At 40.7% G+C, this 72,089-nt stretch overlaps 2 protein-coding genes and 1 long non-coding RNA gene across 5 annotated transcripts; all 3 read right to left on the reverse strand.

The window, feature by feature from the left end:
• Nucleotides 1–24,058: 24,058 nt before the first annotated feature.
• Nucleotides 24,059–56,494, reverse strand: PAA1 (P-type ATP-ase 1). 2 transcript variants are annotated; one of them, XM_078588758.1, is made up of 17 exons: nt 55,891–56,494; nt 54,885–54,938; nt 54,659–54,812; nt 46,131–46,205; nt 44,119–44,399; nt 43,541–43,774; nt 42,912–43,010; nt 42,379–42,528; nt 41,087–41,233; nt 34,468–34,518; nt 34,221–34,393; nt 33,751–33,880; nt 33,057–33,154; nt 32,610–32,850; nt 25,757–25,960; nt 24,624–24,704; nt 24,059–24,385 (listed from the first exon to the last, which is right to left on the reverse strand). In XM_078588758.1, exons 1-17 carry the CDS (start codon nt 56,362–56,364, stop codon nt 24,152–24,154), a joined length of 2,880 nt encoding a protein of 959 aa, XP_078444884.1. In that variant the 5' UTR covers nt 56,365–56,494; the 3' UTR covers nt 24,059–24,151. The 2 variants fall into 2 exon arrangements, with proteins under 2 accessions (XP_078444884.1, XP_078444885.1); XM_078588759.1 differs by lacking the exon at nt 55,891–56,494 and adding an exon at nt 55,605–55,621 and having other exon boundaries at nt 54,885–54,937.
• LOC144714019 (uncharacterized) lies at nt 46,764–48,109 on the reverse strand. Its single transcript, XR_013584209.1, has 3 exons — nt 48,055–48,109; nt 47,116–47,192; nt 46,764–47,006 (listed from the first exon to the last, which is right to left on the reverse strand). It is a non-coding gene; the product is annotated as an uncharacterized LOC144714019 (long non-coding RNA).
• Nucleotides 56,495–60,785: 4,291 nt separating the features above from the next.
• LOC144713863 (Transducin family protein / WD-40 repeat family protein) lies at nt 60,786–67,549 on the reverse strand. Of its 2 annotated transcripts, none has more exons than XM_078588581.1 (14): nt 67,432–67,549; nt 66,880–66,948; nt 66,736–66,789; nt 66,486–66,592; nt 66,290–66,368; nt 65,734–65,928; nt 65,543–65,641; nt 64,584–64,752; nt 63,718–63,821; nt 63,446–63,585; nt 63,288–63,360; nt 62,650–62,762; nt 62,248–62,365; nt 60,786–61,021 (listed from the first exon to the last, which is right to left on the reverse strand). In XM_078588581.1, the coding sequence occupies exons 2-14, from the start codon at nt 66,922–66,924 to the stop codon at nt 60,893–60,895; spliced, it is 1,425 nt and encodes a 474-aa protein (XP_078444707.1). In that variant the 5' UTR covers nt 66,925–66,948; nt 67,432–67,549; the 3' UTR covers nt 60,786–60,892. The 2 variants fall into 2 exon arrangements, with proteins under 2 accessions (XP_078444707.1, XP_078444708.1); XM_078588582.1 differs by having other exon boundaries at nt 67,428–67,542.
• Nucleotides 67,550–72,089: the final 4,540 nt, after the last annotated feature.

Raw genomic sequence — 72,089 nt, forward strand, 5'->3', positions numbered from 1 at the left:
TAGGCCTCCATTGCGAGCCTGTGAAATGGACCTTTCTCCCTTCCAAGGGTAGGCCAGCCCATTTTTCAGTTGAGCTCAACCTGCACTCATTCATTCGGGCCGGACAACTTAGGCGCAATGCAAGCGGATCTCAGTCAAGAGGTTCCACGTTGGGACAAGGAAGAACAAGGTGCAGCTCCTGCTAAGCTCGACCCCTTGGGAAACCCTCGAGGACCCTCTTTGAGCAGGTCACCACGAGGTGCCACTGGCCAATGACTGCATCACTAAGTCAACCACACCGTGGGAGACGAGCATCCCTTGGCCAACATGCCTCGTCGGCTATCGCCCGTGCTTCTACGGCATGATCATGTGACTGAGTTCTTGTGAGGAGACGACATGGGCAAGTTGGATCCAACATCAGACGCTTCATGGCGACCTCCACCGCGACATCCCCAGCAAGCTCATCTTAGATTTCTTGATGGCCATCCAAATAGGGGTTGCCCACGTCAAGCTATGGTAGAACATCCCATTTTCTCAAAAGGGGACCTGGACCGCTGGTTATGGTACCTCAAGCAGTACTTCTGCTATGTACTGACAGATGATGTGGAACGCTTGCACATAGCGTCATAGTACTTGGATGGGAAGGCGTATGCATGGGTCTACTATATCAACAATTGGTCGGGCTTTCAAGATTGGCTTGATTTCAAATGACAGCTCAACTGTCGTTTGGGCCTCAAACTATTTCAACAAATAGGGACCATGCACGAGTTGGTGGCCTCCTTCATGGAGCTTGTGGGATACTTACCAGCCCTCATTGAAATGCATGCTCTCCACGTCACCCTCTTCCCTGCCCTCTGAGCCAAAGTGAATCATCTCCAACCCTGCACCATTTATGAGCTGATTTATTGTGCCTTCAAACCGGAGTCGACCCTGGCCAAGCTGCAAAATTACATGGACCGATGAGTGGCGTGACCATTTTGGCCCCAAAGAGGAGCATCTTCTTGGATCCTGGCCATCGCACCTGAGGGTCCAAATGGGGGGCACGATAGACCTCCATTGGCATGCTACCTAAACCTCATGAAAGAAGATTTCCTCCATAGAGCCCCAGTTCTTTGCTTTTAGTGCAGTGAATGGTTCATTACGGTGACCATTGCAAGAAGGATCTACACATCCAAGTTAGTGGTAGACATCGAACTAGCCTCTGAGGATGATGAAGGGGCCAATGAGCCTGTGCTCAACTCGTTACAAGTAGAGTCACTTGCAATCATGGCTTACACTTCTCCCCACACTCTCTCTATTTAAGGTGACATCCTCAGACAAGCGATCAATGTACTCATTGATACAGGTGCCACGGTGAACTTCATTTGTTGCGGCTTGCTGATGAGTTGGGTCTCTCCTTCATTAAAGCGCCTCCATATAAGATCCACTATGGCAATAGCATAGTCACCAAGGGTGATGAGTAAGTTGTGGCTGTTCTAGTGGGCCTCTAAGGTACACAACTATCGTCACTTTCATTTTAGTGCTCGACCTCAATATAGACATCATCCTTAGATACATTTGGCTGTGTACCCTGGGTTGGAGACAAGCACACTAGGATCTCTTTCTCCTCAAGTTCCAAGTGGACAAAGTGTAGCATACATTGGTGGGCAATCCCAATACTTGTCAGCCCAATGCTACACGACAACAAATCGACAGGGCCCTGAGGACCTTATACATGAGGTACACATCACCCTCAAGCTCCTCGCCGTCCTCCCTGGTCTTGGCCAAAATGCAAGCGCTCTTGGAGCATCAACTCTCGTCAGTTTTTTACCCTCCCTGGTGGACTCTCCCCTAGACGTGCCTTCAGCCACTAGATTCCCTTCCTCTTAGGTATGGGTCCCATCAACTTATGACCTACCACTATTCTCATCTCTAGAAGAATGAGCTTGAGTGGTTAGTACAGAAGCAACTCGATGCGGGCATTATTCAATCCTCGTAGAGTCCCTACTCCGATCCGCACCCCCAACAATATTATGGTTTTTTGTCAATATCGCACCCCCAACAATATTATGGTTCCGAATTATTTTCTGATTCCTGTGGTTAATGAGCTCCTTGAAGAATCGTATAGCATGCCACATTTCTCCAACCTCAAACTTGAATTTGGCTACAACCAGATTCACATGCATGACCATGATATCGCCAAGGCGGCATTTCATATGCACCTAGGGCACTACAAGTACCTAGTCATGCCATTTGGGTTATCCAACGTATCGATAACCTTTTAGGCCTTGATGACCCACATTTTCCTACTCGTCCTATAGAGGTTCATTTGTTCTTTTTGACAATATTTTGATCTACATCCGCTCTCAAGACGAGCATGTGGAGCATCTTAGGCAAGTCCAACAACTCCTCGACGCCCATTTTCTCTTCACCAATATCAACAAATGTTTTTCCTCTAGGCCCAACTTGAATATGTGGGCCACTATGTCTTTTGATGGCATTACAACAGATGCTGAGAAGGTGTGCATCGTTTGCGAGTAGCCTCAACCCCTCACCCTTCATTAGCTCCATGGGTTTCTCAGGCTGGCATGCTACTATATGCAGTTAGTGTCCAGTTACGCTTCCATTACATGTCTTACTCGCCTCCTCAAAAAGGGCATGTTTGCCTGGTCACCCAAGGCTTAATCTGCGTTCGAGCAACTAAAACACACTCTCTCCTCACTCTCCCTAACTTTGCTTACGAGGTTATTTTGGAGACAGATGCCTCCAATGCAGACGTTCTGGTAATGCTCATACAACACAATTGGTAGGTGGCATACTTCAGCCAAACCCTACCCGCCACATCTTGTGCTTGCTCAGCCTAGGATCAGGATTGATGGCTTTTATCCTTGAAGTGTGAAAATGGACCACTATTTTCTCTTCCAGGCCTTTGTCATCCATGCGGACCAACTAAGCCTCAAGCACTTACTGGAGCAGCGCGAGGTACAAGGTGACTACAACAAGTGGGTCTGTAAGCTCTTGGGTTATCACTTCGCACTTCAGTACAAGGCGTGTCACACGAACGCTACCACAAATGCATCATCATGCATGTCCCCACCCAAGGAGTTCACTCTCTATGCCATCTTTTGTCCCATAGGACAACCTGATAGCCCATTCCCCACATTTTACCATCTCTAAAAAGACACTCCTCAATGATTGCAGGGTGGCACTACCCAAGGCCTCTTGCTTCATCGACCTCATTCTTGACGAGTGCCACAAAAGGGTGATAGGAGGTCACCAGAGGTTCCTCAAGACCTACAAACACATCGACTCGCAAATCTTTTTGACGGGCATGAAGCATGCTATCAAGACCTTTGTCAATGCATGTCATGTCTGCCAACAAAACAAGACCCCATGCTCACCTCACTAGGCCTACTCCAACCTCTTCCTATGCATTTGCATGAGTCAGAAGATATCTACATGGATTTCATTGAGGGACTTCTCAACTCTGTTATGGTCGTGGTGGATCACCTCAGCAAGTACGCAGATTTCCTCAGCCTCGATCAGCCTTTTTTGGCCAAGGATGTCACCGAGCGCTTTACCCAGGAATTGTCAAGCTGAATGGGACTCCGACAACCATAATCTCTGATCATGGCAGGATCTTCATGAGCGCCTTTTGGCAGGAATTGCACTCCCTCCAGGGCACGCAACTTTGTCACAGCTCCGCTTACCATCCGGAAATGGACAGGCAGATGGGGGTACTCAACCACAGTCTGTAAACTTACCTCTGCTATTTTACAAGATACCAACTCAAGCTCTCAAGACTCTAGCTGCATTGGGCCGAATTGAGCTACAACACCTCTTACCACTTGGCCACCAAGATGAATCCTTTTGAAGCCATGAGATCACATTGTCTATCATTCCATAAGTTTTCCTAATATATCCATCATCCACTTGTAATTATCATAATTGGTTCTAAATTATCACATTGAAATTCATTATAAAGGGATTTAGGTGTGACATTTACACTAGCTCTAGATTTTAAAAGTGATCTATAATTAATTATTCAGCCTATTTCAAATTTACATTATAGATCTCTTGGGTTCTCTTTCTAGGAGTGCCATTAAATATTTTTGAATGTATACCATCATCAAGATGAAGCTTCCTTTGTTTCCTACAAGGTGTAAAAATATCTAATATGTTTAATGTATACATGGGAACATTTTATTTCATCAACAACTATAGTGGTGATATTTTATTATTTAAACATATATTTTATTATTTTTACTTCTATTTAATTTAGATGATTTTAAGGAACTAGGAAAAGGAAGATGCGGTCAATAATTCTTAGGATTTGTATATGTAACATTGAGTTGTATGTTTTGATTGATTGTCTTTAACCTCTAGGCTCATAATGATCAGGTAATTTATTTCCTCTTCTTCAATTGCGTGCATTATTTCATTATCAGTGTTATTATCATTAGAAGAGAAAAAATACTTGGCATATTTTCAATAGAATTAGCCCTAAAAAGGTAATAATATAGGAGAAAACTAAAGTTTTAGAATTAGTAATGGGCTGAGTTTGGAATTGACTTGAGTTTTTTTCCTTAGGGACAATTTAACCAACTTACATTTCATCCTATCAGCTATTGGTTTGGCTTAGTGTTCTGTAATCCTCTCTGCCACTTCATCTTCTGTATTTTAATCCTCATATCTTGGATTCTGGACTTTGGTTTCAGAGAAGGTTTGATGTTTATCAATCATATCTTTATTCTATTTCCATAACAAGCATCACCAAGCTGTTGTCAGATTGATACAATGGAAGAAGCATTATGGGCAAAGAGTTTAAATCATTTTGAGCAATGAGAAAAGGGTTTGAAAGTTTCTTTCTTCCCTCCTTATTTCAATTATACTGCATGATTGGCATGTGTGCCCCAACGTGCATGAGCTTCATCAAATCTCCCAATGACATTGGCTTGTATATACCCATTGGACAAGAGTAGGCATAATATCGATCATTTAAACACAAGGAGCAGAATGCGTTAGGAGCATCATTACCTAAAATGTGGCTGTTTTCCTTGACGAACATGAAGAAACAAACCAAAATTAAAAAAATATACTTACCCACTCTCTCCATCTTTTCCATACTGAATTATGACTCCACCACCTTGTCATCAATGAGGCTCTCAGATTGGTCAGAGTATGCCCTCAACATTCATCTTATAGCTTCTGGATTTTGTGGTTGGTTCTGAGTTTGATTCTGACCTTGATCTATCTCTTCCCATAGTACCTGGGTCTCCTTTTTCTAAACTCCGAAGACCATTTCTAGGCAGCAAATTTTGTTCTAAATGTGAGACAACGAGGGTAGAATATAGATACCTCATGGCTTTCATACAAGAAAATAACTAAAGATAACCGAATAAAATTTCAAGTTTCAGAATAATAAATAAATACACTAAATTAACAAGTCGATAGAAATAAGTCTCTCTTGTTTGAAATTCATATTAATGCATACCTGCCTGCCCACTGTATCACCAATTCAAAAAGTCCACTTTAACAGTTAAATATGAGCAATTTAATTAGACACGAAGTAAAATTTAAAATTAAGTTTATCACTAAAAATATCTATAGAACAAGTGGTAGAATCATAGAGAGAGGATGTATTAATATGAATTCTAATTTCAGTAAAAGAGAATATAATTTTGTTACTAACATGAAAGTAGGGAGTGAAAGTGGTGAAAATTATAGAAAAAACATAGTGAGATGATGTAAAATATCCTGAACTTTGAAAGAAGATCAGGACATTAAATATCCAATAAATAATATTTTATGTAGGATGTTGTTGAAAGAATTAAATATCAATAAGACAAGACAATCTTAGACTATTTTGATAGTTATTTTTTATGAAATCAAAATACACTCCACTAATTCTTGTTTATTCTTCCTAAGCATGGTGTTTTTAAATGCACAAGAAATCATTCAAATAAAACAAGAAAAAATACCCAGAACTGAAGTTTGAACCCAGATAAAGATATCTTGATGCCTTTTGTCCTGTTGGACAACCATATTGAACACAATTATCAAAGATAGCTTTCCTCAGGTTTTAGTGGTTGACTAATAGAACCTTGTGCATGTATTAATGATGTGGGAAAAGATGGAGATGTCCCCAAAATTTCAGCCTGAAACTTTCTGGATGATTAGATATAGTTGATCCCATTTTTACTCTCCTACATGGTTTCACGTCTTCATTTTCATAAACAAATTGTGCATTGATTGGCATAAGAATATGTGTATCCATTGGTTTTTTAACCTGAATGCTGATCCAACATGAGACTTTTTGAGACGACATTAAAATCCTGAGTTTTCATTATCAAGTTAATGAGTCAGTTTGGGCATGAGTTTTAAAACACCACTCGAGCATATTCTTATTCTGTTAATGAAGTCCGAGTTGTCACAGGACTGTGTCTCATTAAATTTATTACACTTTAAATTGAAAAGTTTTCACCTGCTCCCATGGATTCATGAACCAGCTGGTTTTTTGATTGTCTCATTGGTGCTTTGTGCTTTCCATTGGAATAGTAATGCATTCTAGTGATGATATATTAACAAATATGATTGCATAAATCCATCACAAAATACTAAAAAACTCTATAAACTTCATATGGTTCCAAAAATATAATTAACCATTTTAACATATGATTTCATAAAAAATATGATCATTTTAATCCAAATATACATGTGGAACTTTTGCTATTAATGCAATAATTAATATGGTACCAGAGATCAAGGAGAAGTTTTGATTAAGAGGAAGAGAAATGGTGAGGGCAAGGCTGGTGAGACAAAGAACAAGTTTGGACCAAGCGAGAGGCAAATCCAAACACTTTGGATAGGAAACAACAACCATATAGTGGGGATTAAAGGGAGGGAAGAGATAAAATCAAGGAAGAGGAGAAGGGTACAGCAAAATTGAGCTCAGGCAACAGCTAAAGTGAGAACAAAGCTAAACCAAGGGAAAGTCAGAAGATGAGGATAAAGTATGGGAACTCAAGAACAAGAGATTGCAGAAAAGGTGAGGGTTATATTGAGGTCAGATATATAATAATAGAAATATTAAAGAGGGAGTGAGGTTGAAGGAGATGAGAGGAGGGGTGAGGGTAAGATTCAGGTGAGAATGAGGGTGAAGGTAAGGAGATAGTGAGTGGGAGGGAAAGGATTAGGTGAAGATAGGACAAGATTGGGGTTATGGAAAGATATGATCAAGGAAAGGTAGAAGAAAATGTGATGATGAGGCTTGAATCATAATTGGGGGCAAGGGAAGGGCTGGATGAAAGTCAGCGCTGAGTTTATGGCAAAGGCTGGAGCGAGGGAAGTGAAATGCTGGAGTGGGTGCAGCTAATACCAAGCGTTAGAGTTGTGAGGATTAGGACAGAGTGAAAGTAAGGGTAAGGTTGAGACTGCATTGAGGTCAGGGTCATGTTCAAACAAGTCGAGTTCAAGGTTGATGCCTACTGAAGGGTAAGGACATGGATAGATGAAAGGTTACAAAAAGGTAAATACTAGAACAAAGGGAAGGAAAAGTCTTGAGTGAGACTAGGGGGAATCGGGACTAAGGGTACGGGCAAGAGTGGTGTCCAGTTCACAGAGGGCAATGCCAAGATGCAGGCAAAGGTGAGGGCACGCCAATGCCGTAGGCTAAGCAATCTTCAGGGCATTGTGCTTTAGTCTCAAATTCTAATGTGTCTGAATATTAAAAGGTACAATACATAAATTTATATAAAATATCACATTAAGAATATATAAATAGTAGTTTATAATGAATACATATGTTTCTTTTATATGATGGACAAAAGAATGTATAAAAATAAATATGACATTGTATTACAGTCTAACAACTATCATATATTACGACGGTGATGGAGGACCATGCTGTCGAACACACCCAGACTCGTCATCAGCCTCGTCGCGAAGCCCAAGCCGATGTGAAGAACCCGAGCTTTCACTACCAGGTTTGAAAATCACGTCCGCGTCATGTTGTTTTCTCGTGTTCGTGTTGTTTAACTGTCTTACGGAGACCCCTCATGGTTTTACAGGGTCCGTCTCACGTTGTTTATTTTATTTTGTCATCCTAGACTACGGGGGAGGCCACACCTACGAGTGTACAGCCTTTCCCCCATGGAGCTTCTGTCTTTCCTTTTTACCTTGTTTTTGTTACACCTTTGAGGGAGGGAGAAGCCAAGTAAGACTTCTTTCCCCCTTAAAGGTCCCTTTTGTTGGGGGGGGGGACACTAAGCCCTCTCCCCTCTCTCTTCTTTCACTATAAAGGGAAGGGGGAGGACATCATTTTGGGTAGACTTGTCTTCGATGAAAGAAAAAAACGAGAATGTTTTTTGTGTTTTGTTACCTTTGAGCATACGTCGGTTCTTGCCCACTCCCCTTCCCCGACCTCTACCCTCTATGGTTTCTACAGACCGCGACCATTGCAGAAGCTTCTACGGTGGCCAAGGATCTGCTTCTGCTCCACTCTCGAGCCTACTATGCCCTTCGCTCGTTCGTCAACAGGTTCGGTTAGGAGAACGGTATTAAGGAGACAACTGTAAATCTTTGTTTAAGAGACGCTTTGAACATTCAGCTGATAAGGAAGCAACGGTCGGCTTCGCTCAGAGACTGGACGACCGTTGCTTCCGACATTTGAAAAGAGGGCTTCAACAGCTACTGCTGCTATTTTCACAAAGGATGGACAACGGTCATATTGACGGATATAAATACCCTGTAATGCATTTGTTCAATGAGGCTTTTCTTACTGCATTGCATCTCCCAGGGCGGCGGCTCCGCCCGTCGCCCTGTCTATCCTCTTATTCCCGTCTATCTCTTTTTCTCTCTATTGTTTCAGCCTAAATGGCTTCTTGATGGAGATCGTGAGATGCCCATTCTCTCTTCTTCTTCTCTACTTCTATCTTCTTGGTTACTGGGCATATCACGTTTCTTAACAAATGGGGTGTCGTGCTTTACCCACAGAGTTGCACCCCTGCTGGGAAATCCCGACGAGTGGCCTTGTTTGCGTTCTCTATTTCCTCAGGGGGGGGCTTCTCCCCACCCTTCGGTCAACATCACCGACGGGGAAACTTCCTGCACATGAAGGTTCAGGGAGGGCAACGGCCGCCTCTTGTCTGGTTCACGCTACCGTCCCCTCCCTTTCGTCCGGGTGTCTCAGCCAACCAGTAACATTGTGAGATCTCCTGACGCCACAAACGATACCTTCGAGACACCGCTCTCTCCGAACGTGCCATTGACCTCGGAAGGGCCATTCATGGCTCTTTTGAGCACGTTGAACAGACGCCCCCACCAGAAGACGGGATCGCCCGATCCATCACTCCCTTCTCTGGAGTCATCTTCAGCTCGTGGGAGACCCTTGAGTGTGTTGAGTGGGCTTCCCTTCCGATGACCGGACCGCCCAGCTCTCCCTTTTTCGCCGGTGTCAAGACTCTTCTTGTGGGGGCATACGACCCAGCCCGTTCAGATTACTTCCTCTGTCATTGCCTTATTATTCTGTAGTATCGTTACTTTCCCCAGTACTTTTGACAACGATATAGGGCTAGCCATCAATCTCGTGTTAGAATATCTCTTGATGGTGACGGATTAATTTGCTATCGATGACGGTACGGACGCCATCGGATGGTGACACGTCCCCCACTTCATCGGTCTTTGAGCTGGTACCCTCAGATCATTGGGAGCCTGGGCAAGGCTCGACACCCCAGAGTTGTCACCTGACTCTCGCCCGTGTCAGTTGGTCGCTATGACTTTTCATTGAGTTTCCCCATTTAAAATTGCTTGTTAAAAAAAATCTCTCTGAGAAAATTTAAATCAAAATATATTTTGGAGAGATGATGAAGATGAGGATGTGGCACTGAAAGAAACCCCACCTCCCCAGAGTTGATAATTTCCAATGTAAAACCTACAATAAAAGAGGGATATGATCAAGAATTAATATATTTTATTAGTCAGAAGTGTATTTTCTTATACCTTTATTTAGTAAAATAATCATCACAACATCAAGACGCCCTTTTGGGATCAGATAGATAGATCAGGAAACATAGGCACATTGTTCTCATTAGGCCTGTTATGTCTACTACTATACATAAGAGTCAAAGTGGATTATATTATATAAAACCATGAGGTCCGGTGACCATGTATTGTGGGCCCAATAGGAATCCAGGTTTCCATATTGTGTAGAATTGTGGAGTATATTCTGTAATACAGTGATCCATCAAATTCAAGATGGAATATTTGTTATGAACTTGACGAGTCAATTAAAATGTTCCAGAAAAAAATCAGATAAAATGAATTTCCCCATAAAGAGATATAAATGAAATATCATATTCATGTATATGCATGGGGCATCTAACTCAAGTATAAAATGTGGAATAAGATAGCTTAGATAATCAATTTTTTGTTCAGGATATTCTAGAGGGAAATGAAGGTATGGAACAATAGGGCGTCCAAAAGATAGGATATGTGTATAGATACATAAGTACGCAAAAATGCATGTGTATCTGTTTGTGAATGTTTTTAACATGTGATTTTTTTTCCTTTGTATGAATTAATACGTGTGTTCATGTCTGTACACATAGGTATATTCGAGCGTATGTCTGCATGTGTCATGATTTACATACATGTGTGTGTGATGTTTTGACGCATATGTCTGTATTTATGCTAAAATATTAATATGCGTTCATTATCTTCATAACTTCGCATTTAGTCCACCAAAACATTTACAATATCGAAATTAAAAAAATGAAAAATTCCATCACGATGAGTTTGAGACAGGATATCAGGAGATATAGGCCCATTTTTATGTAGTTTATTGAGTGTAAAAAATAGTGGATGAATTGGGTATAAGATCAAATCAATGAATCATAAAAATGGTGATTAAAGTCTTTTAATTTTCACTAAGGTTAAAATGTCAGAATGACATAAGTACAATAAAATGAGGTTTTATCTATAAATTTATTTAATTTTCTTGATTTTTAGATTCAAATTTTATTTTAAATGAGTGGTGTATTACCTTATAGCACGGTCTCCCTCCAAATTTATCCTATGTGTCAAACTTGTGTCTTTAGACTTAGAACTCTTGACATTTTATAACACAATTAAAGTTTCTCCTTTGAGCCATGACTTCACAAGTTATTATTTTGTATGGATCTATCAGGATTTCAGGTTTGAAATGAGTAAAAGATCTATCTCTGCCTTGAAATGGATTTGACAGGGTTCAGAAAAACTTAGACCATCACCCAGCAAAGATAAATGGGTTGGGCCATTCGTACATAGGTGACTAAATCTGTTGGTGACTAGAAACATATGAAGCATACTTTTCTTGTTATTGAGATTGTGAAGTGATGTCACTTGATAACCATAGGTCACATTTCCCATGAATAATTTTAATCTGGGATGTTTAGCTGGGCTGACTTAACCTCAACAATTCTGCACTTTTAGCATGGTCTGCACCTTCCAATTGGCCTCCAAACTTTGTGAAACTCTTCATGACCTGCTCCATGGTGCTTGGCGACCTGTTACACGATCTGCTCTGTGTATGACTCACAATATCTGGATCTGCCAACCTTTTGGGCACATATTTTAATCCTAATTTTCCTGGAATAAATAAACATAAATCTCAAAAAAATATTCTGGCATAATTCAATAAACATAAATCTCACAATATCTGGAATTATTAAAATACATAAAATAATAATAACTACAGAAAAATTAAATTATATTAACAGTTCAGACATCTGACTTTTATCTTCATGAATAATATTTCATTTATTTCTATTAGATACTATTAGAATTAACAATCACTTATTTATCCGTCAATAACGAGAATAATACAAAATCAATCATGATAATGATTTAATAATTCATGATAGATATGCATGTTATCGTATACATTTACATGTGTGTACATACAGGTGGATGTGAATATGTGTATGCTAATGTGAGTATGTGTGTATTTATGCACACATCTGTGTATATACGAAGGGATTTATCATTGAAAAGTTACACTTGCTTATGCATTAAAAAAAATAAAAGTGTGTGTCATTAACATTTAAATGATTAAACATATTTTTATAATGATATTCTGATTTTTTGGATTTAATTAAGATTTAAGGATTTTTCCTATATCGTATCCTTAAAGAACTTAATCTTCTACTTCAGAATATATTTTTACAAATTTTTTGAATTTACCTTCAGAGAGATTTGAAATTTCAAATTTCAAACCTACATTTATATATTATTATAACTTAGTATTTATTTTATAATGATTTATTAATCTTTTTTTGGCTTTAATCTGCATCTGTCATGTATTGCCATCCGATTCGTCAAATGGTGAAATTCTGCCATTGCAAATCGTGATACCATAATGTGCCAATCATTATCTGACATTATTTTTCTTTTCATTCGCATGAGTTACATGGACCAATAGAAAAAAGAGGTGATTTAAATCCCAATCAACGTAATAGAAGAATTAAGAGAGAGAATATTAAAAATGGGAAAAAGAAGTCAACAATTGTGGCAGTAGACGTGGTGCGAAGGTGTACCCGCACAATGGATTAAAAAACAAATAGGATGCTAACACAGTTTGCAGAAATGTGGACGGTGTCAGGTAATAATAATGGAATATTCCTCATGCAACAACGTGCATAAGGAATATTGTGACGTGGCACGCGACAACGTGCCGCCACATCAAAATAATCAAAATGAGATTTAACAGTGGTTTTTTTGTCTTTTTCTTTATAGGTACACGTGGTGATTTCAAAGCATGCAGTCATGGAAGACAAGGTGATTGTGCAATCATTAAAGTATCTGATGATTGGATGCCTCAACCAAAAATGGAAAAAGAGGATGAGATCGTGACGATGACAAGGATAGAGAAAAAATAACAACTAGGAATTCTCCTAATTCAATCCAGAGCTCCCAAAATTTCAGGGTGCTTCATTTTCCCTGCCTCTTTCTACCCATACCCTTTGATATATAAATAGAGGTGTGGATTTTTGTCAAAACAATTCTTAAAATTGTTTCCTACTCATGTGGCCTGATTGATGGTGAGTCTTTGAGCTCCATCAAGAGTGTTCTCGGTGTCCTGGGTGTGTGGGAAGAAGAAACAGAGAAGTGAGGAGCTTACGTGCACTTGCAAATCATCATGATCCTAGTAGAACCTAAGGATCTACGGTAAGCATCTTCCCTTTATATTGCTTTCACTACACATCTTGCCATTCCATCACCTCCATAAATCCTCCAAATTACGTCTTACCACCTTCACATCATCGCTGTACCATTTACTTACTCTCTAATTATCATATATTTGACTTGTTCTCTACCCTCTTCCTGTCACGCCTCATGTCAATGTTAGTTCATTCTCACATTCACTCGCTCTTCTCAAACTTAAATTATCACTATCTACTAACTATTATCCTCAACTTAATATCACTATCTTGCCTTGTATTTTCTTGTCACCTAATTAGTAATGATCTCTTTATATCCAAATAATCTCCATATTAAGAATATTAAATCCTCTTCATCGTTCCTTGTGGAGAAAATCTGTACTCATCACTAGCTAAGACAACTAACCAATTACCAACAAAGAATTAAAACCCTAATTTTGATATTATCACACATGGAGGGAGAGTGTAAGAGACTGATGGTGATTAGATAGAGAATGATAGATGAAGAGAAGAAATAATATAAAATGATATTGGTGGGAAATATAAAGAGAGGGAGGTCATGGGAGGGAGAGGGAAAGGAAGTAAGAGTGAGTAGTAAATATATAAACAACGGGAGGGATAGTCAGAAATGTAGGGATGGAGGGACGGGGAGAGAGAGAGGAAGAGATGGTTGGAAGTAGATACATAATAACACATGATTTTTTGGTGAAAACACATTCATTGATAATCACATTTGATCCACAAAACATTGGAGACATTTTCTCTACATATCACGGAAATTAACTTTATACATGAAAATAGAATGATTTTTTCATATATTTATTAAAATTCACAAGTTTAAGCCCCTTATTTAAACTTTGGTTTTTAGGTGTATCTTTTGAGGTTCTATGAAAGTAAAATTTGATAATCTGATCATTCATACTTTAACAAGATATTACAACCCAAAATAGATAGAGGAGGTCATGAGATGTGAAATGATATACCCCATGTTGGACTTACCATAATGTGTTCATCCACTTGGGTCATACTCTTAACACTCGCCTTCAACCTGGAGAGTTGAAAACCCAGAATGAATTGAAATATGTTGGTATAAGGCTCTGATTATGCATTTATATTCATAAAAGGTTTCAATTGATTGGGAGAAGGTCATGGAAACAGTCTCTTTCAACCAAATATACATATTTAAAGATATTAAATATGTAGTAAGAACTAAACTCAATTAAATAAATAAAACTATTATAAATAAATTAAAAGATGAAATTTTTTTTTCTATTTCCATTATATTAGATTAAGTTCATATAAATTTATGAAAATTTTAGATATTTCCTTATAATTGAATTCAATTACATGTAGTATAATAATAAAAAATAATTTAAACAAAATAAATAAGTATTTAACTTATGTGTCTTTGATTCTACTAGTTTCATTTATTTTGTAGCTTGTGAAGAATTTTTAAAGCACAATTTAAAATGATAAAACCATCTTTCGATGTGATCTGGATGCACATGATGGTAGACTAATGAGGCGGGTACACAAAGTCAGTTGGTGGCCTGGTTGTTTGATCCAAAACTGAGTGGTACTTTTACTTCATGAATCTTGATCAAACATGAAACCTCTTTCCCACATCCTCCTAGGATAATAATCAATCAAAGAAATCTGATGCGCTAGGCAAGCAACAATAAGTTGGGATAAAAAATATCATATTAAATATAAAGAAATGGGAAAGAGTTTAAATAGTCCTAACTCTCCCACACCCAAGATTTGTTTGAGGATTTGGACACAAGGATATCTTCTTCTCTAGGCTTGATCCATGTCCTAGATGGTAAAATCAACTGTCGAAAATTAATTTTTGGATTATCTCCAAAATTATTGCTTTTATTTTACCTAAATATTAAACATGGTTTAAATGTGATTCAAGAATGAAGTTATTATGCTCTAGACTTCTTTTATGGTCTAGACCATGGCTTGGGTTTCCTGTTCTGGTCCAAGGCATGTGTTGGGAACCTCTTTTTCTCCCCTTTGCACAAAAAGTCACCATTTAATTTACTGAAGTCCTGAATTTTGATTAAAATTCAAAGAAGACACAAGAAAATTCACTTTACCTCCAAAAATCAAGTGGGATTATCCTCCAAAATAAATAAAGTAAAAAAATAAAATTAAGAGAATTAGTTATAAAGCTAATAAGTGGTAAAAAAGTGTAAGAGAATATTTTCATGGACTTAATTTTAGGTTAACAATCATCTAGATCAAAAATTCCCAGCTTGGTGCCCAAGGAGTCATATGATATACTCTTGAGGTTCTTGATGAAGATACCAGTAAGTTGTACAGAGGAAAAAATGAGTGATGTTGTAATAAACACAATCGAGTCATGAATGAAGAGAGAATCGATTTCAATGAACTTTGTTCGCTTTTGAAATGTAGGTTTGCTGGGAATGAAGAAAGCTCCTTGTTATAACACTGTATGGCTAAAGGCATTTGGGACATAAGACCCAAGTTGTGTAGATGAGATAAAATCCATAGTGTCTCACAAATTGTGTCAGTCATAGCATGATACTCATCTTCTTTACTAGATCATGGAACCACCTTTTGTTTTTGAGATTGCCAAGTAACCAGATTGCTTTTGAGAGTGTAGTACTCCTGGAAAAATTCTTGCCTTCTTTATATCCATGTATCAAACTAAATTTAGCCTCAATGTGAAGATGATCTTGTTACTAATATATATTCCCTGTGCTAATGGCTTCCTTGATGTATGCAAGTATATATATTGCACCTTGCAAGGTTCCATCATATTTTTTTAATATTATGGTGACCTTCTCTAGTATGCTTTTTTTTTGTATGTTCAAGTGTGTTCTGGTCATGAGGGTAGATGCCCCTAAGTCACTAATCCAGGATGACTTAGAAGAAAGAAAGGCATATATACATGTAGTGCAGGCAACAATGGTTTAAGATTTAGCTTGCTACAATCTTTCATACTCAGTGGGTGATAAGCCTAAATTTAGTGTTTGATTAATCCTGTTGTTGAATGCAAAGCTTAATCCTAAATGTAAACTTAATCCTGTTGTTGAATGCAAAGCTTGCACAATGATATTTATATGTCTCCCTTTTTCCAACTATAAATTGTACTGAAAGAAAGGGGCTAATCTGCATGGAGGAGGATAAATAAAATGTAGTTTATGATTTAGCAGAAAACAATGATACTTAAGAGGGAGAAAGAGTATGTGAGGTAAGATAGAAAATTCAAGTTGACCTATAACTTCCCATGAAGATTTAAGTCACTCAATCAATGACTGAGGATGGCGATGGGTTCTTGATCCACTTTGAAGGATCAAGACCTAGGGAAGAGTAAGTGGGATAGAAGTTCTAGACCTCCTTGATCTTGCTCCTCACATGGGGGCTGTAATATCCTCAAGGGAAAATGAGAATAAATGTCCAATGAAAGTTGAATATCAATGGCTTGAGTCTACATCATGATCCTAACAATGAGAGAGATTCTATTTTTTTAAAAAAGTTATATATCATCTTGAATGTGGTGCTTCTCTCCCTAAGTGCTTTCTCCTATAACATGACTATTTTTCCCATGCTAAGTTTTTCAGCAACAAAAAAGAAGATAATAAATAAGGTAAGAACAAACTCATTCACACAATCCAAGAAATTAAAGAATCTTTTACTTCTAAGACCTGGTGAGTCCTTCCCGGCCAACTAGGGTTGGGGCAAGTTAGAAGTATTTCCCTCCCTCTTCCTGGCATCTTTTATCAATCCAGCTGTATGAATGGAAAGAATAAAAAATTGAGGGACTACCCTGAAAATCTTAGTTCAATGCAACAGCTGGATCTTGAGATATCAAGGTTTGACAACACATAAATCCCAGCCGCACATAGATTTTGCTCAATTGGTCATGCTGTCACAAATTTGTTAGGGTTTCTGCATCACTAAATCACCAAAAACACGTCATAATTGGGGTGGATGCACAGACTAAATCAAATTAGCATAGATCCATGTGTGCATGTGCCCTTGCATGAATAATAAATGGTCAATGAGTGTTAAATAATAACAATGGAATATACCTTTCATGAATACACTGTATGCTTGCATTAAATGCCACACAGAATAGTCAATATTAAGTCACCTCATCCTTCTATCCACGTGCATTTGTCGCATGAAAGTGACATTTTTTTTCATTGAGCCCTGTCTTCCACTTGCTTTTGCATTAAACGTGGCTTTGATATTTAAGTCTCTCTCTGCCATTTGTTCCTACAAACTATAAAATAAGCATGATTACTAGTAATTGGTGATTTTCACATTTTAGGTCGCGAGGCCAAAATGATATCATGCACAATTATTAATTAAACCAATCCTTCATGAAGGTAAACATAAATCAATCATTGGTGCATGAGGGAATGGCTCATAGGCCAGAAATCAACTATGGAAAAAATGTATTAAATGTTTGTCAGAAAAAATATTTCATAGTGAATTTTTTGTCAGAAAATTCAAGGAAAGTACAGGAACATCCATAAAAATAAATCGTTAATAATTTAAAACATTATTCTATAATGTGTAAAATTGATTCCGGTATGAATCTGATGTCATAAAAATTGGTAAAATATCAGAAATCATGGGAAATATATAAAATCGCATCAAATAAGGTTTTCACCAATTTAAACCATGATAAAATGCATGTATGCACATTTTGATGCAGATGGCTCAGTATATGTGTAATGTTTATGCAGATATATATTGGATAGTATTAGTGGGGTTTACAATCAGTTGGTTCATCTAAGGATTAGAAGTAGGATGGATAGTTGGGAGAGCAGTAGTAGTGGTATCTGAAGATGTTGCAGCAAGTTTCCATTCAGTTTGCATAAATTCCTTCTAACATTTCTTAGAGTCACGCCCAATTTTCCCTTATAAGGTATATGGAAGAAGTGATGCCTTTCCTTTGGCTTGGTTCCAGCCCGCATTGTTGCCAAATGTCATATGATGTTTGTAATCTCACCCTCCATCATATCACATGAACCAAATACTAACAGGGCAGACAAATCTAGATATGCTGATAAATGTGCTAGTCCATAAAATGTAACACGAGTGATGAACCCACATGAGACATGAGATTATGCAATTTTACCATCATTTTATTCATATTATCCTCATTTTTATATGAATTCTCATTTCATGCATTACAAGGAGCATTGGGTAAAGATAACACATTTTAATATAACATGTAGCTTAATTACCAACCCACTAATTCTTATTGGAATATGCAAAAGGCGCTTTCTAATATTAGTAATAAGAATTCAACTATTTATTGTGACTTATCCTCTTTGTCACAAACATATGTATTTTACACATTGTCACAAGTTCAAGTTAATAACAAGTATTACTTGAGATCTGTATTTCAATATCGTGGGACCATCTTTTTCTTAAAGATAGAATGAAGGATTATTATGGGACACGAGGACTATTTGATTACAAACCAAAGCATAAGAAAGTTGACAAGTCTGGAATGAATGAATGGAAAAACTGGTTAAAGAGTCATTATCAATACAATTTATCTCAAACTCAATGGTCTCGATTAGTATGATGAATCACTTCGTGCCAACCTCTTGCCAATACTTCGGACCTCATCTGAGAATGGAAAACTGGAGCATTTTCTGCATCGGCAGATGCAGAATCGCGAACATAAGAATTTCTGGTTTCCCATGTTCCCAGAAAAAAGATACTTTTATTCCATTCGAGAAACGACGAGCATGACTGAAGTGGCTATGCATACAAATCCATTTACGGATCTATATACTCCAATTGGAACCGGAAGTTCCAAAACTGCTGGCTGGAATTTGTTAAGCATTCACAAATGGGGAGGGATTCACTGTCCAAGAGAAAGCAAAGTATTATTACATTTAATGATCTTAATCCTCCTCTCTCTAGTAAGTTAGCTTTTCTTCAAATAAATGGACCTCAAGCCAGCCACCAGTGGGCGAGCATACGGGCGCTCAAGCCCACCTCCAGCTATGAAGCAGCTGATGCCTAAGTAGTGTAGCCCACATATGGCCCGTGCAAACACACATAATAGGGAAGTATATATTTAAATCAAATGATACACTAGAATGACAAGTATATAGAAACATGTAAGTCAGATTATTCCCATATGGGCTGCTAATGTCAGTCCTTTGTAGTGTCGCACTGGCCCAGGCTGATAAACAAAAAATGTATTGCAACCCGTTATGTCGCAATCTTATGAAATAAAAAAAATATATGAGTGGGCTTCGAGTCGACCCGACCCAAAGCCCAGATCATAACAGGCCACTTAAAGTGAACAGACATGATCTCAGTCCTCTGACCTTATTAAGAAAGATTGGAAGGTAAGATCTGTCTCATATTATCTAAGTTTCTTTTTATTTTTCAGGCTCTTGATTGGTTGACATGGATGGTGAGGCCAAGTGATGAGCGAATAGAACACGAGGTGGTAGACGAGGTTGATGACACGGCTGCTGATCTGGAGATGGGTGCACCAATATAAGAGGGGTCCATGGCTGCAATTTAATTTCAGACATTGACCCCTCATGTACGACATCCAATGGCCAAGAGACTTATATGTCATCTGCTCCCTTGGCCATCCTCCTCTGGTCGGACATCAGTTTTTGGTCAAGAGGGGACCGCCATGGCTATCGGATGGCTTATAAGGACCCCCATGGCCAGCCCACATAATTGATGGCCAGGGGAGGTCCTTCCCTTGCTTTAACACATTCTCAGAAGACCTAATTTGGCATCACTTGTCGCAGGAAAAGAGGAGATGGTGGAGGTCCCTTTTCACATCTGGATTTGATTATCACAGTGGTGACAGCTCCTCCATCGCACAATAAGCTTGGGGAGGCTATGGATAAGGGCTAGGAAGATAGCAATCTGCACCAGCAAGGAAAAGAAGGAAGGGGAACTGTACGCTGAGGCTAGGGTTTGGTGATTGGCATCCCCACCCCCATTCTTCTGTTCAGGTTGGATATGGTAAGTTACATAGCTTAATATGAATTAGTATTCATCCATAAATGTAGTACAAATGATTATGTTCAGTTCAATTTGGAGAAATTTCTAATTTCATCTCATTTGTGTGATGTGTCCTCTTTGAGGCATTTTGTTGAACACCTGCAGGGTGTCAACATAACTACAGAATTTTTCTTTCAATTTTCTCTTATAAAAAATATTAAATAAAATGTGTATACCTCTTCCTAATCTCTTTATCTCTCTAGTTAACTATCTTAAATATTCTCCTTATCTAACTAATCAAGTCTCTTCTACATTAGTTACTCCTTACTCCCCTATCCTACCCCTCCTACTCTTAAATTCTAAGATATATATATATATAGAAGAGAATGAAGTCCCTTATTTCCCTTATCATAATTATTCCCCATTTCTTATTCATTCTTCTTCTTCTTACCTCTTATTAAAACATATATTCCTATTAGTTGACTCCTTACATCTAATTAAAAATAAAAATACTCTTCACTGTCTAACTAAATCCTAATATCCATTTTTATTATTATTATTATTACATATACATATATATATCATGTCTAATATACAACTTACTATTAAATAAAAAAATAAGCCGTCTTTCTCCTATTAATAGTATTTTATAATTTTATCAATCTCACTAATATCTACCTACATTAACATCACTCATACTTATAGTATTGATAAACCATAAGTTAGGTTTTTTAACGCTCTGATTTATGCAACAATATTTAAAAAAATTTCCTTAACATAGGGTCAAATCCATAAGGATAAGGTTATGAGAGAGTAAAATGCATTTCAAATATCATTTGAAATAATTATGTTAGGTGATTTTATATTTTTTCTGGATTTTAAAGTAATTTCTAAATAGGAAAATCAATTAAATAAATGAAAAATTGTCAAAAATATTTTAAATAAATGAAATACATATTTATTTTCTTTGAGATAAGTTCTAATAATTTAATGTGAATTTTTTAGGAAATATTGGAGAATTCTTAGGGCAAGAAATACGAATTCTCCAATATTTCCTAAAAAACCTTCGCATGCAATTTGTGGGTGGTGGCGCTCTACCCAGCTGGTAGTAGCCTGAAAATACTGTAAATTTTACTACAGGAGGAACTTTTTAATGTTGTTTGATGCATTGTAAATCTTGATGTCTAGGTTATCCACCAGAATGTTTACCTTGAGAAAATGGAGAGAAAATTAAAATCTAACATTCAGGAGGTCACATGAACCTTGTTGTCACATCCCCCAAGGGCCAAGTGGTGCCTTTCTCCAAGAATCTTGATCACCCTTGAACTCTCTCTCCCAAAATCTTGTCGAATAAGAATGGATCAAAGAAATCTGATGCACTAGGCCTCCAACAACAACTTGGGAGCAGAAATTCAAGATGAGAAACAAAGAGAGGGGATAAGAGAATAATGACAAATGCCCTAATTACAATGGTTTGGAGGGCTAGGATTTCTTGATTTCCAGCCTGGACCCACGTTCTTTCCTTCCCAGATTTGAAAATAGGCCTTTCAAATTCAAATTGTCAGTTAGTTCCACAATTCTTGCCTTTAGTTGACATGGTCCTCAAAGGAGGTTTAAATGGCTTCTAAAGTGGGATTCTAGTGTATTGGACCTCTTCTTATTATCTATTAGATGCCATAAGTTTCTACTTTCCTCCCATTTGTATCTCAAAGTCACCATTGTTCTTACCCAAGTCCTATTTTTCAAATAAAACTCTAAGAGAATGCAAAAAATCCACTTGACTCTAAGGAGTCAAGTGGGGTTAGCCTAAAAAATTAATAATATATATAAATAGATCTTAGTAAAATAAATCATAAAATTTTCATTTTATCCAAAAATGGTGAATGATGCTAGGGAAAATCTAAAAATATGCTGTAAAAAGAACTGTAAATGCACAATTTTATTGATCTAATTTAATGTTATCAAGTACCACTAACTCATTTCAAACATCCTACTTATTTAATTTTCTTAATATCTATAAATAGATACAAATGATATCTTATATTATCTCTCTCTCTTTCTCTAGTTCTCTCTCACACCATTTACTATTCCTTACTATAAAGTATTATCTTAATTCTCGCATCCATTAGATATTACCTCCCATCTACTAATTACATATCTTCTACTATTCCACTAGCTTCACTATTAAATTCTACAACTCAACTATTAAATTCGCCTCTAAAATCCAGTACCTGTGAAGACGATCTCTCTCCAACTATACATCTGAGTGAGTTTTCAATTTTAAAAAAATATTTGATTCAGCCAAATTTAGATTAGAATGGCAAGAAAATTAACATCATTTGCCTTTATTATCGAGGGCCTAAGATCATTTAGATAAATCCCAACCATGAACTACGTGTGATATCGCTCTAAATAAAATGCAGGTAAAATATCCTGGAGGAAGCCAAAGGTATCACATAGAGACTGGTCACCTCATTTTCAAGTAAACATGGACTCGAAGATGTTGAGTGTGCGCCATAAATTGGTCATGTTAGCATATATGGTCTCCAAGATGTGACAAAGCTCACATAGGACCTTAATGGGCTAACTAAGTGGGGTGATACTCCAACATAGAGAAGCTCCAAGTTTATGCTTTTAAAAAAACATATTTTGAGATCATTTTGATAAGTTTTTAAGCACTCAAAGTTTTATTATTTTTATATTGGATTTTTATTTATTTTGTTGCCCATTCATCCCTCATACAATGTCACTCAGCACAGCACAGAAAATCCACACCAGGCCAAATAATTATTTTACCCCTATTCTACTTAACCAAAAAATGTTCTACAAGGGAACATGCTCAATATTTTTGTTATGGTTTCAATTTTTTTCAAGTACAAGGGTTAAAGAGTGAAACCTCTTTGGACAACTCTGATAAACACATAATAGACGACTTGTAAAAGGATATGCTACATCAACCAATGACATCTGAGTTAAATTAGAACATCACTATGCACACATACACACAGAAAAATAAATAGGTAGTTACACCTCTCAAAGGCTAACTCGAATTGTTCACACTTGTGACTGATTTTTCATTTTTCAGGCACATGTCTTTAGTTTGGCATGGGCTTATGTATGCTTGGAGCATTCTATCAACTAGGGTCCTTCCTCAATAATTTTTATCATGTGGTAATTTTTTTAAGTGAAAGGGAGAGGGATAGGCCTTTGGCAAGGGTGAGGGGAAGCCTCTATGGCCAGTGCAATGGAAAGAATGAAAGATTGAGGATGAACACTTACGTCATAGCTATTGCAAGTGTGATGATGACCGTGAGAGCAAGGGGCGCACAATGTCAGGATCAGTAATGAACATATATAGTAGACTAAGGGCCAGTGCATAGAATGGGGGAAAAGTATGATGAGGTCCTGCCCACAAATGGGCGGCAGCAAGATAGAGAGAGATTGAGTGGCGAGATAGAAGGAGAGAGAACAGAAGAAGGGGGAGAGAGGAAAAGGGATAAAGAGAGAGAGAGAGAGAGAGAGAGAGAGAAGAGGAAGAAGAAGAAGAAGAAGAAGATGGTGATGATGATGATGATGAAGAAGTAAGGCTTTCCATTGTGGAAACAGGAATAGAAGGAAATGAAGATATCAGCCCTAGGTCTTGAGTGGGATAACTTTACACATGCACTCCTTCCTCAACCCACATAATCCCTTGCTGTCATGATTATATGTATCCCTTTTATCTAGATCAATCAGTTTATCTGTCCTTTGATCATCTCCCTTATGTGTCAGCTTTCAAAAGGAACATTATGTTCTTATGATCTTCATCTATGTTGTTTGGTCTGTATAAAATTGGAAACAAAAACTTTGTCATTTAACTTTGATATTGGGATTGGGATCGCTGAATAAACTACAGAGCCACCCTTTGTCTCATGTTCGACTTTAGAGAATTTAATAGGGAGCAAATGGATGGATCAATTTTTTAAATAATTGTCATAAACTTTTTGTATTTTTGGCTTTTGGAAATGACATCGTCAAATGGTTTATGTGTTCTTCCACCTCTGGATTGGAGGAATATCCTGAGAAGACGTGGATTTCTGGAGTGGGTGCTGATTATGATTGCTGGGGATTTTAGGAGATCCAAGCCGTAGACGAAGGAGCAGTGAGTTTCCCATCACTCCCACAGAGCTCAATCCCATAAGAGCCCCAGCAATTGATGGCGTGAGAATTGTTCCCGTCCAGGGCAACAAAACTCCAGCAGCAACCGGAATCCCAATCTATCAAACATAAAAATCAAATTCACAAAAACAAATTTAATCTTAGTGAAGAAAATCTAGATCTCGGGATATTTCATACCCAGTATTTAAAAAAAATGAATTCTCTCATAATTTTGACACAAAAAGGCGTTTGCTGCTTATCATTATGGAGACCAATCATTAATTATTATTTTTTTGAAAAAATCCATATTTTCCTTTGTGGCCTGCAAGGAAAATCAATTCTGAGTTGGTTACTTACAATGTTGTATCCGAATGCCCATAGAAGGTTTTGACGAACAGTCTTCATGGTTGATTTGCTCAGCTCCAGAGCCTCAAGCAGCTAATCATATTTTGGCAGACAGAACAAACGATGTTAGGGACAGAAAACTGTGCCATGAAATCAAAGAATGTGTGGAAAAAGTACTAACAGGAAATCAAAACGCAAATAACACAAATGGTTGAATGATCAACCATATTTTTGAAGTTCTATTTCTGGATTGGGTTTACAAAAACCGTGAATTAATCTAACCATCAAAAGTATCATCATCGTCTACGGATCTCGTCATCATCATCCATCTTTGGGCCAATGATCAATGATGATGATGATAGAGAGATATGGGGAGGACCAATTTGCCATGGCCGGCAAACACTAGTATCAAATAAAATATTAGAGAGATTCAAGATTTTTGTACTCCCACTTCAGAAATAAAAGTAAAAAATAAGTCTATTTATCATTAATGTTTGTTCATTCTTGAAAAAATGATGATGATGTTGGCTCTTGGAAACCTGCAATGATGGTGACATCATTGATGTGACATTGATATGTTTCTACAGAGACATATCATGAACGAGAGAGAGGGAGAGGGTCTCTGGCAGGGTGGACAATGCCGAAGAGAATTGAGAATGAGGAGAGTTGGAGGAGAGGATGTCGCCAAGGCAGATGGGGCTCGACAGAGTGGACGTTGTCCGCCGGGCTGTTGCTACCGAATGGAAGATTCACCGATGACTCAATATCCTGCCCTCCAACGAGGAGGGCTACATGTTTAGAAAGGGAAATGAAGAGACAAAAGGCCCCTAGTGGTAATAGAGGGATTATATCAAACATTGTGTCTTGGAATCCAATTAATAGAGGGATTGCTCTTAAAAACTGGATGATGATGATTGGTGATGATTCATCAACAACCAATGGATGATTGTGACAATGAAGATGGTTGCTGAGGATTCATCATCTCATTGTCATCATCCACTTGTCATCGTCTTTAATGATGCCCAACCCTATTTGGTATTTCCATGTGCTTTCTAATAAACTACATTCATCTGAGTTTTTTTGCAAGAACACACAATGGAAACATGTAGGTAACAACACAAAAACTTAAAGAAGTGAGAAGTCACCTGCGATAACCTGTTTCTCATTAGAACTATTGAGGAGACATCACTTGCAGCACCAACCCCACCACCCATCGCTATCCCAATACCTGCTGAAGCTAATGCTGCAGCATCATTGACCCCATCTCCAACCATAGCCACCATTTTATGGCGATTTTGGAGTTCTTCCACAAAACTCTTCTTTTCATGGGGTTTAACACTAGAAATCACCTGCCAATTTTAGTGAAATAAAGGGAAATTAAGTACATCCATCACTACAATAACTGAGAAAAAATATTTATTGCACTAAAGTTTGTTAAAAAGATGAAACATCAACGGGAATTCTTTTCTTGAAATATAGTGGCGTGAAATATTTAAGTGCTCAGGGAACGTTAATGATATGGTGTTTACCGAATCATCAACCAAGCAATTTCAGGAAGGATCATGATGAAAATTATCAATGTTCAAAACATATGAAACTGATGGCTGTTGACATGGAACCGTTTGCTACTGATTGAGAGTATTTTTTCTCACCTAAGTCTTTTATTTTGGACACTCAACATCCCATCATAATCCATAAGAATTACCTATAGCAGGGTAGGGCTGGAGATTTTTATATGAGTTACTACGAGAAAACTAATCTCATTGCAGATCTTCCACCAACATGGGTACGAGAGGCTTTGGGAATATTGGGCACCTTGTGGAATTCTATGGAGCATTATACAGACTCTAATTAGAGTGCTAGCAGGTGTGGGACAAATTGTCGATTATGTTTTACAGAAATAATGATAGATTACTTAGTCTATTCAGTTTGTTTGCATTGAGTGTGCCCTTGTTGGGTATTGAAAGAGGAGCTCTATGCTTTGCTTCTGCATTCATTGAATCTCCAAGCTCATGCTAAAACATGGTGACCAGTTGGATATCCTAAAACATTTGTCGCAGTCAAATCTTGTCTGATCCGCAGTGTATTTCTTCATTCCCGTGAAACCTTCCAACGGTTTTTTCTATGATAAATTAATCCAAGACTACTTCACTTGTTACCTCACAGAGTCTTAGAAATCGATACTGTGGTCATGGAGGTGGCCGTGGCTGTGGAAGGGGCCAACACACTTATCACCCCAAGCTTGAGGAGGTATGTGGCCATCTTTTTGAAACTTCCCATACTCTATGCATCCATATGCATCAGCAACCATATCTATCTTACGTTGCCAGACTTCACTCGAGCCCTTCTTTATCCTTCAAAACCTATGCATCATTTTTTCCATGTATCTTTTTTATGCTTATTCTTTTCCAAAAAAAAACTTTTGTTATGATTTCTTTGTTCTTCATATTCATCTACTAGGATGAGTAACCACCCAGGCCTTATGAATGTATCTTTCTTGATGATACGATCCCTAAACCCTGTTAAAGGCGTTCCTTGCCACTCTCTCTCATGAGTTATTCTGCTCCTACCCCCTATGATAGATAGCTGCAGCGCATCTTCATCCTGATCCTTCTTACTCAATCCCTTCTTCTGATCAATCATCTCCCTTCTCTTCTTTCCCCTACTATCAGATTGCCCTCTTCTTATAATAAGAACACCATCTTATTGTTTAATTTTCTCCAAAAAGAATTTTTTTTTAACTAAAGGGAGGATCATCTGAAAAAATGATGAACACTTGGTACCATTCATACAGGCCCCTATTGGTCTTCCCAAACATACTCAACTCTCCCTTCTTCGTACATGTCTTAAGGAAACCAGGCTGCCATGAGACTCTCTACCTCATGGACAAACCCATCGGTAGAAGCCTTCCCTTGAACAGCACCTCATTTCGGTGCACCCATAGAGCACCAAAATACCACCATTATTCTTCCCCCTTCCTTCTAAATCCAACTCTCTGGCTTGTCCTAGAAACCTTCCTTGGAGGTCACATCTATTGATGGTATCGCTTGGTTGGTCCAAATAGTGTGGCGGGCAAAAGGGCACACCAAAAAACAGCTGCTTGCAATCCTTGTCCCCTTCCGAAAAACAACTAATATCCTTTGCTGTAGAAGCCATCCAAAAATCTGTACCTTCAGCAGGACTTTTTGTTTCCAAGTGACCCTACATGCCTGAATGGTTGTCTGCTCCTCATGCTCCTCCCAGATCATTAGGTAAGCCCTTTAGACTGAAAAAAGAGAATTGACATATTCCCGGCCATCTTTTTCCCCCTCCCGGGGGTAATTTTGAGACAAAGATTGCAGCATGTCCAAAAATTCTGCCACCGCCTACAATCGTGGCATTATGGCACCGTGCCAATGCATATAAACAAGGAAACGCCACTTTCAAAGTGCCTCGTGGCACCATCTATCCAACCAGTACTAAAACACCAAGCCATCTCCTAACATGATAGAGAAGAACCCGCGTACTTGAGTTTAGATTTGTCTGAGTCCCTGCCATACCCATGTGATACATTCCCTTGGGAAGCCTCTCCTTTCTTCATAAATTCCCACAGGGAATCCTGATAGGATCCTACTCATAATTTCGTCATGTTAACCCACAGGGGCGTTTTAGTCATTTGGTTATTGTTTTCTTTTAAATAGGGATGCCCTCCCTTTAGGAGGGCAGCCAAGAAGAAGTTGATTGAAGTGAGGTCTTCTTGTCTCCCCTCTCCTCATCTAGGTCTGGTCTCCTTTCTCTCCCTCTACGATCCCCTGCCCTCGTGATCGTCTCTACCTCATCGCGTCTTCAGGCGGCTCGTCCCCGGCCGATCCCTACCCCTCTGCTCAGCCTTCCCCTAACCATTCCCCTTCTCTTCTTCACCCCGGGAACTCTCCTTATCCTCAAATTACATTGGAGGCGATACGATCATAGCGGGATCGTATCAAATCCCAGCCTAATACGTCGTATGCCTAGGCCATATCGACCATCCGCAGAAACCCCCTAGTTCCTCGCTTCTTTATGATTTTAATATCTCTCTCTCATGATTGCGCTGTCTATAAATAATCTTCCCAACATGAAGGCTGATTGGGAAGGCTTTGCTCCCCAATCACTTCACTCAACATGGCACTTCAGCAGGAGGAAAAGATGTGATGTGTTGATTCTCTCCATACCACCCTTGACAAAATTCTTCGAATGTGGGCATCATGATTGGCCTGTCACGCATGAAAAATTCCCTGTAGAAGAATACTGGCAGGCCGTCCAGGCCTAGCGCCCCTTCTCTGTAGAAGAATGGTAGGCCCTTGATTGCTTCCCTGACCTCCTCCTCTGAGAAAGGTCTAATAAGTTCTCCTAGCTCTTGATTTTCCATCCGTGCCCCCCTACCATACCACTTTCACTGGTTACATTTCTCCCTCTTGGAAAAAAAACAAAAGTGTTACACAACAGCACACCCACCCCATGTGTCCCAAAATTCTCTTGGTTTCCTGCCATTTGCCTCAGACTCTAGTTTGTCTGTCTTTGGCCGTTTGCTGCAAGATAGAAAAATCTCATATTAGTGTCTTCGGCTGTAGCCATAATCGCGATGATCATTGCCTCTAGTCCATCTTTGCAACTGCCCCCCCACCTCTTTTATTCTTTGGCCTTTTCATCCTCTAGGGTTTATACGCCATCCAGTTCATCTAACTTCTTTATCCTTCTTGAGGCCTCACTTCTCCTCTTCTTCATGTCGTCCTGTACATGCTTCTGAAACCCCACATTCTTTATCTTACATCCAAGCCCACCTTGTGAAGTCCACCTTATCTCCACCTCCTGTAGCTATGATCTGTTTCATTTGAAATATATGGACCTTCTGTATGCTTTATTTCCTGCCCACCCAATTGTGGTATGATCTGATAGTGACTGCGAAATTGATCACGCGTCTGCCAGTCGAAACTTCTTCGCTCACTCTACTGAACATAGGAACTTGTCCAGTCTACATCACATGTCGCATTTCATCATGCTACTCCACGTAATCACATAGTCTGCGGGCCCCATGTCTAATACGGCTGCCTATAATATGAATGGAAAAAAGTAACTAGAATATGGATTACGCCCTCCTGTGCATTGGGTCGGTCTCTCGTCTCCGAAGTAACATTTAAATCTCCCCCTAGCAGCAATGGAATGTGGACACCATGTAAATCAACTCCCTCCATAGAGTTTTCCTCCTCATGGCATTCGCTGGATCATGAAACGTGACAATGACTATTTCAAAATCATCACTCTGCCTTTTCAATTTGACCACTGTTGAAAATTGACCCATCTAGGTGTCCATTTTTAAAGAACACTACCTCATTACAAACTATCACTATCCCCGAACATCTAACCGTGTTAACTACAAGGAATCCCACGAGGAAACCTCTTCCTAGACATGGTCCAAACGGTGCGAGCGAATCCTGCTCGTGCGGTTGGGCGCATGTGCAGTGCAATTGTGCGGTCAATCGCACAGGATTTTCGCACACTGCACCGCACACCGCACAGGGGTCGGTGCAGTGCGAAAATTCGCCGTTGTGCAAATTTTCAGTGTTAAGAATTAAATATAGTTATTTTATTTTCCAAATCGCATTAATTTTTTTTTTAAATCCTTCTAAATGTGCAAATTTAGTGCGCCGTGCGGTGCGCTTTTCCGCACAAAAGCGCACCGCACACCGCGCAGGGCATTTTGTGCGTGTGAAAATTCGCACACTCGGTGCGAATTTTCGCACCGCACCGCATGACCATCTCTACCTCTTCCCACCCATTCCATTTTCGTGCCTCACACCATTCCAACATAGTTCTTGTAAACAAGCCATCTTGGTTCCCCATTATATCTGACAGTTTTGTTGAATGGGCTTCTTTCTTTTCTCCCTTCTATTGCTATGTAATAGCCCATTGACATGAGCCCATTTCGAACTCTCTCTCCTCCATACTATAAGTACCATGTAATAAACCCTAAATCACCCTTATGAAGTTGAGCCTCTTTCAATTCCAGGTTTCTTCAAGTTTCCCACTAGCCCCCCCTTCACACATCCTAGAGGCCACAAACATTTCATGAGATACATTTCATGGTTGAACAAATATTCCCCCTCCCCTAATCTATACCAGCTGTAGTCCAACCGCAACATCAATCTCCTTTGCTTGACAATTTAAAAGGGGTCCTCCTCCCTCTCATTCAGCTCTCCAAACTGCTCTGCCACCTCAATGTTGACAATCTTTGTGCGCATTTCTACAGGACCAGCTGCCCCCATCTGTCTATGGTCCGCCTTAGTGATACATCCCTTCCGACCCGCAGACACTAACTTCACCCATCCCCCTTTCCCTGCCTTCACCTCAGCTGCAATTTCCAGCTCATGTTTCATTCCCAATTTCTTTCTTTTTTGATATGAACCCTTTCCCTTGAAGTGTCTCCCGTTACGATTCGTCCCAGACGCTAGTCTGAAATTCTGCTGCTTTCTTTAGCTCCTGTCCTCACAGCGTTGGGTTGTCCCAGGTGATGCATGACCTGAGGGCCAACTGGGATTCTCCTCTCGATTTTCTCCAACGATTTCTGAGACTCTCCAACCAATGCTAACTCTCTCCAGATCCCTCAACATGCTCTCTGCTGGTTGTCATTGCAATAGATGCCAGCTCTCATCGTGCTCTCCACCCTCTTAGATGTAGGGTCAGGTCAGGGTAGGTTCCAGCTGTGTTGGCCGCCAAAGGATTGTGGGGCCTCATCCACTGCTGATGATGGCTTCCCCCTACCGTTGTTCCCTACTCCTTGTCTTCTGCTGTTCTACGCTGGAATAACCCCACTATCACCCAGCCTTTTTCTTCATCTTCTCCCTCCATGTGCTCTCCACAAACTGATCTAGTTGTGCCTGCAAGGGCATCCTGCTGGCCAACCTTGTATGCCTTTCTTCTTTACCCAGCTCATCCTTTCCAAGGGCTTCGCTGTGCCTGCTCATGACTGTTGTTGACTCCATAGGCCGCAGATATTTTCCATCTCCCCTTCTAACGTCATGAATGTATCTCTCCCTCAAGGATCCCCTCTTGCCAGCAAAATTGTGTGCACCTGTACCCCAACTGCCTTCTTGCCTGAGCCCTACCTCCCTCTGTACCATCTGCAAATCACTCCCCATGCTCATGTGATATCACAAGTACTTGGAGATTCTTCACGTGGGTGATCCTTGTGGATGTGGACTCATCACCCAGGAGCCTCATCATGCCATAGCCTCAAGACCTGCACGGAACCTAGCTCGCGCGTGATCTTCTTCGCAGAACCCTTTTCCATCGTACCTGCTACCACTCAATTTAGAAAATAGGGAAGATCAGCCAAGAACGGTGATCACCCTCACCTACCGCTCAATTTGTTGTCACCACGTACCTGCTACTCAATTAAAAATCACCTTTAGATAGTTCTGCTTGTGCTCCTGATGCTAATGTATATCAATTAGTTGTCCCACGCATCATTAGTTTCACCTGATCTTTCCCATTTCTATTCATCAGGCATGTCAAGCTTGCACCAAAGACCCAATTTCCCAGGTTTTTGTCAGTTCTCAGTAGTTCCCTCATTGCATTGCCCAAAACAAATTTAGATGTCTCCATTCGTAAGACTGTCTTTAATGTTTTTTCAAGGTGCTTTTGATGCATGCAACATTTATGCTTCGACTTGAGGAAACACAGCGTAAATTGATCTCAAAGGACCTTACACTTCTCATGTTTCCTCTCTTGTATCTTCCTCTTTGCAACTGGCACCATTTATGCTTTGATTTGAGGGGACATTGAGTAAATTGATCTCTAAGGGCCTTACAATACTTACGTTTCCTCTATCGTATCTACCTCAATCTGTGTCCTCCTTTATGTGCGAAAAATACCAATGTAAGTTAAAACAGAGGAAAAGATCAAAGCCTTAGAAAGAAATCTAAGGAAGAAACTCACATATATAAGATTTTTGCTGACGAGATCTAAAGTTGAGTTTCTTACCTTATCGTTGTCAATGCCAACGGCAAAGGCCACGTGCTCAGCAGTACTTTTCCTATCTCCTGAAAGCATATATACACTTATCCCCTCCTCAGATAAAGATTTGACTACTTGTCTTGCATCTTCTCTTATTTTATCTTCTACATAAAGAATTCCTGCAAGGGTTTCTTCAACTCCAACATAAACAATCGACTGGTTTGAAATCACTTCTATATCCTGATATGGATTTTGATGCACGCCATGCCTGCAGAGAGAAAAATTCAGAGTATCGTAACTTTCAAAACAGAAATGAAAAATTGTATTTCTTAAACTCGTCATTCTTTCTTTTACAACTATATTACCACCCTTCCACGTGTTTGATTTTTTAGATAAATTATAACAGAATGGACAAAACCATCCAGTAATTATAGCAGTAACCATGAAATAATTTGGGTTAAAAGTATACACTACCTTATTAGCCACTCAAGTGTTCCTACAGTAACCTTTTTATTTTCCACTTTGGCTGATACACCAGATCCAGGCTCCTCATGAAATGTTCCTTCATCTACCTGCAAAGAAAAATACAAGAAATAAATTTGAGAACATTCTTAGAGACCAACAATAACAGTTTTTTATGAGATATATCCACAAACAGAGGGCATATATTTGTATCTATAAGGTGGTCAGGTAGTAGATGTGATCATGCTAAGTAACATATCCTATTAGAATAACTGTGAGAATCACTTACTTGGAAAACAGGGTGCAGTGAAGAACTTGATTAAATTTTCCTTTTGAAAGGGATACAAAGTTTATTTTTGCCCAAGCACAATCAACTTGGGAGTTTTAATGGATATGGTGGATTAGTTTGAGGTTCTACTAAAAGAACGATGAAATATCAATTGATTTTGCTTTCTTTATTGTTAAAAGCTCTATGATAAAATAGAAATGGCCAATGATTTATCAGGGTCGTTAAAAAGTGTGGATTGACAATAAAATAGATCAAACTTTCATACCTTAGTGCTTCTGAAGTCAGAATATGTTTTCTGAAAATTCTAGTTTTATGATAAACCACATGCATTGCGTTTGATTCATGCTTTCGGGAGAATCTATATTTATATTTTTCTTTGTTCAAGTAGGTTCTCAACCAAAATGGTCACAATGATACCTTTGCATTGTGGCAACCATAGGCTTTTGCAGCTTCAACAATGGCTTTTCCAACAGGATGAACTGTGTTGGATTCAACACCAGCCGCTAACCTCAACATCTCAATCTCAGAAAACTTGGAAGAGCCTTCCCTGAAAATCAACGCATATCGCGTAGTATAAATTAAACAAACTAATTCTAAGTAAGTCCACATGATACCCCTTGATAATTATGATGAATGCTAAAAAGCACAATCTTAAAGCACAGAAAAAATCCAAAAACAAAACTTTGAAGTCAACAAAATTAAACTCAAAGATGTCCAAGATAAATCTACATAGAATGCTCATAAACGACCTTCACTCCTTCTTGTAAGTTTTTGCTACCAAAGTTAAAATGGAAGTAGAAGAGAATAAATGATGCTGTCCAATGAAATGCCCGGACACTTCATACATCATGAAATTACTTGATAAAGAAAACACTATTCCTCCCTACCTTGTATCCCTACTCCCGTCGCTGTTGAAGGTTAACACTTTAGTCACAATTGGCTTCCCATCTGTTAAGGTTCCTGTCTTATCAAATACAACCGCATCAACTCCAGAAAATTTCTCCAAGATATTCCCTCCACGAATTAGAAGCCCTCTGGTGGCTCCCATTGATGTTCCAACCTGGTCAGAATTTCAATATCTTATAAATGATATCTTCAACTGTATAAGCATTAGATTATCCAGATTTCAAGTACCATAACAGCAGTAGGGGTGGCGAGGCCGAGTGCACACGGACAAGCAATGACCTGCAAAAAATAAATGGTGTTGGTGAGGGCAGTTTTCTCGTAAGGTTCATGGACAGAAGACGTACGACAGAACTGGACAGATGCAATGCACCTGAACAAAAATATGTTCATTCATCCATCACAATGTCTGAAATTTTGTTCCATCTCCCATCTGAGGGGTTAGATGGAACAGATGACAGAACTAATGGACGATCCTCCTCCGACGCTCCTCCTCCTACGCTCCTCCTCGAGCTTCTAATTTCTTTTTACGTCGATCCTCCTTCGACGCCGATCCTCCTCCAGAGCTCCTCCTCCGACGCCGATCCTCCTCCTCGAGCTCCTCCTCGAGCTTCTAATTTCCTTTTACGCCGATCCTCCTCCGACGCCGATCCTCCTCCGGAGCTCCTCCTCTGACGCCGATCCTCCTCCTCCTCGAGCTTCTAGTTTCTTTTTACGCCAATCCTCCTCCGACGCCGAGCCTCCTCAAGCTTCTAATTTCTTTTTACGCCGATCCTTCTCCGACGCCGATCCTCCTCCGGAGCTCCTCCTCCAATGCCGATCCTCCTCCTCCTCGAGCTCCTCCTCCTTGAGCTTCTAATTTCTTTTTACGCCGATCCTCCTCCAACACCGATCCTCCTCCTCTGACGCCGATCCTCCTCCAGAGCTCCTCCTCTGACGCAGATCCTCCTCCAAGTAGAACTGAGATCAATGTATGGAGAGATTCTGCAGATTTTTCATTGAAGAGTGACCTATCGACTCCACTACTTCTGCTGCCACTTTTCCTCCGGGGCTGCCTCATCATTCATCAGAGTTAAACTCTTGGCACTATTCCTTGCCACATATGCCTTCTGAGTTTAGATTCACTGGGTTGAATCTTCTTCAATGACGTCAGTACGTTCAAATTACATTGAAAGGGAAGCTTATGAAGCATCTTGTAGAAGAGCCGCCGTCTCCCATAGCCTCTCATTACAAACATTGGTTTGATGTTGAGGGTGTAGTTCACAGGTGGCTACTCGACAGTATCAGTCCATCATATGCAGTTGAATTCTTATCTCTCAACTCTGCTAAAGAAATAAGGGACGCCACTCAAGAATCTTACTCAAAGCGAAACAATTTGGCCGTTATCTATGAACTTGTGACTCGCTCCACTAACTTGGTCCAGGGGCCATGATCTGTCCGGGCTTATCACCTGCAATTGTCATCCTTGTGGCTGAGTTGGACCATTACATGCCACCCGACCCTCACTCAGTCGACCGTGGGTATGTTCTTCAATTCCGAGAGTTCAAATTCCTCATGGGGCTAAATCCAGAGTACGAGTCTTTACGCGGGCGACTTCTTCATCGCGAGAAGGTTCCTACTTTGAAGGAAGCTCTTGTGGCCGTTCAGATGGAGGAACCCGTCTTGACATATTCCACTCCAAACCAGTCTCAGTGATGGCCGTTCAGCAGCTGGGAAACCCACGACCTACATCTGTTTGGGGGGTGTTACCTCATATGCCCTCTCCCACGGCAGCAAAATTGGCAACCACAGGACACGGAGCACATTGTGATTCTTCTCTTTTCTGCAACTATTGCAAGAAACGAGGTCATGCCAAGGAGACTTGCTATAAACTGCAGAGGAAAAATGCTCATCAAAGGCACTTGGTGACTCATATTCATACCTCCACCGGGCCACTCATGACTCCTACGTCCCTTCCTGAGACACCTCAACCAACTGCTGAAGCCACATCTTCAATGAGATTGACCAACTCTGACAGCTTCTACAGTCAAAATTGATGGACTCTACTTCCCTCGTTCATCAAGGTAAACATTTTCACTCCTCCACTATGCAATGGATAGTTGACTCAGGTGCCATGGCCCATATGACTCCTATATCCCAGTGTTTCCTTACCTACACCCTCTCTCCTAGCTCTCATACAGTTAGCACTGCCTCCGGTGACATCCTTCCTGTGGCTGGTGTGGGGTGTGTCCAACTCTCCTCCCATCTCACCCTCACATATGTACTTCATGTTCCACGTCTCACCCTAAGTCTCCTCTCCCTTCATCACTCGTTCAAGACCTTGGTCAAGACGTATTTTTTACCCCTAGTTCCTGCTTCTATCGTGATAAGGTGTCGAGGCAGATGACTACACTTGCTGAGGAACGAGGGGGCCTCTACATCCTTCACCGTTCTCCATCCGTCTCTCCTTTGGTACCTGCTCTCGGCTTGGCTCTCTCCACTGTGCCGTCGGACCCCCTTTTGCTTCTTCACCGTCGCTTGGGACATCCTTCCTTCTCTACTTTGAAATTCATGTTTCCTCGTTTGTTTCATGGACGTCCTGTGGACAGGTTTGTTTGTGAACCATGTCGGTTAGCTAAACATACTCGGACAACATATCCACTTTCTGATCCCTCTTCGCGTTCGTCTTCTCCTTTCTCCCTCATTCATAGTGATCTATGGGGGCCCGCTCCTGTTCCTAGTACTTTGGGTGCCCGATAGTTGGTGATATTTGTAGATGATTTTACCCGCGTTACATGGGCTTATCTCCTCAAGCATACATCAGACCTTTCCCAAACTATAATTTCATTCCATGCTCTCGTCCAAAATCAATTTGCTACATCCCTCAAACGCTTCTGCTCCGATAATGCACGCAATTACGTTAACTCACCGTCTTCTTCACATCTCATGGCATCTTCATAAAACATCCTGCCCATACACACCCCAACAAAATGGTCTTGTGGAACGCAAGTTTCGTCATATCTTTTACACCACTCGCTCTCTTCATCTTCACATGAACATGCCCAAATATTTCTGGTTGAGGCTTCTCTCACTACAGTCCATCTCATCAACCGTCTTCCCTCCTGCGTTCTTTCCCATCTTTCCCCTATTGATGCTCTCCATCAGGCCTACCCCATGGTTTCATTGAAAACTAACCTCATTCCACGTGTTTTTGGTTGCACCTGCTTCGTCACTAACCACCATCTCTCTCGGGACAAGCTTGATGCTAAGGCGCTTCGCTGTGTCTTTGTGGGTTACTCTTCACACCAAAAGGGCTATAAATGCTATCATCCTTCTACTCACCGCTTCATTGTCAGTAAAGATGTCACCTTTGACGAGTCCACTCCATTTTATCTTTCTGAATCATCGTCCTCTCCTTCCTCTTCTACTTCCTTTGATGAGCCCCTCGATTTCCTAGTTCCACTTACACCTCCATCATTGTCTCCTCTCCCTGCTTGCCCTCAATCAGTGCTTCCCTCCTTGGCTCCTCCACCAAAATTTGAGGGGACCACGTATCATCACCGCCCATGTCCTCCTCTGACGGTTTCTGCCCCCCCACCTACGCCACCTCCTATGGCCCCACACCCTCCTTCATCGAGTGATGACCTTCCCATTGCCCTCCGGAACGCCTCTCGCTCATGTACCTCCACCCCCCTATACCCTTTGGCCAATTATCTTTCCTCCCATCACCTCTCCCCATCTTACCTTGTCCTTCTTACCCGTCTTAATTCTATCACCATTCCGAAGACTGTGGGTGAAGCGTTGGCTTCTTCTGAATGGCAACATGCTATGGAAGAGGAATTGGCTGCCTTGGATAAAAATCAAACGTGGGATCTTGTCCCTTTACCTTCGGGCAAGCACTTAGTTGGCTGTCGGTGGGTCTATACTGTCAAGTACCAATCTGATGGCTCCATCGAACGGTATAAGGCCCATCTTGTGGCTAAAGGCTATACTCAACAATTTGGTGTTGACTATCTGGAGATGTTTGCCCCGGTTGCTAAAATGAACACTATTCGTCTCCTTTTTACACTCGTAGCTCATCATGATTGGCCTCTTCAGCAGTTTGACATTAAGAATGCCTTTCTTCATGGTGATCTCCATGAAGAGGTTTATATGGCCTTGCCTCCCGGTTATGCGGCTCCTTCTTCAGCACTTTCCCTGGTATGTCGTCTCAAAAAGTCTCTCTATGGCTTAGAGCAGTCTCCTCGAGCTTGGTTTGGTCGCCTTACACACTTGATGATATTATTTGGCTACTCCCAGTGCAATGGTGACCATACCCGTTTCTACCGTCATTCCACGTTCGGGGGAGTCACATTACTTCTTGTGTACGTGGATGACATTATTATTACAGGGAATGATTCGCAAGTCGCGGCCCAATTGGCCTCTCACCTTGCCGGGGAATTTGACATTAAACATCTTGGCTTACTTTGATATTTCCTTGGCATTGAGGTGGCATATTCTGCGGCTGGCATTTTCCTTTGCCAGCGGAAATATATTGCTGATCTTCTTCAAGAACTTGGTAAGGCGGACTCACAATCCCTTACTACTCCTGTCGAGGTGAACCATCGATTATCTCTGGTGGAGCATGAGGAGGTTGTTGATCAAGGAAGGTACCAAAGATTAGTTGGTAAACTAATATATCTCACTCACACTCGCCCTGACATTGCTTATGCCGTGGGCGTGTTGAGTCAATTTATGCATTCTCCAAAGGTGTGTCATATGCATGCTGTCAACCGTGTACTCCATTATCTAAAAGGTACTGTTGGTCTTGGTCTTCAATTCAAGCGTAAAGGTGGTCTCCAACTGGACGTCTACACAGATGCTGATTATGCTGGTCCTCATGTAGATCGTCGCTCAACGACGGGCTATTATACCTTTCTTGGTGGCAATCTAATTACATGGCGCAGTAAGAAGCAATCTGTCGTTTCTCGATCCAGTGCTAAAGCTGAGTTTCGTGCCCTGGCACAAGGTTTCTGCGAGGCATTGTGGCTCACTAATCTTCTTATAGAGCTGAAATTATCATATCATCAACCAACTCAAATGTTTTGTGATAATAAGTCGGCTATCAGCATAGCCCATGATCCAGTGCAACACGACCGCACTAAACATGTTGAAGTTGATCGACACTTTATAAAAGAGAAGGTGGAGTCAGGACGTTTTTGCCTTTCATATGTCCCATCCGCCCATCAACGAGCTGATATTCTCACCAAAGGACTATCTGCCCCACGTTTTCAAGAATTGTGCTTCAAAATGGGAATGGATAACATCCACTCGCCAGTTTGAGGGGGACTGTTGAATGACATTTATACCCTTCTTTTCTCCCTTTCTCTCTCTCTCTTTATATATGTATCTTCTTACAAGAAACAGATTAAGAGAAGTTATTTTTACTTATATTTTCTCTCTCCTCAAAGCTCCCTTTCCCCTTTGGAGCTTCTTCAAGATTAACCAAAGGTAATTATGAGTTATTTCTTCATCTTGTGGAAGAGATGGAAAAATGCCAGGAAGAAGCAAAAAGATATCCTCAGTCAAGATAGATCAATCATCTTTGGTTGCAACATTAGACGTATTTTCCCCCAAGTTAAAGACTTTTTCATTGCCCAACTTGGCGATGCTCCCTATGTCGCTTCTAGAGGGACCCATGGTCTTTGGACGTCCCTTTGAAGGAGGCATTTCCTCGGCTCTATGTGCTGGCCAGATCCCCCGATGCCACAGTGGCAGAATGTTGGGACAACATATGGAATCCAATGGTAGAAGGTGCTCTTTCACATCAAAGGGTGGCAAACTTCTTAGGCAAGCAACAAGCTTTGTCTCAGTGCCGGCCAAGACAGGGCGAACAAGACGGATGGACTTGGACAGACACTCAATTTTCTGTTCGGAAGGCCTACATGAAGCCATGCCAAGGAACGGAGGATCAATCAACAATCCAGGCATGTCAGGCCATTTGGCGCCTCAAGATTCCATTAAAGGTTAAGATCTTTGGTTGGCTCTTACTACGCAAGAGGCTGGTGACACACGTCTTCCGTTGGAGGATGTATCCTAATACCTCTGCGACGTGCACTCTATGCACAAATGCTGAAAAAGACTGCAACCATTTATTCTTTGAGTGCCCAGTCGCCTGTTCGATCTGGGCTACCCAAGTGCACTTGGCGCCGAATGTGACATCAGAGGAGGTTTTTTGGGAGTTCATAAGGCAAGGGGGCCCTAGGAGGAGGGAAGAGGGAGGTCGAGCGTTGACAGTGCTTTGGGCAATATGGCTCCACCGAAATGAGGCAGTATTTAGGGGGGCAAGGTGTCCAAGGAAGGCCTAGCCCACGAGGTCAAGGGCCTCATGGCATCCTGGTTCGTTAGAGGGGTAATCAGTTAAGAGAGAGGTTGGCCAGGTGGTGAAGAGAGTTTAAATATCTCCACATGTAACTCCGGGTGGTTACCGTTTTGTCGGGTGACCACCTTAAATCACTTTTCAAAAAAAAAATCTTTGGTTGCAATATTGACTTTGTAACCTGCTCATACACTCACCCTGTCTGCTCCTAAAGTTGTGTCCGCTCATAAACTCGCACCTTCTTCTGATTCATTTAAAGTTTAGAGTTGTTATTTTTTGAGAAAGGAGCACTAGCAAGTCCACTAAGGTGCCCGTGATTGATGGTCACCATGTCAAGTTGTTGATGATGATTGCCCCAGTTTATTGGTCAAATTCACCTAAGGAATCAGTCACCCCACTGTATCAACTATGCCCATAAGCATAAGACTCGATAAAAATGAATCAAAAGCAACAAGTAAAAAGGAAAACAAGGTGCCCGTGGAGTGTTTTTTTCTGAACAGAATTAAAATTTACCAACACGCTGCATGCAAGCTGTAATGCCAATGACATTGAAGTTCCTTGTCGAAGAGCAACAGGCAGAATTTTGGGTCCCAGTGTATTCCAGAACATAAATGTTGCAGCAGAGGCTGTCATTACACCATAAGTAAAACGGCCAGAGATCTGAAAGCACAATCTACAAGTTAGAAGAAATAACAAAAGTAACTAGGCCCCAGTCTGAAGCTTTTAACAGAAAAAATCTTCACTGATTAAGAGACAATTTCAAACATTTATTACTTTCCTAAGCTACTACATCACATGTTGAGTGACAAGAAAAAATAGCCGACATTCAAAAAAAATCCTTCTGACGGGATGCATAAGTTTTTTGGATATCACATCACAGTACAATCTTTTATTTCTACCATACAAATAATTTGCGTCGAAATAACATGAGATCATCATTGTTATTCTTTTCCTTGTGAAGTGAAGCTAGGAGTAGTAGTCCTAATTTCCACATTCCAGATAATTTATGGCCTTAATCAACTTGCCCTTTCAGTTCTATGAATAATAAATGCCAGATGACAGGGGGAGAATGGTCATTCTCTGTTTTAATAGGGTGTTTGATGGGCCCACCATGAAATACTATCGCCCGTGATGATTGTGGTGTATCTAAATGGTGGGTTCCCAAGAAGTCAGGCCTGAAAAGGACACTCCAAGCCAAACCTGCCCAATTTAGCTCGACTCAACAGAATCGTCCCTTGACAAAAACCAAAATGATGAAAGAGAGTGCAAAGTGAAGGGAAGGAGCATCAAAGGATCACCAGGAGAGAAGGGCTCTCATCAACCCTCATCTTCCCCCAGGTTGCATTCTCCATTCCACCCACTCATCCTACCCTGAACATTTCTCTCTCTCTCCCATGATCTCCATTGACACTAGCTGTTATCGCAATCCCATCGGTTCCAGCAATTGGTTTTTTGGATTCTAGCGGTGGTGTATTTCAAAGGGCAACTTCTTACCTACCAGTATTATAGGCAAAAAAATTTTCTTTTGAAATATATTTTAGGCAAAAATGTAATCTCAATTATGTCAAATTAAAGCAGATACAATCTTCCCTCTGACCCAAATATTTATTATTTTTAAGACTAATCCCTAAAGACTTAACAGAAGACAAAGAATAGCATTGGCAAAAAAATTATGATATTCTATGGTGTAATTAATTAAAATTTAAGACAAAACATAGTTAAGTCTTAGAAAAAACAAAACCATGTCTACTGAGATTTTGGAGAAAAGTTTGAAGGTAAATCTAGGAATAAACCTAGAAAGTTACCTCATCCGCCAGACGCTGGACAGGAGCTTCTCTTGACTGCGCTTCCTCCACCATCCGAACAATGTCTCCCATAACAGTTGCTCCACCTGGCCTTTGGACTTCAATCGTAAGAGTGCCATTAACGTTGATACTTCCTGCAGTCACTTCAGACTTCAAAAGGCCCAAAAATTAATCATGTTAGGACTGAAAATTTTATAAGACATGAAGCCAGAGGATTTGCATTCAGAAACAAAGCTTCCACCGGATTATTGTATGACCCTTGGTAGATTATATCTGTGTGAACTCTGATTGATCCCCTATCAGTACAACATTAAGTCTTAAGTGAGATTGAGGAAGAAGGGGGATATCAATCAAAAGAGGGGGGAGATCGATCTATGGAGGAACAGTAATAGCACTTCTTTATAATTCTTTGCTGCCCTCTAGAGGATTAGAGATAAAGGGAAAACTAACAAAAAAAGGAAATTGCCAAAATGGCTCTAGTGACCAAACTACACATAAATAAAAGATCTTATCAGGTCATTAAATAGACTTACCCCAGGGAGCTTTGTCACTGGAAGTGGCTCCCCAGTGAAACTTGATTCATCAACTGTGCTTCTGCCAGCTTTCACGACTCCATCAGCTGGGACACGGTCCTTTGAGAAAAATTTGAAAGTAGTCTCAGAGAACAGGATAAATAGGATAAACCTCAGAACCCCAAAATGAAGTTTGCTAAGATCCGTGGCTTGTTCGTTGATTTTGATGTCGTTGATCTTCATGTGTAGGATTCGCCGTCCCAGGTGAGATTATCACGACCATCCGAACGTGATACCATCATCATCACAAACATGTGACATAGAATCTGATGATGTTTCATCGTCATCTTAGTCACAGATATGTGAAGATGACAACTTTGATATGAGTAATTTTTGCCATTCTCGATGATGATGACAAGAGGAAGATCAGGATTTTTCATCATCCTCATCATTTGTAGGCGGTTAGTGAAAAGATGAGGATGATGAAGTAGAATTTTCATCATCACTCATCGCAACAAGGATGACGATGATGAGTTCATCCTGCGACCGCATACCGAAATATTAGGATCAACAGAATAAATCAATGCGATCAAGTACTCTCCCTTTATTTAAAAAAAGTGAAAACTGATCTAATGCCAAGAATTGCTCACTCCTGGAAATACAATAATACGATCTCCAACGGAGAGGCTACCACAAGGAACTTCAACAGTTGAGGTCAACTCTTCCACATCAGTACCAATCAGAAGCCGAGCGGTTGAAGGCAGAATACTCATCAAGCCAGTCATGTCGCTTGTGGCTTTCAGTTTTGCTCTTTGTTCGAGATTCTTTCCCAGCAAAACAAATGCAATCAACATAATTGGCTCCTCAAAGAACACCTTCCAACCCTGTCATGTTTCAAAATTAATTAAGAAGTGAAAACTTATGCAGAAAAAAAAATCAAAAGTTCTTGGTGATAGGTGTGAAAAAGAAGTTGACTAAGAGATGAGTTCCTGTCAGCAGGGGCTCTATAAGAAATTTTATGCCCACTTTTCAGAGCAGAGATTTGGAACAACCCCCATATTTTTGTTTCTATTATCCACCACAATCAAAGTTAAAGCTATGGATTGAAAGAGGGTATAAAATTATTAAAGGAAAAGATGGAAAACAAGGAAATGTAATGAAATTCTCAAACTATATCAGTGAAGACCAATTTAAATATCATGTTAAGGGAAGATAATCATTTTATTACCAGTTTAGGTATAAGTGCGGCCACTGAACTGACAGCAAACGATGATAAAGCTCCAAGGCCAACTAAAGTATTCATATTTGGTGATCCCTTAAATAGACTTTTTATCCCATCAAGGATAAGCTGACGCCCAGGACCTATTAAAGTGAAAAATGAAAGTGACCAATGGAAACCAGTAGAATGCAGTGCATGAATCCATGATGGTGCACTGGCCCCAAAAAAATGAGAAGCATGGCCCAAAAGGCAGACCGCACACAATGTCCATGAGACCACGAGACCTCGACCTGTTTGACCATGAAAAGTGATGGTGTTATGCAATGCTATATCATTCAAAAGAGATGAATCATGGATGAAATAAACACGATAGATGATAAAAAGATCAGTAGTGACACAATGTGTGAGTTAATATGAAGGTGAGGGTTTGTCTCTGTAGGAAGGGGGATTTCTGAGAGGAGAGAGAGAAACAATTGATCAAGAGGAGGTGAGGGGTCGATCGAACGGGAGTCGGTTGAAGATCTGACAATAGGGAGACAACTTACCCGCACAAAGTCCTTGATTTAGTATTCTTGGCTTCCCTTCCAAAGGAAGGGTTAGCACTATTTCAAGGGAAACATTCAGAGGGGGAAAAAACGAAAATACCTCGAGCAGGTAAAATTTATAAAAATTCCACTGGAGTTTACAGGGTTGTATCGATGTTATATTATTCAAAGGAAATGAACCATGAATGAAAATAATACGATTGATGATAAAATAATTGTTAATCACTGTTACTCTTTTATCTTTCCTTTGTAAAAAAATGTAACACTGTCCAGCTTATCACCTTAAGGAATATGAAAATTGAGGTAGTAGGTAGGAATCTCTTTCTTGGGAATAGAATTACCAAAGATGATGACGAGAGAACGATGATGATGATGATGATGATGATATGTTTCCCATTAGAGTATATGAGAAAAGAAAAAGAAGGGGGAGCCAAATAAAGAATGTTGACCAGTCAACAGGCACCACGGGACCTGATGCTCCATGTGGTGCTGAAGTGGCCACTAACTCCCCATCTTGACTGGGAGTGGTAAGGGAATAAAGGATGCCTAAATAAGAGGGAAGACCTCAAAGAAAGGCCTCCGCTGGCAGTTAGGCTTCTTGGAGGGTGTAGGAGATCTTGGAGAGACCAGCTGTATGCGGCAAGGGTCTTCTGAGGGCCTTCATACCAACAAGAGGAGCTAGCTACAGGAGGATCGGCGTCCACTGGGAATTCTGAAGAAGGATTTGGTTGCGGAATTGCGACATTACATCTGTAAGTTGCATTCCTTGATCTTTTCCTTACAATTCCATACAGATCGCATCAGATGAGTCATCATTATACCCGTCATTTGTTCTCGCCAGGATGATGATTGCAATGACGATGAAATAATCATCAATGATATTGTCATTGTATCTCATCTACAGGAAGGATGATTTTTTGTCTGGGCATTGGATCTTGTCACTTTAACTCAGTTAACCTCACTCAGATGTTGAGATATAATAAGGAAATAGTTATCATCATTCATCTGCTTCCAGGATAATGACATCATCATCACTGCCTAAGCTTCAGATGAAGATGATGATGGGTTTTGGATACAATGATTATTTTTGAAAAAATAAGGAAGATCATCTGAGATCGGTGATCAACCTGATATTATTAAATTAGATTTGGATGACTATGATGAATTTCATCATCATCCACAAACACTGCTCAGGAAGGAATTTGACACGTGAAACTTGCACAAAATAAGGGGCAAACCCTAGCAATGAAACATAATGAAAGATATTATTTTCACAGTTCTCTCCCTATATGTGAAACTTCTCTAGGTACTCTATATCCAACTTCCAAGCTAGTGGAGGTCTAGCGAGAATGATTCAACCTGGGTGCCCAAACTTCTAAGAAAATGTGTAGGAAGTAAACAATCGGGACCAGAATTTCAGTACAACTGTATGCATAAGGTCATCTTGCAAAAACCAAAAGGAAAAGAGAATCATACCACTTTCTTTTAGACGCACCCGCCTATCATTCATTTTCGTCTGAAAAATCTTGTGCAAGTCTTTTCTAGAGGAATCTACAAACACAACCGAACTTTAGGATCTCATGAAAAGTCGATGCTTCAAATCCATCAGACTTAACAGAAGAACGTATTCCTTTATTTTTACTTACAAATCTCACGCAAATTAAGCAAGAATAACTGAAAAATGAATAATAATAATAACAATGAAATTGCAACAGGATGTGAGCAGTGAAATATTTCAAAAAAAAACACATGAGCGGTGAATAACTAACAGAATGAAAACCAATGATACGCACAGAAATGTATAGGGTAGCACCGATTTCAAAAAAGGAAAAAAACGTAACAACAATCCATTGAGGATACTATAAAGTGACTAGGTTCAGTGACGTCGCCAAACAGGAACGCTGCATCAACAACATCCATGACCCCATTAGTACCCAATTCTCTAGGATGCAGTCAAAGGAATCCTTCTCGGACGCAGGGTTTCCTCTTTCTCAAGCTAGCGGATTGCCATACCCAAGTAATGAAATTCACTTTATTGGAATCCAGGAACCCTATCAAACATCAATTTTTTTTTGAATGAACCTATCAAACATCGATTGAATGACCCCAGAACCCTATCAACATCAATTCACGTTAATGACCCACGGATTTTATGGTTCAAGGTCCATAACCGCTGGAGATGGATACAGTAAAATATTAATGCCAACTTAGTACAGGGAAGAGTGTTATGTCATATGAACAAGGTAAATGGTGAGTGTCTTGTCCATCCTGAAGACTTAAGCCAGAAAGTAACTAGAAAAAGCTTTCTGCATGCCCCTTCTCAAACCCTCCACTTGAGCCCTTGGGGAACACCTATGGAGAAATACATTTCCATTACTCGTTTGGCAATAGTGGCCCAAGGATATTTATCCCAAAAATAAGAAGTTTGAGAACAAAAGATCTGAAGGATTTAAGTTCATACCCATAAATTCCTCAGAAGAATCAGATACAGCTTTCATCATCCATATTAAAATTAATTATCTTCATCAGTAGCCCTACCTGCGATTCAGTGCCAAATATTTTAAGTGTCAAAAAAACATCAACATGTCCTCCTCATACGTTGCATTATTTATGCCCTATTTGAGCGCAGTAGTTTGCTAAAAGGACCTTCCTGATGAATTCAGGGAACTAATGGAGCCCTAATGCAGATCATATTTACCAGAAAATTCTAGAAGGAAGTCATCACTTGTTTTAGGATGGAAATTGGAAAGAATCCAAGTAACTTTCCAGCAGGCAGTCAAGGGGAAACGCAATGTCTTCAAACAAAAGGGAAAAGGTAAAGAATAAGGAATATATTTCTTGAGTTTTACGCAATCCATTGTTTGATGCGAGAGAACTACTCATATTTTTAAAGCTTTATTTGTCAAATATGTTTCAGTTTTCTGGAGGGAAATTGATAGAAAAGAAACAAACAAATTGAGGAACATTTTAAAAGAGAACGGCACACTGCTCCTGCACCGTGTTGCCCAGCTCAACCAGAAAACTCTATGGTTAAAGAAAAGAAAATTCATACTTGGTAAAGCATGAATTGCTGGTTTAACTAACAGCTAACAAGAGTTAAGGCGCTTACAAATAAAAGCCATGAGTAGTCTCAGTACTTATGAGGGAAAAGATTTTTAATTTAACACCCAGGTATGGACCTATTTGCTTATGGCCCCATACCAGGGATGTGCTTTTGTTTAACAGAGGACGAAAAAAAAAGTAACGGGTATCCAGACAGTGGGGAGGGCAGAACTTCAACTTCTCCACCAACAGGGTATTTTTTTGTAGTAAAAAAATCCGTCTAATTTAGATCACTTAACTCTACCCTAACCAAGCATGTGTAGTCTCAGTAAGAACCGAAAGACAGATTTAAATATACCAGGACAGAATTCTCTTCTTTCAAAATATGTGTACGTCAGTTTTCCCATCACCCTGAAAAATAAAGTTCGGCCTTCATATTCATTTAGAACTGTCAAGAGAGGAAGGAAGAACATAATGACATAACTCAATAGAGTACATGGCTGGGTATACATATACCCTAGGAGGGAGAGAATGATAAGAGGGCTAATGGGCTTATAGAATAGGGCCCATTAGCCCATAAGGCTGACTATCTCACTAACACCCCCCCGCAAGCGAAGTATGGATGTCATCCATGCCGAGCTTGGACACTGCACGTTGCAGGAGAGGTCGAGATAGTCCTTTGGTAAGGACATCAGCAGCTTGATCAGTAGATGGAACAAATTCCAAGTCAAAGATGCCCTCGTCCACGCGCTCCTTGAAGAAGTAGCGGTGGAGTTCTATATGCTTGATCCGTCCCTGTTGGCCAGGGTTCTTTGCCAAGGCGATGGCCGACTTGTTGTCGCAGTAGAAGTGGATCGGGCCGGAATACTCCACACGAAGGTCATGGAGAATTCCGTGTATCCACTGGCCTTCAGAGGCCCCATCGGCAAGTGCCCGGTATTTGGCTTCAGCACTGGAGCGGGACACTTTGTCCTGCTTGCTGCTCTTCCAACTGACAAGACTGCCGAAGACAAAAGTGCAGTACCCCGTAGTGGAACGACAGTCCACAACTGAGCCGGCAAAGTCCGCATCAGTGTACACCTTCACGGTCCGCTCCATACTCCGAGGAAAGAACAAGCCCTTCCTGGGCAGCCCTTTAGGTACGCAAGTACCCGGTTGGCCGCCTGACGATGAATCTCCCGCGGAGAGTGCATGAACTGACTGAGGAGGTTGACGGCGAAACTGATGTCGGAGCGGGTGTGGGTCAAGTACAGGAGTTTCCCCACCACCTGCTGGTATTGATATGCGTTCACCGGTGCTGAGTCCTCCCCCTTACCCAACTTGACGTTAGGGTCGATGGGAGTAGTAACCGGTGCACACTCAGTCATTCCGGTCAAGGCCAGTAGGTCAACGGCATACTTCTGCTGTGACACAAAGATCCCCCGGGGGGAGTAGGCCACCTCAAGGCCGAGGAAGTAGCGAAGAAGCCCGAGGGCCTTGATTTCGAACTCCTTGGCCAACGCAGAGCTGAGGCGGCCGGCCTCTGCAGAATCGGACCCCGTGATGAGGATGTCGTCGACGTACACGGCCAAGATGGAGACACCCGCGGAACTGTGACGGAAGAATAGGGAGGCATCCCCATTGCTCTGAGTGTAGCCCTCGGTCTTCATGACCGAAGAGAACCGACCGAACCACATCCGCGGTGACTGTTTCAGTCCATAGAGAGACTTCCGCAGCCGGCAAACGGTGCCCGGGGGGCCAAGGGTATACCCGGGAGGTGGCTGCATGTACACCTCCTCCGTCAAGTCACCGTGGAGAAAAGCATTCTTCACATCGAACTGTCGTATCGGCCAGTCGGAATGAGCCGCAAGCGCCAAGAGGAGACGGACTGTTTCCATCTTCGCCACAGGAGAGAAGGTCTCGAAGTAGTCCACGCCATACGACTGAGTAAACCCCCGAGCCACAAGTCGAGACTTGAGGCGCTCGAGAGTACCATCAGCATGATGCTTCTTGGCATGAATCCACTTGCAATCCACCGCCCTCTTGCCAGGAGGAAGTGGGACGACTTCCCAAGTGTGGTTCTTGAGCAAGGACTGCATCTCCTCATCCATCGCCGCTTTCCAATGAGGAGAAGCAAGAGCATCGGATAGGCGACGAGGGAGGGGATGCGACTCGATGTGAGAAAGAAAGGACCGGTAGGAAGGGCTTAGCCGATCAAAAGAGAGATAGTGAGATAAGGGGTAGAGAGGTGTGCGAGCGCACTGACGAACCCCTTTCTGAAGGGCGATAGGCCATCCCAACTGAGCATCATCATCAGTAGACGAGGGTGACGCATCGTCAGACGGAGGAGCGGAAGCAAAGGAGGGAGAAGAAGATAGCTCCCCGGGGGTAGGGGGAGGCTCCCCGGGGGAAGGTGGTGCACTAGGAGAAGGATACGGTGCACCAAGAGTAGGAGGTAGCTCCCCGGGGTGAGAGATGGACTTCCCGGGGTTAGGAGGTGCACTAGGGGGAGGATACGGTGCACCGGGAGGTGAGACGGTAGGAGGCAAGGGAGAGAAGGTGGCTGGGGACGGCGACGGTGGAGGAATGGGTCCCACAAACAGAAAGGGTTCCAAGGAAGGAGTCGAAGACGCCTCAACCAGCGAAAGGCGTGGCGAGGTAGAATCACCGAAGTAAGACTCATGCTCGGCAAAGGTGACGTTTCCCGAGATGAAAAATCTCCGAGACGGAGGGTGGTAGCAACGGTAACCTTTCTGGAGAGAAGCGTACCCGACGAAGACACACCGGAGAGCTCGAGCATCGAGCTTCGTACGAGTGGGAGCTGTATCGTGGACGTACGCCGTGCACCCGAAGATGCGAGGGAGGAGTCCAGTCCGCAGTGAGAGATGGGGGAACGCCGTGGAGAGACGATCCAGTGGGCTGACAAACCCGAGGGGCTGGGAGGGGAGACGGTTTACGAGATGGGTACTCGTTAAGACCGCCTCACCCCAATACGCCCACGGAACATAATAGTTCAGTAGAAGGGTACGGGCGGTCGACGTGAAATACCCGATCCGACGTTCTGCCATACCGTTCTGTTCCGGGGTGGCCACACAAGAGGACTCGTGGAGAATCCCATGGTCAGCAAAGTACGTGGCCAGCTCGGTGTTGACGAAGTCCCGGGCGTTATCGGAGCGGAAGCGCTGAATACCTCGCCCAAACTGAGTACGAACCATGGTGCAGAAGTGACGGACCGTCGGAGCAACCTCAGATTTGGCGGTCAACAAGTAGACCCATGTGTAGCGGGTGGCCTCGTCAACAAAGATCTAAAAGTATCGGTGGCCCTTTAGGCTAGCCTGCGAGGCGGGTCCCCAAACATCACTATGGATGCCAAATAATGGAGTGGAGGAGTACGAGGTGGACGGAGAGAAAGATGAACGACGGTGCTTCGCCAGTTGACAGGCATCACACACGATAGTCTGAAGGTCCAATCCAGTACACATCGAAGGAAAGAGACACTGTAAAACTGAAAATGGCGGGTGACCCAGCCGTTGGTGAGCCAACTGGAGACGTCCCATACGCTGCACATCCGCCGGTCGGAGTTGGCGGTTAAGCAGGAAGCACCGAGAACGCCCCCCATCGTCCAACAACAGCAACCCGTTCTCCCGCCTAATCGGTGTAGTCCGACCCACCTTGTCAGATAGAAACATCCCCTCAGGCTGGAGGTGAAAAGAACAGGACAAACTGTCAACCAAACGCTGAGGAGACATAAGTATAGCTCGCAGGGCAGGGACATGAAGAACATTGCTGACCACTCCGAGGCCGTCTACAAACACTGCCCCAATTCCAGCAACACGCAACCGTCCACCACCGGCTGTAAGAACTGTACGGTCCCAACTATGCCTTTCATAGGATACAAACCGGTCATTGAACGGGGTCATGTGTTCGGTTTCCCCCGAATCAAGAACCCAGCTCGTATCCGATACGAGAGGCGAGTAAGAAGCCGTACCACAATACCACTGTTCAGACTGAGGGAGAGAGAACGCACCAAATCCACCAAAATGTGCCATCGACTAAGTCTGAGTCTGCATAGTAGCCACTTGGTCACGGAGACGGGCCAAGTCGGCTTGGAGCTGCTCAATGGTCGTCGGGCTGGTAGAAGAGGTAGAGGAGGAGGCAACCATAGCTTTCCCTTCGGTAGCCTCCTTTTTCCGGTTGTCGTACTGACGCTTCTTGCACCACTTGCGGAGATGTCCAGGCTTGCTGCAGTAGGAGCAAATCAGCCCGAAGGGGGCCGCCTCCGCGGGGGGAGCAGGAGCGGGCGAGGGAGGCCGGGCGAGGAGGGCAGTCAAGTCACGAGCTGCCTCCGAGGAGAGAGTGCCAATGACATGAAAATGACTCTCCTCTTCCTGGAGTTCCTTCACCAAGTCATCAATGGAAGGAAGGCCTTCCTTGCGATGGAGGGCACGGCACCGAGTGTCGTCATACTCCTTGTTTAGGCCATAAAGAAACCCCAAGAGGCGTAGGCGAAGAGTGTTCTGGAATGACTTGCACGTCGGATCATCCGTCGGCAAGTAGTGGTCCACCTCGTCCCACAGCTTCTTGTGTTCCAGCGCATAGTCCGAGATGGACAGTGCGCCTTGGCGAAAGTTGCTGGCTTTAGCAACGAGCATAAAGAGGCGCCAGTTGTCCCCTTCGCGGCCGCAAAATTTGTTGGCCTGGTCCCAAAAACCCTTCACGGTGGCGCAGCGAGGGAACCTTTCACGGAACGAGGGTGCCAGGGAGGTCGTGTAGAGCCATCCAAGGACGAAGTGTTCCTCGGCTTCCCACGCCGAATAGTGTGGATGGGTCGATGGAAGCGGGGCTTGTGTGCAATGCTTGAACAGTTGGCGAGCCTTGAGAGTAGTCTCGACAAAGTGACGCCACTGTAACAAATTCGGGCCCTGGAGACACGTCGTGTCGGGAACCGCCGGCAGAGAATGAGTAACCTTGTGTGACAAGGGTTCTCGTTGAAAGTCTGCATCGGTGAAGCCATCATCTGGGACGGCCGGTTGACGCGTCTGGCCCGTGGAGTAAAGTTCCTCCGACATCAGAGCCGTGGTCTCTACGGAGACGGCTGTTGTGACTGAGGTTGCGACCCGTGCTGCGGCTGCGGCTGCGGCGGCGGCGGCTGCTTCGGCGGCTGCTGCGGCTTCTGCTGCTGCTTCGGCGGTGGCTGAGGCAGCTGGCTGCGGCTGCGCGCGGCTTCGACTGGCGCGCGGCTGCGGCTGTGCGCGGCTGTGGCTGGCGCGCGGCTGTGGCTGCGGCTCTGCGCGCTGCAGCTGGCGAGCGACTGCGCGCTTGGCGGCTGCGGCTGCGGCTGTCGCGGCTGCGGCTGTCTTGCGTTGCGGCTGCGGCTGTGCGCGGCTTTGGCTGGTGCGCGGCTGCGGCTGGCACTCGCCTGCAGTTTCGGCTAGGGATGCGGCTGCGGCTGGTTCTCTGGAAGCTCCGCGGGCTGGCTACAGCTCGCGCTGTGGCTGATCCGTCGGTCACGCTCCGGGTTCGCTAGACAGCGAGAGGGTGATGTCAAACCCTAGATGGAAGAGCTCTGGAGCTCTGATACCATGTCAAGAGAGGAAGGAAGAAGATAATGACATAACTCAATAGAGTACATGGCTGGGTATACATATACCCTAGGAGGGTGAGAATGATAAGAGGGCTAATGGGCTTATAGAATAGGGCCCATTAGCCCATAAGGCTGACTATCTCACTAACAAGAACCACCTTTGACTGCTCTGTGTCTTATAGACTTCAAAGAAAATTTACACATCAGTTCTTTGTAATAGCTAATAGCTCAATTACGTCAACTCAATTAAATGTTCTCTCATTCCTACCGGGAATTTTCTCTATTCCACTCAATCATCAGCATATCTGTCACATTCAGCATTCTGTTTTTTTTTTAACTATAGATTCAGCATTCTGTTAAATTTTTAAATAATCTATTTAAAGGAGGTTACAATAAGCAAAAAACGATTAAATCAGTTTACCACATTACATCTAAGTAATTAAAATTTAAATTAAAACCTGAGCTAAAGCAGGAACCTGGAACTGGAAACGAGAACGGGTTGATCTATGCTATCTCTCCCCCTGGTGTCGCAAGTCCGTTGATAGTTTTTTTTTTCCTTAGATTAAACAGGGAGACCGAATGAGTCAAGCTTGATTTTACACATTTGTAGTAACATATTTGTTTGGTCATGTTAGGATTCTCAACCCCTGTCGAGGATATTTTAGTCATTTGTCTTTAGATCAGTTTCCTTTGAATAGAGGTCGCTCTTCCATAAAGAGGGCACAGAATAAATAGACATTGAATCCGCTGGGAGTCTGGAGAGGGTTCCATCACCGCTCTTGACCTGTAACCATTTCTATTATATTTTTCTCTCTATCTGTTTGTACCCTTCCAACATCATTTCCTGGTAGGCACCTACCTGATGTCTCTATCAACTGATCCTTTGATTAGTGCAGTCAGTACCTCCAGACAATGACTTTCTAATTTGTTCCTAGTTGATGATCGTTAGTGTACCCAACCCCTGTCAATGATTTTCCAGTCATATGTCTAAAGATAGTTCCCATTTAAATATATGTAGCCCTACCCTTAAGATGGCTAACGAGTTGTTCTTGAATCAGCAGGGAGATCCTCCTGAGGGGGTTCAGGCGCCGATCCAAGCCTGCAGCATTGTTCTTCTATCTTTCTCTCACAACCTCTCTCTAATTATCTCTCTCCCAATCCTTCCGAGATCATACCTCAAGGAGACCTACCAAAGATCTATATCAGAATCTCACAACAATGACACTCTAAACAACTAGAAAACCTCTTGCGCAGAAAAAAAAGGTAACAAAATCAAACATTCTTCAGAAAGAATGATCATTCCCAAACTCACAAATCTCTTAACAGAAAAAAAAACTACACAGAGTAAATAAATAAAATTTTGGGTGAGAAAACCATTTGTACATCTAACGAGGCTAACCTCGAAGGTTAGACTGGAATCCACATGTTGTCAAGTGGGTGGCAATTTTCTTCCCCAGTTCTTGCTGCCAATCGGGAATAACCTTAGCCTCTGATGTTACCCACACTACTGCGGTCTCAGTGGCAAGATTCACATTTGCAGAGGACACGTCAGGCTGTCATTGGGGCAGAAAGCAGAGAATCAAGACAAGTCCTTGGAAAAATTCAGAAGCCAATTTCATAATTACCAGGCTTTCAAGAATTCTCTTCACACTGGCAGCACACCCACCACATGACATTCCCTGAGAGAGAACAAAAACGTCAACTGCATTCAACAGACAGGTAATTTCAGTAAAATTACGCAAATACTCCAAGGCACACACACTAATAGGGATATCCACAGTGAGGATCCCTATAAACATTAGAAAACCTGACAGATGAAAATACCCACTTAAGGATTACAAACCATAATTTCATGTACTTGTCTGAAATTATGAAGATACCCTTGGTCTCGTAGACTCAAAGGGATATACCTAAATGGAGATCCCATTAAGGATAAGATAACATGACATTGAAAAGAACCATTATCAGAATTTTAAATCATAATTTCATATGCTTGTACGAAATTCTGAAAATACCTCACACAACACTTAGAGAAGATATCCTTAGAGGAGATCCCCAGGAGGCTTAGGATACATGGCATATGAAAACACCCCTATAATGATTGGAAATCATAATTTCACATACTTATATGAAATTTTGAAAACACCCCCAATGACACACACTTACAGAAGATATCTCTATTGGAAATTTTGACATGCAATACCTATATAATGATTGGAAATCATAAATCATAAAACAACTAACCACACATACTCATAGAGATATCATGTGCAGAATGGAGACCCCTCTGAGGATTAGAATACAGGACATTGTGATTCTTAAGAGTCTCAGAGAAGAAATTCTTTCTCCAACGTCGAGAATTATCACAAAAAACAGGACATTGTGATTCTTAAGAGTCTCAGAGAAGAAATTCTTACTCCAACGTCGAGAATTATCACAAAAAACAGGACATTGTGATTGTTAAGAGTCTCAGAGAAGAAATTCTTACTCCAACGTCGAGAATTATCACAAAAAACAGGACGTTGTGATTCTTAAGAGTCTCAGAGAAGAAATTCCTACTCCAACGTCCGAGAATTATCACAAAAAACAGGACATTGTGATTCTTAAGAGTCTCAGAGAAGAAATTCTTACTCCAACGTCGAGAATTATCACATCTGACCCAAATTTAGACACATCCTCCGACTCCCCAGACATTGATTTAGTCTCTGTTCCTCCCCCATTCGACCCGCCATTGCCGTCTCCCCCGCCATTCCCGGCCCCAAGGCCATCTCCACCGCCGCCTGCGCCAGACGGCACAGCAAAGAGACTCAAGAGCGAACCCTCGTCGGGCCTTCCAGTCGCCACAGTCTGCCCTGACCCAGAAAGCATGCTACCCATGAAGGAAAGAGTGAACAATTCCCCGGGTATCTTCCTCCCCGAGCTACCCAGAAGAGTCTTGCCATGAATTCCATGGATTTTTCTACGAGAAACGCTGGAGATTCTCCGAATTAGGCGGTGGAGGGAGCAGGAGTCGCTGCAGCTCAAATGGGTATCTGGGCAAGACTTCAAAGCTCGGGAGAGGGAGAAGATCGAAGCGGGGGGGACGAAAATCGATGAAGAAGACATCTTTCAGAGGAAAATCCTTCCTCTGATCTCTCTTCCCTTCGCCGATTGCTCGATTGGAGAGTTAAAGATTGAAACTTGAGATTGAAAACGGCTCTCTGTTTGGATAGCGCGCTACTGCGTTTTCACACAGTTCGTCTGGCAATTATCCCTTCAGTCCCTTTTTTTTCGTCTATTTATATTTACACATTTTCTCTCCAGGATATCTACTCATACCCAACTTCCAAGCAAGGATTAAACTGTACCCTGACAGGAAATATTTCATATTACTTTATAATGTTTAGTAAAAGTCAAATATTCATCCCTACCTATACTTCTCACCTCCTTCTCCCTCATCCTCACCTACCGTGCACTGATGCGGACAGGACGGTAATTTCATCTGTAGACGGAAAAATCGTCTCATCTGGGAGTTCGGACGATTGACGGGTCGAAGGGTCGTCCACCAGTCCCCAGACGAGACGATTGTTTCGTCCATAGACGAAAGAACCGTTCCGTCCGGGGCCGTCAACGGCGGAAAGGATGATTTCTGCGTCCTGCAAGAGTCATGTATCCGCCTCAGAGCCCCAGCTGGAATTTGACACATTATGTGCCATGTGTCGAATTCTGAATGGCCTAATGCACTGCTTCGTCCCGGATGTGGGACGGGACGAGAGTGTCTTGGATGGGTCGGTTTTCGGACAGGACAGGACATGGAGGAAAGTATTTTGGACGGGACGATTCGAACGAACTTCTACAAATTGGGACAGAGGGTAAGACAATCTTTTTCCCATCTCGTCCTTCACCCCCGTCCTAGATGATCATGCATTATATCCACGAGTGCCTATTCTCTGAAATATTCAAATCTATTTGGCTGAATATATCTGATAGGCCGAGAAAGCCCAGTGGTCAGCAGAAGAGCTTGCTTGAAGATCCAATCGGTGTTTATTGAATCCACTGAGCCAACAACGAAACAACCAAGTGAACTAGTCTATGATGGCTAATATAAATCATTTTGGCCTAGTCAATCAATTGATGCAGTGTAATTGATATGATCGGCTCGTTAATTCCTCTGGTTTGACTCCTAATTTTATTCAAAAAGTTGGTCCAGGGAGCTTGTTTGACGATTGGATAGGCATACATTGAATCAATTGAGTTGACAATGAGGCAACTATGTCAATTCTTCCAAGAGGGCTAATCTAATCTGATTATCCTATTTCATCAATCGGTTCTGCCTAGTCGATCTGACTGACCATGTTAAGTTTGTTAAAGTTTTTCTTATTGTTTTTATTAAGCTGATAATATATTGAAGGGTCGCGTGACCTACCATGACGAGCTACTTTGAGGCCAATTCAAGTATAGTGATCATCCAAAAAGCTTGTCATATTGAAGATCAGATCATAAGATCGAAATCAGATCAAATTTTTGTCATATAGAATATTGATCAGACCTTCCCAGACTCTACCTAATGATCTGATCAGGATTGCACCAAACCCAAGAGGCAAATTTAGAGTCAATCAAAATTTGTTGGAATGTGTCATCTCTGTTGGAATGTGCAACAGGATACACTCCTATCTATATATATAACCACCTCACCAATAAATATATATATATATATATTATATTTCTTATAATCAATAATATTGACATTCCCTCTTCTTCATTCTTCCTCTCACATCTTACTGAAATAAAATAATCCTATTCACTACCTACCTAAATATGAATAACTCCTTACTTACTACATGTATCCCTCATATTTTACACATAACCTAATATTCATTAAAATAAAAAATCTTACTTATATCACTTTCTAATCATACTATCCTTATATCTCTTCACCTTTTTCTCTAGTACATTAATTAAAAATTCTAAAAATAATATAATATTTTATCTTATTAACACATTACCTTTATCTTCCTTATTTAGTTATTTCCAACCTTTCACTATCTTATTTGTTATTACTTTATCACTTCTCTTACTAGAATACATAATTAATTTATTTTATCTTCCATATTATTCTCAACTATTCTAAACCCTACCTTAAAAACTAGATCTATCTCTAAAGGCCAGTCCATGTGGAAACGACATCACTCCCATGATACATATTTGAGTGAATTTCTATAATTATAAATTTCATTTGATTTAGGGAAATTAAGTTTACAACAATATTAAATACCACCATAATTTGATTCCATCGATGATGAGAAACCTCTGGCTCAAATCATGACTGCTTTTTGTTGCTGCTCTTTTTCAGCCTCAACCCAATATGACATTGGGAAAAAGTCTTCCCTTCAACCTCTATAATGGAGGAAGATGATGCATCCAACACTGGAGTAACCAAAGATAAACAAGACTATGTAGAGAAGCTTGTCTCTATGAAGATACAATACCCATGGCCTCTGGTACTTGGGTTCTTGTCACTAAGAAAATTGTCAAACAATGGCAGATTTTTGTTTTGCTGACATTGAAGGATAGGTGCTTTAGCATGTTATTTGTGATTTACGTGACTCTCGTAATGCAGCATAGAGTGAGTGATGAATGAGAGGAAAATATGGCACATCATGATGCACATGGCTTGGCAGGGATTGCACAGTGCGTGTGTTGGGGAGGAGATAGAGTGATACGGAAATCGTGTGATAAGTAGATCCCATTGCGTGAGTGGAGTGGTGCATGATGGTTTGGCCTAGCGCAGAAGGAACACTGCAGGGTAGTGCTATGTAAGGCAGAGCGATACGAGACAATTCATCACAAGACAGAATGTCATAGGTCGTGTGGACCAAGATAGTTTGGCACATGTGACATAGGACCACAAAGAATCATGAAAAGTGGGGGCCCTCTGAGCAATAGTGGTGGCAAAGAGGAAGCTGTAGGAAAATTTTTGAGAAGAAAATTCAATTCCAAGAAATCACTCAATGATCTTTTACAGAGATGGTCTATTTATAGGGCTTGGAGGAGAGATAAAATAATTTAAATTTCATAAAATGCATAAAAAAACATATTAATACAACATAAACTTTAGAGTCTGAATTTCCTGTTTACGATGATGGTGTGTCATGATTCAGGTTGTCTCTCTTAAAGGGGTGTATTCACTTCTGATGGTGGGCCTAGGGTAGACATGGTTGTTCTGTTCTGTTCGTTTTAAATGAAAAAAAAAATCGCATAAAAGAACCGCACAGGGCCTTGTTCTTTTTTATGTTCTTTTTTAAAAAAAAACGAACAAAATTCGCACATTTGCACAAAGCAAGCAAAACAACCGCACACGGGTCTGTGCGATGTTCTGTTCAAATTTGTTTTTGTTCTGTTCGGAAAACTAAACAGAACGAACAATTCGCACAAAAAGAACCGAAGGGCTATGTCTAGCCAAGGGCATGTGCCCTACTAAGTCCCTTGTTGGCATTCCCCATGGAGAGTCTAGTCTTGGTTCTAGATGGCTATTGTGTATTTTTGGTCAAGTCAATGCATACTTTGACTAGGCAAAAATCCATTAGTACTCTCTAAAGACCAAAAAAACAATAAATTTAGCATTCATCAGTTTTATCCGATTTTGAAATTTCTCTCTCAGTTTCTAACATTTTTAGTGATTATTTGGCATTCTAATAATACATGCTGAATCAATTTTTTTTTAAAAAAATAACATGTAAAGGTGAGTAAATGAAAATGTCAGTGGTTGATGATTGAGTGGACCAGGCCATGGAACAAAAAAATAAGACTACATAATATATAAGAAACATCATTGAGGGAATATTCCAGTTAATATTTGAAACTTTTTCTTGAGGATCCTGCGAATATAGAGTGGATAGATTACTTTGCAGATTGTGTATGTGGACCTATGGTGATCCAATGCTTCAGCACATCTGTCTTGATCTTCACAATCACAACAGAAATCTTTACGTATGTTAGAATTTAGGGAGAAATAGTGGGGTTTGCCCCTTGGGAGAGAATAGCCATATGTTTTTATTATACTATGCATATTTTAAATCCTTAAATAGAAAAATTATTTAGATCCACATACTACGTAAACTTTTATGAGGACTTTTCCCTGAAATAATAATAATATGATAAAATCACCAAAACGTTAAATGATACACATCTATTCGACCATTTAAGCATCTGTCTTCATGCTTGAAGAATTTAATGGTTTAAGAAATTCCAATATAGGCGCCCGAACTGTCATAATCACGTGAACAGATGATGCTAACTAGAAAAAAATAAACCCAAGTAGCAAAGTATCCTATTCAAAGAAACAAAGAGGTCGATGAGTATGAAAACCCAACGTTGAATTCTAATTGAAATAAAGAATATGGCCTGAAAGAGTCATGTAAAGTACCTAATTTGGATATTACTGTCAAATTACAATAACCACAATGAGCAAAGTAAGCGAAAAGATTGATTATTAGCGCACAAAATTAAGGGTTGGTAAGTTAGAAAGACATCTGTACACACATCCGGTTTCAAAAGAGGCTGACTTACCACAACGTACTTAGTACTGAGGTAAAAAATCCGAAAAAAACACTCAAAGCAAGAAAAGATACAAAACAGGACAGATGAAAAATCATCAATCATTTGAAGGAAGAGTGCTGCCAAGATTAGTGGGCATCAAAATGTTGAACCCATCGGCTGCAGTAGACATGAGCATCCCAGGAATTTGCTGGTGCCAATGCAGCTCCTTCAAGTCTTTTTGGCCCTGCTCATATCACATGAACTCGTATTGACAGATAGAAAAAATGAAAGAAATCATGACAAATGGCAGCTTTAAATTAGTACAAATTTTAATAGAACACCCTTATGCCGATCCATTCACAGGTTGGGCAAGAGATGGATGGATGATGAGTATACAATCCCCAACCTCTGTCAAGGGTATTTTTATCATTTGTCCTTTGTTTAGCTTTCAGGACCATTAAAATTTGTAGGGTGCTACTCTTTGGATAACCGACACGGCACTGGATATCGGATTACGATATCAGTAACAGTTTAGTTCAACAGTCGTTCATAACCAGAAAATCTGTTATCTGTTAAGCGATATCTGTCATCGTTATCAGATAACAGATGACAATAACTTTACATACATTATCGGTAATCAGATCCATTACCCGTGAGGATTACGCATTTTTGCAATTTTTGTGTTTTGATATCCAATATCAGCAAGGATAAGGGAAAACGAGTATACTTATGTACTAAAATGTAGAGGGAGTAAGCAAGAGCCCGAGCAAGAAATCAGAGAGATCAAAGAAAGAGAGAGAGAGAGAGCAGTAAACCGAGCAAGAAATCAGAGGGTTCAGAGAGAGAACGAGAGAAAGAGACAGTCAGGGAGAGAAAGAGCGAGCCAGAAATAGAGGGAGTGAGAGTGAGCGAGCGAGAGGGAGGGCAAATAAATGAGAGATAGAGACGGAGAATGAGAGAGGGAGCAGGAGAACGAGAAAGAGAGAGAGTATGAGAGCCAAATAGAGAGGGACAGAGGAAGAGAGAATGAGTGAGAGAGAGAACAAGCGAGAGAGCGAGAGAGAGTGAGCGACAGGAAGAGCGAGAGAAGAGAAAGGAGAGAGAGAGGAAAAGATGGAGCAGGATCGATTTGCATCTCTTAAGTTTCCTTCACTGTATCCAATAGTGGTTATCAGATTGTCGTAATCTTAATCCCCCTAGTGGTTGTCAGATTTTTTTTAATCCGCTTAATGATATCGGTCTCCGGTATCGTTATCTGTATAACGATATCCATTATCGTTATCCATTCTCTATCCCACCAACATTACCCTTTATTGATATCTGTCACCGTTATAGTCCACATTTCTGAATTTCTTGGATAACGGATAACGTGATATCTGATAATGGAAATTGGATGCAGATACCATTAGTAGCACCCTACTGCCGTGGTCTCTAAAAATGCAGTTTTGAAAAGGGCAGACGGGATTTCACCTGGTGAACAAAGAGCAGCTGAGGCGGCAAATTTTCTGGAACATTCACTCGGTCCTTCATGCTATCTTTGAACTCAGCTTCATCCTCCTCGTCTCTCTCCAGAGATAAGTCCCATACACTGTTCAAATCAGAAAAATTGTCATAAAATTGACCTATACTCATCAGGGATTATAGTAATTGGATAGTCTCATAACACATTCTTTTTAGAAAATTAATCATTAATTTCAGCTATACTCGTTAGGGATGTTAATCATGGGATAATTTTTTTCGAAAGAATAGTGAGAGGATAGTGATAGTCCTATGTCACGTTCATTTCACAAAAAAAATCATTAAATTCGACTATATTCATTAGGGCTCATGTGTGGGCTTCATTCTCATGGAATAGTGAGAGGAGGATCATACGTTAATTGGTTATCCGAAGAAGTGACAGCCAGGGTTGAAGACTCGTGTGGGCTCCATTCAATTGATGTGATAGGATGTTTATGATATTCAAAGTGCGCCACAACAGCATCTCCCTGCATATCGACACAGTAGCCAAAAGTAAAATGAGCAGAACTCTTTTCATCACAAAACACTTTTTTTGTTATTTTAGAAAAAATTCCAATTCACATAACCATCTCAAGTGGAAGTACATTGGATATGTCAAATCAATTCTGACAACATCGTGATTTCAGAATTGTGTTCACCTCTCTAACTTTTGTTATTCTCCAATAGGGTTCAGCATCAACGGTGATGATGAGTTGACGATTGTCTTTCGTCCAACCCCAGTTATGGATGGCAATGACACGGACGAATTCGTCAAACGTGAAGTTGATGAGTTGCAGATGACGTTACCTCATTGTCATCATCATCCAGTTTCAGAAATTCATCATCATCCTCATCATCCAACCTTTAATTGCCATTGTCACTCATCACGGCCACCCATCGAAAATGATGATGAAATTAGGATGACAATGACAACAACTTCGACATTGTCTGCAAATCCTACACTGATTAAAGATATAAATATTTAGGGAAATACATCATAAAGCAAACTGTACCTGGATTAATCTAAGATCTCGCACTGAAATGTCTCCGTCATCACTACCAGAAGCCAGCATGCAGCTAGCAAGTCTATCAGTTAAGAAATGCACATGGAATCAGCCTTCAAGATTATGGTTTTTTAAGAATATCCAAACTATGAGAAGGTTAAGTAGACCTATTCCATGAAATCACGTTGACGTCTGATGCATGTGCCTCTATAGAAATTGCTGGCGCTCTTCCTATACGAACATCCCAAATAGCAATTTTTTTATCAACCGAACAGGATGCAAAAACGTCAGGCTCTGTAGGGCTCCACTGTAATACGCCAAAGAGAGAGACCAATGAGATCAATGATTGGGATTTTATTTTTTCAATGAAAATAAACAGAAGGAAATTATTTTCCAATTTACAGTAAAAAAAATTGGTAGAATCAGAACACAGGAAAACCTGAAGATCTTCGACACTGGCTGAATGCCCAACAAATGCGTTCATATCCACATTCCATGTCCCAGATGAAGGTTCCCAGAGATGAATCCGACTATTACAGGCACCTTCAGAAAATCACAGTTAGGTGCGCAGAAACACATCCTTGAATAAAATAAGTAAAAGAAATTATGCCACAAATTTATAAACTGGCAACGAAAAAGAATGTAAAAAATATAACAAATGCAACGATAGACTATACGAAGGGAAAAGACCGAAATATCCCCTGGGAGAATAAACAGGGTTGGGGCTTGATAAGAATCTCTGGAGGAGGGATAAGGATCTGACGAAGTCTTGCCAAAGCAAGAGGAGACGCAAGACTGTCTCCGCACGTGCAATGTGACGCTGCACGTGCAACCTTTCTAATAAACGTGGGGGTCTCTATATAAACGAAGGTGACGGCATTCTATGGGGGCATCAAGAAGCAGTTAAGCCAAGAGAGCAGCGACTGGAGATTCTCCACCGACAGTCTGATCCGGCCGCCAGACTCCAGACCTCAGTTAGGACTTCAATTCCTCGTTATTTTTTCTACTATTCAAATATTGTATGCGACATCATCCTTCTACTGGACGATTGGATCTCCTTATCGGCAATTCATTATATCCAGAGATCTCGCATTTCCAATCTCGTATTTAATCCATTTCCTATATTTCGAGATCTTGATAGTTAAGATTACTCCGGTATCTTAATAGGGCTCACATCGCACGACGATTTTGGAAGAGCTACCTCCATCAAATTGCCAAAGAGTCCACAGGAAAGACAGAAATATTTACATGGTATGTCAAGATTACAACTACAGTGGATAATAAAACATATAAAAGGCAGCATACCAGAGAGAAGCCTTCCAGCGACAATGGGACTCCAATCTAGAGCAAAACCTTCGGTTTTGTGCCCTCTAAACCTGATCACTGGAGATAGATTGTGAACTGCAGCGGGTGCATTATTCTTCTCAGCCTCTGATTCAGCCAATCTATTCATAAGAGAGCTCAAGTCCCAAACCTGTATTTTAAATAGAATTCATGAAGAAGTAAACGCAATGGTGTCAAGATAAATGTTGTAAAATTGCTCTGGTTTAATATGGTGCTTTGTATAGAATTGTATCCCTCTAAATGCCTAAGGCAGAGAGATTGAAGGGTAATAGACCATTTATAGCACTATTTTCCTGGTTCTCAGGGTGGCGGGATCACATCGCTCTCTTCTCTGATTTTGAGCGAGCCAAAATATATAAAGTGATGCAGCCTTCAGATGCACTGCACTACGATGGAAATCCATAAGCGATATACCAGAATATACAGCATATGGAGAATATATAGATAGAACAGAAGAGAAGACAGAGAAAGATATACCCAGATTTGGATACAGCTCCAAGCCAGAAAAAAAACTTTGCTACGGCTTTCATCGATGAGAATCTATGAATTACAACGGGTATTTATACAGTTAAACACAGGCAGTCGGTTATCATCTGTTAGAGACGAATGTGTTTTATTACATAACCGGCTTTAGGTTTATTCCAAATTCATTTAGATTAAGATTTAATTTTTTGGGCCTAACGACATTTATAATGGAACTATTTTCGCGTAATCAGCATTAAAACCAGTTATTCGCTATTACTTCACCGAGATTTTCCTTTCTCAACCCTAATTGAGTGACAGCTGCCGGGAAGAACACTGCGACTGCAGTGTTTGCCATAAACTCTTATTGATATCAAGAAAAAGTTACAGCTGTATGCCACCTTTACGACTTATGCGTGTTCGATCAGAAAATACATGAAATTACAAAATAGTAGAACCTGAACATAGCCTTCCTCTGACCAAGCTGCACATATGTGTGGCGTCTGAGACATCGAACGGATCCGATTTACGCAGCCCTCGTGGGCAACTTTTTGCAGCTTTAAAAGAAAACATACAGAGAGGTAAAACAAATAGCCAACATCTAATATTCGATAGTATGATAGAAGAAAAATATCCAAGGTTTTCTCACCTTTAAAACAGGCTGAGATTTTTTGTTGCTATCATCTTCATCTTCCTCATCGCTGCTACTCTCACTCTCCATGTCAGAATCATCATTATCATCATCATCATCATCTTTGGATGGCTTTGGTACCAAGTCACGCTTCTTGCCAACAATATTCGAGAGCTTATACAAGCTGATATAGTTCCATGATGCCTTCTCAGCCTGGATGAAAACCATGGGTGTCTTGATAAATAACAAGATGAATTGAAGAATCTTATCAGCAAAAGTAAAAAATTCTTGGGCGATCGTTCATCAAGAAATGAAGATGAAGTTTCATCCTAGAATGTGATACAAACCTAATCCTCTACTAGGCATATTTTTGTCATTTGGATTTAGCTTAAGTACCCTTGAATAAATGAAGTCTCCAAGCCGGAATGGATATTCATCCAATTCAACAGGTTCTTGACGGCCCTATGTATTTGAAGGGAAAATACTCCCAGAGCGAAAATGACAGAAATGCCCCAGATAGGAGTTTGAGATCCTAACAGAGAGTAAAGGAAAACCCCATGATAAAACAATTTACCTGAGTTCCAGCAACACCATAAATAGTATGCGGAAATTCAGTCCGGATTAGTCCCAATGAATCACGCAAGATGTCAAAACTGAAATAGATTTAGACAGACATTTTAACATTTGTAAATTAATAAAATTAGTGTAAAAATAAATTAATATTTAGGATTTTAATCCAAGAAAAGAAAATTCCTTCCAAGACCGCCAACCTGAGACATGGCCAACCAATATCAAAGGCTCGGAGATAATTGTAAGCAGAAGGATCGCACTGAAGCTCTTCCCCTTCTTCAAGCTTGTCCACACCAGGTTGCCAAACCTGAAAATGGAAGAAAAATAACAGTTACTGACTGAAAAAAAAATATAATACTACATTGTCAAACGTTAAGAAGAAAGCTAAAAAATTAGATAAAATCATAATTCCCTAAGTCGTGCAAGTGCAACCGTAATCATAATTCTTACCTTGGCAGAAACATTAGGTGCGGAGGAAGAGGAAGCGCCTTTCTTGCTGGAATCCTGAAGGAAAAAAAATTCTGTTAAAAGACAATTAAGGGCAAAAACATGGCAATAACCAGCAGTGAAGAAGGAAATTGGAAGGAGTAGCACCTTCTTCTTCCTCATCTTCTTCGCACTCTTAAGGCTGCGAACCATCTTCTCTCTGAGAAGATAACACGCCTGGAATTCACACATATAACTGCAATTAGTGGAGCTAGATTTTATATTCAATGTTTAGCGACAAAGAAGGGGACATGAAACTTTGGATATGTGAAAATATGACATGGTCGAAATACAAATATTACTGAAAAGAGCAACGACAGAAAGACATGCGAACACGATATTTCCGCTTCAAAATCGATCGTCATTTCAAATAGAACTTTCAGCAGTCGAACTAAACAATGGGTACTACGCAAACTCAATTTTAATCAATCAAGAAACAATCCAGACTACCGACGTCAAGCAAAAAACCACTTTGAGTGAAAAAACCTTCCGAAACAATCAAGCAAACAAGACTTCATGATCATCAAACGAACTACCCAGGATACCGGGGGACGCAGAAAACAAATGGGCATGCTCGAAATCGCCAGTCAGATAAGATAAGCTGAAAATTAAACGCGCTAAGAAACCCAAAAGACCCATTGATTGAAGAGCAATACCCACTTGCTGAACGCAGCAGATAGTGAGGAAGACGATGGTATAGTCGATCAAGGTCTCTCTGGAAGGCGCCGGGAGACGAGAAACGGCGGCGGGAGAGCAAGCTAGTGATTGTCAAGGTGAGGATTTTAAACCCATTGTTCAATCCCCTCTCCCAATGTTAATGGGCCAATCAAGATCCAGCCCATCAAGGTGGAAAAAAAACTTGTTCACGATGGTATGGGTTAATTAAATGCTGTAATTCATAGGGAATGTCCGTCAGAAATACATTCAACATCTCGTGTCCGGAAAAATCGGGACGGTGTCTAATATTGGATATCGGACCGGAAAAAATACACTTATTAAACCGTAATATATAGGACAAATTTTAATAAACACTTATTAAAATTTGTCCGATATATTACGGTTTAATAAGTGTATTATAATTTGTGTGGCAGGTGAAAACGGAAATCGGGAATGGATATCAAATGGGTAAGGGCAAGACAAAAATTGGATACCAGATATCAGGATATCAGAAGTGGTATCCGGATATCGATAGCTGATATCAAGAGGAAAAATCAATAATTATCATGATTTCATATGATTTGCATTAACATCAACAAATGTATTTATTATATTATTATCTCGTTTAATATATACACCTCAAAAATTTTGTTTTCTTCCATATGGGATAATAGGATTCGCAGTTCAATATTAAACTCCTGATCCTATTGTCCCATATGGAAGAAAACAAGAATTTCAAGCTGTATATATTAAAGGAGCTACTACATTATTCACAAAGCTCTCTGGTGACCTGCTAGCCCATAGATTTCCTCTCCAAACTATGCCATGATGACAGCTATAATGAATTATATTTATTTTTATAACCTTTCTATGTTGGATATCAAAATCCGATGTCCAACTCTGATATTCGATATCATCATCCTTCCTGAGAGACTGGGACGGAGGACGACATCGAGACGGATCTCGATATTGGATATTACTGCTGTAGCAACCGATATCTGATATCCTCATCCGATATCCAGATATCAAAAAATACGGATGGCGGAAATTTGATTTTTGGTATCCGATAGAGCATCTGTCCCAATACTGTAATCCGATACCGGTATCAGGATGAGCAATCCCTAGTTACTACTAGGGTTTTACGGTCCTGGTCAAGTCTAGGTCTTTAGCGAAGACCTAAACCTTACCTAAACTTTGGTCCAGTTCCGGTCTGCTCTTTTTTGGTCCTGGTCCAGTCCGAACAGGTCAGGTTTACTAGTCAATGTCAAAGTCAAAATAGAAAATTATGGTCATGGTAATGTTAAACATCCACTACATCAAAGTGGGTGCCCACAAATGGTCAAATATATGGTATGTACGCTGAGCTCAATATAAACCTCTACGTCAAGTTGGATATTATATTTTTAGAATTTTCGCAATATTAAATAAATATCAAGTAATATATTTCCCGTTTGGGTCCGGTTTGACCCTTGGACAAACCAGTCCACCCTCAAACGGAGGACCTATGGTCCCGGTTCGGTCCGGTCAAACTGGTCCTCGGGCCTAAATGTCCAACCCTAGCTGTAAATACTTGATCAAAAGAAGTGTGAGACAAAAATCATGGGGTATAAATCTAAAATTTATCGTCAGAATATTATACAAGTGTAATAAAATTTATATGTTGGATAGCAGAAAATCTGTATTTGATATCTGACATCGGCATGCAAACCTGCATGGCGATATCTATATGGGATGGATAGTGATGATTGGATTTACGTAATTTGCAACCAATACCTGATGAAAAAGCCAATATTTGGGACGGATGTTGATAAAAGATTTTGGTACCGTAGCAAAAGATATGTGATGTTAGGATTCGATATCCGGATGTTGGCTCTAGCAGATATCAGTTTTCCCCGATCCAAATATCTGATTTGTCATCTAAACCAATGTAGGTATTTGTTATAGGAATCTGGCACTGTAAACACTACTGAAAATGCTAAAACTCTTAATGAAAAAAAGGCTTGCTCTAGCTAGTAGGAATTAATCGAATGCTGTAAATACATGAGAAACAAAAATGTTAGAGAAGATAGTCATGAAGCAAGCATCTTGATAAGCTTGTATAGTTTCAATAGGAACATGGCCCAGTAAAGCTTCATGATTTTTCAATTAATAAAAGTTAATATTTAAATAAACTGTTAGTTTTCATTTGAAAATTATTTTTAAAACAAAAGCAACGTGCAAACCTATCCAATGATATAATGTACTATTAGGTGAGGTTGGAAAAAGTTTTTTTCCCACCGCCTTTCCTTAAAAAGCTCGTGAATAAGTATTTTTCCACAGCTATCATGATCACATTTATCATGATTTATGTAACATTAATTTAGTGGGGGTGGTGAAAATTTAGCAGATGTTTTATCTATCTCGAAGCTCAAACAATATTTCTTTCAAAAGACATAATACCAGAAAATAAAATTGCATGATTGAGGTAATTACTTCAGAAATTATCAATTTAAATTTCTCTACTGTCAAATCCTTTTGTCCTTTATAGCTTCATTTTATCTAGAATTAGAGTATTTTATTATTAGTCATCAGTTTATTTTAAAATAATAAAGAGGTCAACCATAACACAAAGCTTTAGTGAAATTTTAAATATACACTTCACATTCCTATTGGTTCTAAAAATATTTAATGTATTTTGCACTAGTTTGAATGATATTGGCCAATTATGTAGATTAGATTCGACATTGATTTTATGTGCCAAATTTTAAGGATATTAACTTTATCACGCCATTGAAAATTTCATACACAGTATTTTCTATTCAAATATCTTGATTCCTTTTTATACTCTGCATTCAAGGGTTTCAATGTAGCGCCCAGTGGTATTCTAAATGTAAATCTATAAAAGTACCTACAGGAAGTCATTTAAAATTCCATGCATAATACGGTCTAAATTTTTCCTCCATTGGTCAATTCACGTGTCAGATTGCCAATGTGCCAATGGAATCCTCAAATTCCTTGAAGATTATGATTCATATTTTACATTAATCATCTCAGTCTAACATGTACTTCAACTATGTCGTATGATTATCCAAAAATTAGCATCCTTTTCCACTTCTTGGCTGCTTATTTTTGCCATCCATCCATGCATTTTTCAAACTTTGATCTTCATAAAGACGATTGTAAAACAATGATCAAATTATATGTGCATGCTTTATTGTTCCTTGAATGATATGGGTGATAACACACATTCTTAATGTGTTAATTTGACAACATTTACATGGTTATTATCATTTAAGTTAAACCATACGTGTGTTGGCAAGCCTAAGATGATTAAAACTATATTTACAAGGATGTTTTCAATTTTATGAATTTTAGGTATTTTTTTCCTGATATTGAGACAATTTCTGAAATAAAATTAATTTATGGTTTAAAATATTTTTTGATTCAAACATATTTTTGACTATATTTTATACATTTCACTCACAAATATATGATTTTTTCATCTGAAAGATCATTTATTTATATTTTCAGATTTTTATGTAATTGTATATGAAATTATAAAGGCATTTTGGGGATTAACTGGTGTGATCTGAACCACAATGATTGAGTCACTAATCATTGCCAAAAATGTCATTATGTCATCGTAAATGGTGATGCCATAGGACCAATGATGTCGAACAGTTTTCTTCTTTAATATTCCAGAGGAGACGTTGCCCATTCAGAAAAAGGTGGGACTTAATGTAGAATAAATGTGATTTCAGATATCAAAAGAGAGGAATGAAATATCATTTATCTTATTCTTTTTATTCCTTTCGACTAGTCAAAAGTTATAATGTCAACCCGACATGTCATAAGACACACGACATCACGTGTACATGTGGCACATGTATGCACGTGGTGCTGATGCATCCAAATATCATTGGCACTTAACAAAAGCACATGCACATGGCTTGTGCTGATGCGTCACCACCTCACATATCATATTATTACTACTTATAATAATAATATTATTAATGTTTTTTGGCTTTTCCCTACAAGGATATGTGTCAGGATACAAGCCATCGATCTAAGATGATGCAGAATAATCAGGGCCAATGATCACATTTGATGCCTAACTATATAAAAACCTTAAAGGCAATGTGGCAGTGGCAATGAGAGCGAGGAGAGGAAATATTTAGATAAAATCAATGGCTATGAATTGTCTAAATCGAGGAGTTGATATCTGACAATGCAAAAGGCCTATTGAGCTAAAATTTTGAGGATAGCTTCATCCTTCTATCCTCTATCTGTCTGTATGGCTGGATTTATAATTGAGTCCCATGTACTTGTAAATTACATATTTAAACTCACTTCCTCCTACAGAGGTAGAATGAAAAATGAGCAAGGCTTCAAAGGTCCATCAGGGCCATTCTTGGTGTATTGAGTGCTTGGTGAAAGTAGACAGAGAAGTGTAGAGGCTGATCTGCATCATGAAAATGTCTTGATCTTGATGAAACGTAGGGATTTAATATTAATATCTTGCCTTACATCGATCTATCTTCAATAGGTAGATCATATCCCTTTCATCATCACTATCCACCATCATTCATCATATACCATCTATGTCCCATATCATCTACCACCTACGTCATGTATCATCTATGCTCTTGCCTCATGTTTCTCTCTCTAGTCACCTAAAAAAC

This window comes from Wolffia australiana, chromosome 16 (genome assembly GCF_029677425.1).
Source record: "Wolffia australiana isolate 7733 chromosome 16, ASM2967742v1".
Lineage (NCBI taxonomy): Eukaryota > Viridiplantae > Streptophyta > Magnoliopsida > Alismatales > Araceae > Wolffia > Wolffia australiana.

What these genes read in the sequence shown, in the direction of transcription:
- LOC144713863 (XM_078588581.1), bottom strand. Translation starts at nt 66,924, where the DNA reads ATGGTTCGCAGCCTTAAGAGTGCGAAGAAGATGAGGAAGAAGAAG. An exon ending in AATCTCAGCCTGTTTTAAAG is followed by an intron (nt 65,642 to 65,733) that starts GTGAGAAAACCT and finishes TTTCTTTTAAAG; the next exon opens with CTGCAAAAAGTTGCCCACGA. An exon ending in CGCTGGAAGGCTTCTCTCTG is followed by an intron (nt 63,822 to 64,583) that starts GTATGCTGCCTT and finishes GATTTTCTGAAG; the next exon opens with GTGCCTGTAATAGTCGGATT.
- PAA1 (XM_078588758.1), bottom strand. Translation starts at nt 56,364, where the DNA reads ATGTCTTCTTCATCGATTTTCGTCCCCCCCGCTTCGATCTTCTCCCTC. An exon ending in GTATTATTGTATTTCCAGGA is followed by an intron (nt 43,011 to 43,540) that starts GTGAGCAATTCT and finishes TTTTTCTCAAAG; the next exon opens with GACCGTGTCCCAGCTGATGG. An exon ending in ATGGTTGCCACAATGCAAAG is followed by an intron (nt 33,155 to 33,750) that starts GTATCATTGTGA and finishes TTTTCTTTGCAG; the next exon opens with GTAGATGAAGGAACATTTCA.